This window comes from Danio rerio, chromosome 6 (genome assembly GCF_052040795.2).
Source record: "Danio rerio strain M-AB ecotype USA chromosome 6, GRCz13ab, whole genome shotgun sequence".
NCBI classification, from domain to species: domain Eukaryota; kingdom Metazoa; phylum Chordata; class Actinopteri; order Cypriniformes; family Danionidae; genus Danio; species Danio rerio.
In genome coordinates this window covers 15,618,371-15,690,459 of record NC_141026.1, presented here as the reverse complement: position 1 = coordinate 15,690,459, position 72,089 = coordinate 15,618,371, and positions in this window count along the sequence as shown.

Sequence of the window (72,089 nt, the reverse complement as noted above, 5' to 3'; positions counted from 1 at the left end):
ATGACAGTAAATAATACTTTACTAGATATTTTTCAAGACACTTCTATACAGCTTAAAGTGACATTTAAAGGCCTAACTAGGTTAATTAGGTTAACTTGGCAGGATAAAGTAATTAGGCAAATTATTGTATAACAATGTTTTTTTTTTTTTCTGTAGACTATCAAAAAAATATATATCTTAACAAAGGAGCTAATAATTTTGATCTTAAAGAGTTTTTAAAAATGTAAAATTCTTGCTCAGTTAAATAATTTGGGAAATATTTAAAAAGAAAAAAAATCAAAGGTTTAATAATTCTGATTGCAACTGTATAATATATCTACTAAAAAACAGAACATATTACTTTCCAAACTGTATTGTAATTAAATCATAGGAACATTTTAATATTGCTATTATTATGTCACAAATTATTAGTAAAATGAATTAAAAAACGGAATAAATCTAAATTTACACAAGTAAATACATAGATTCGATGGGCTAAAAATCTGCGGAAATCTGCAAATTTCTGCTCGCACAGATTCCGTGAGGGCCTAGTAATGAGCTGGAAATGCCTTTCTGTTCTTTTTTATTTATTTAAACAGCACCTTTGATGAAAATCAACTTTTGTAAGCTGACTGGACCGAACTATAGTGTGTCCACTGTCATAATGGAGTTATATAATCCCCAAGAAGTCTCTTTTTTAAAATGTACTGACGTTAAAATAGGATCCAAATCCCAGTGATTTTAGGGCTCACCACAACTTGGCGTGGGAGTGCAGTTTTCCCTGCCCACTAAATTGATTGACAGATGCCATGTTTCTATGATAACATGTATGTCCACAGAACATTTTTTTTTCTTTTGCAAAGAAACTGGGATATAAATATCTGTTTCAACTCTCTGTGATTTGTATAAGATTTAAACATTTTTAAAACTGTGCATGTTTGTAATAAAGACAGTAAAATCATTAGGTAATTCTTAACCGATGTAATCACTTCAGCCACATGGTGTCAGTAAACGGCATTTGTGTGTGACTCATCGTTTCAGAAAGGCTTGAGTAAACTACACCACAAACTCATGACATAAACTTACTTGGTATTTTTGACTAATGAGCTGTATTTTAGCTTTATCTGAGTCTCTGTCACTGACTGCTGTTTATCTGCTGTAATGCAGGAGAGGCAGACATGCACGTGGGAGCGATTTGAAAAATGCATTTAAAGCACAGGCTACACAAATTAGCTACTCAGACACCAAAATGAGCAGATTATGGAGGCTATAATAATTTATATGATGGGTATTTTGAGCTGAAACTTTACAGACACATTCTGGAGACACCTTGTAAAAGTGGTGTCTTTTACATGTTAAAAAACTTTTTTTTTTTCAAACTAAAAAATAAAATAAATAAAATAAATAATAACAGCAACAACAACAATAATAATAATAATAATAATAATAATGCCAAAAAAGTAAGAAGCATAATTTTTAACACTGAAATGCTAAATAAATGGAAAACACCAATGAAATGTTTAAAGTTATTTAAATAGCACCTTTCTTTGCTGTATTTGTCACAATCACCAGCAATCTAGCATTTGCAGATCGTTGGAGAACTACAAATCTGCCACTTGAATGAACTACAGATCCCATCATGCACTTTACTCACACACCTGGCCCAGATTCAACGATTGCAAACACACAGCTGAAGCTGTTCAGAATTAATCAAATGGACTATAAACACAGCACACACACATTGTTGTGGAGTCTTGATGATTGTAAGTGAGAATTTCCTAGTGTTTTTCCTTGTCTTGCTTTTGTGGTTTTTGGACCCTTGTTTGTTTTACTGTTGATGTTGTCTTGCCACCTGTCCTGGCCATTCACCTGTTTTTCTGGATTACTCTATTAAATTTTCCATGTTGTAGCATTTGCTCATGTTGACCCTGACTGTCTAATGTTGCGTTCACACTAGAGTTTGAGCATGCAAAATTCTGTCATATGGTGCTGCGAAAAGGCGCAGGATTAAACAAGATAATTACCTCTTCACCTCTGTTGTCCCCGATGCGTTACAGTATTAAACTTTAAAAAAATAATAATAATTTTGTCTTTCAACATGTCTGTATTTATAATAAATCCTCTATCCTTGATTGCACCACAGGGGATTCACAAGGCTATGTGACACCTATCCTTTTTTCACTGCATGTTACATATCTAGGTGCAGTGAACAAACAAATAAATAAAATAAATACATAAACTAATTAAAAAATAGTAGTTTCCTTGTTACATATCTAATACCAGTGAATAATACTCACATACATAAGCACACATACATGTATGCCCCCATGATGGCTGGGCCAGACCACCACTTCCTGAGGCCCATGTGAAAATATATCCCCTAACTTGACACTGCCGGTTGGTGTGGAATGAGAGAACTGAAGTGAGGTGGTGAGAGGCTCTCTGAGGACACAGAGTATTTTATACAGTAAAGGCAGTGTGTGGAACAGAGTGTGTGACAGACTCCTCTTGGTGATCAGACATAAAATCAAGTCCAATTTTAAAGCTACTTATGTCTCAACAATATTGAATGTAACATTGTATGATGTATGATGTAGAGATGTAGACTGTAAGAAATACAGGTGATTCCTAGTCTGTTTTTTTCACAAAATGGTTTAGAAAATAGTTTCTTAATGCTTCTATAGTGAGTAAGCCAAAGGTGATTGTAGCAAGCAAATAAAACAACAACAACAACAACAACAACAACAACAACAACTAAATAAATAAAAAAATTATATAAAAAATAAAAACTCTACAAGAGTGTTAGGTAAAATGTGAGAAAACCCCTCAGAGGGGCTAGACTTGGCTTGGGTAGCTCAAGATCTCTGCCAAGGCATGCATTACAGTAAATACACAGCAAATATTATCCATTTGCAAACTATTTTATATGATTAAAAAACAAAAACAAACATATCCTGTTATTTACTTTGCAGCTTCTAAAAATTAAGTTTTTTTTTGATAATCCACTAAAAAAGTAAATAAATAAATAAATAAATAAATACATGTCTATTAATCTATTTAACAATTTAACAGGCATCGTAACTCCCTGGTTGACCCTTTGTCTATCATTAAAACTAAAAACCTAAAATTTATATATAGTGAACTCCGGAAAAAAAAAAAAACAAACAAAACAAAAAAACAAAAACAAACAAAGATTAATTTAAGGATGATTTGAACTGTTTTCTAACTAAAAGCAACGGCACACGACAAAATAAATATTTTCCATACATGAAAAATAGTTTTTGGCCTAACTAACCTCTAAAATTTCTGTTTTAGAAACGGCTCCTATTTCCCAAGGGTGAATAACAAGATAAACTATGATAATCTCAGGTACTGTACACCTCATATGTTGTATTCAGTGTTAAAAGCTAATAATGTAAATTTGAATGCCATTTTACCAGATGTTTATAGCCATCCTACTGAAAGCAGCAGCAGATAGTTCACCTCAGATCTTGAAAATAAAATAAACCATTTGAAATGGAACTTTAAAAGTGTGTTTAGAATATCAGACAATCAGCATGTACATAATAATGTTATAGTGGTTTAATATGCACTAATTAGATTGTAAACCATTTTGTTGGAGTGCAGTAAGTGCATATTCTTTGCTACTGAATGGCTGTTTAAATTTCTGGTGCAAACGGTCAAATCACTTATCACTGCATTATCTCTTCATGTAGCATGTTGTTAGGATGTTGTCATGTGGAACTTTGAATCTGCGTCTCATTACTGGCACATTAAAAAATAATAACCATGAATGACTTTATTTATGTTTCATACTGTAACTATATTTCACCCTACAAAACTTGTTACTTTAAAGATTAAGATTCTATAATAAAATATGCAAAAAACACAAGGGTTATGCCATATAGTTATTGGATTCTATATTTTGTTGACTGCATGCTTGCCATGGGTGCTATTATTCAACCAAAAATAGAAAACAGTCACATTGTGAAATTATATATGAATGAAAGCAGTTTTGCAGCATATAGCTGATACATTTATGATACATAATATGTTAATTATACATAAACTGATACATTTTTCATGATAATGTGATGCATTTTGCAATAATATTACAGTACGATCTTTGACTATCTTTTAGATTAGTGTGATGTATTCATGCTGACCAAATCTATTAATAGTGGTGGTCAAAGACACCATAACAAAAAAAACCAAAAAACTACTCCAAAAATCTATTTAATAATATTTATGTTAATATAATATTGTTAGGGTAACAGAACTATTTTTACTGGACATCTCCTGGTATTTTTCTTTAAGTAAATAATAATAAAAAAAAAAATACTTGGATTAAAAATTGACAGATGAATGAATGGATATAGGCAACCCGGGCTCATTGTGGAAACGTAGCCCCGCGGACGTTTCTGCGGACCGCGATTTACGTCCCGGGAGGCACGTATTCGAGCGGTTTTTGTTTTCGCGGATCCGCGAGAGGCCGCTGTGCACGCTTTTTCGCGTCTCGGGCTCCTCTCAGAAACGCGCGCCGTTCGCGCCCGCGCCGTTCTCACGCGAAAAGCCGCCGGATCGGCCGACTCGGCCGCCCTCCTCTTCCTCCTCCTTCCCTAAACCCGAGCGACGGTTAGCAAAAGCCGTCCAGAAAAAAAAAAAAAGCAAAAGCCCTCGTCTTCGATTTCGACCGCGTTTTCGGATCCCGCCGCGTTCTCGCCCTTATTTTTCGGATTCCGTTTTTCGTCTTACCTGATTTCCGGAACCTGCTGTTCCCCGGACTCGATCCCGGTCGTCGTCCACCGCGGCCGGCTCCTCCTGCGGGGCCTCCGCTCCGCCGACGCAATGCTGTGAGCTAAGCGGACAAACTGATTGCATTGGTAAAGCCCTCCACTCGGAGGCGAGCCATCGGCCGGCGAGCGTGAGGAGGAGGGGGGAGCGGCGCCACACCGCCCCGCAGCGTTCGCTCGAAAAAAACTAAACGCGGCCTTACCTTCGGCCACGTAAATCGCGGTCTCCAGAAACGTCCGCGGGGCTACGTTTCCAGAATGAGCTTGGGTTGGATATAGGTGGGAGGTGACAGACAGACAGACAGACAGACAGACAGACATACAGACAGACAGACAGACAGACAGACATATAGATAGATAGATAGATAGATAGATAGATAGATAGATAGATAGATAGATAGATAGATAGATAGATAGATAGATAGATAGATAGATAGATAGATAGATAGATAGATAGATAGATAGATAGATAGATAGATAGACAGACAGACAGACAGACGGACAGATCTGCACCCATTTTGGCTTGCTCTTTTTCTATTCTAATGTGCTATTTACCCCATACTTGTTTACAGTTATTACAGTGGAGAGCAGAAACAAATACTCAGTCGCTCCTCCATCTCCTGTCCATCCAGGACACCAATCACAGCCGGCGAGAGAGGCAGATCAATCAAAGATGTCTGATTAGGTGAACGAGATCGGCTGTCGTTTGTGTCCCTCCTCCCTTTAACCACACAGGAGAGAAGAAAGCAATCCCGCCGAATGCAGATTGGGTGTCAGTCAAAGCACTGTCCACACGCGGGCCGAGCACACAAACACACACTGTCCGCACGCACAAATATATTAACAAGCGCCTCTGATGCCCATAATCACAGCTGCGGCACGCGGGTGTGCGACAGGGTAAAATGCCGAGCTTGACAGTAAAGGAAATAAGCTGGACGCTGCAAGGTGGTGATTTGCAGAGGTGAAGCGGTTATGGCGCTCTGAGAGAGGGCCAATTTCCAGCCCGTCAAATTGTGTTTAATTTTCTCTCTTCTCCTCCCAATCTGCCAGTAGGATGAGCATGTTTGGAAGATTCTGGAAGCCTGTAATTGAGGTTAACATCACAACTGATTGAGAACGTTTTACAATGGTACCTGTTCTTTACGAGTGTGACTGTATTCCTCCTGGAGCCTGTGTGTGTGGACAACATATATACGGAAAGGTCACTGATAAGTAAGAGTGTGTATGTTAAAAGACTGCTCTTGGTAACACTTTATAGCACTGTCTTAATATTAACTTAGAATGACTAATACATTTTTTATAGTATAAGGTAATTCAGCATTTTCAGAAATAAAGGTACCAAATCTGACACTGGGGCTGTACATTTCCAAAGATTGCAGATTGCAGTTGGAAGGGTATCTGCTGCATAAATTATATGCTGGATAAGTTGGCAGTTCATTCTGTTGTGGAGACCTCTGATAAATAAGCGACTAAGCTGAAGGAAAATTAGTGAATGAATGTGCTCAACAACAGCAACAACAAACGACAAAAACAACAACAACAAAAACAACAACTAAGTAATAATAAAAAAAAAAAACTGGAACCACTTGAGGTTAAGTAAATAGTGAATACACTTAATAAGTTGGGTGTACTATTCTTTTAAGGTATTTTTACACATTATATATTGCTTTCTGCTTTATAACTATTAATCTACATGATAGATACATTGATAGATTTTTTTTTTGACTTTGTGACACTTTAGATCTCGTATTTTTATATTTAAAAAAAAAAAGTTTTGTTTTTCAAGTAGTTAAGCAGTAATAAAACTACTCTACAGATTCCCCCCTCAAGACAGCTGCACTATTTCTGATTTTGTTAACCCTTGTGTGCTGTTCGAGATGTTTCAAATCTCACAGCAACTTGTAACTTTTTTATTATTATTATTTAGTGGCAAATTTTTATGAATTTGAACAATATATGGAACACTTTAGTATGATTTTCTTATCCCCCAATGATGTAGGGTTTAAGGGTGGCGTTGGGTACCACGCCCCTTTTTTAAAAAACGTACATTATTGTATCACTAAACTGATCAAACTTAAAATACTTACGTTTCCTCGAGAGATCAGGCTGGATGTTTTCATCCACTCTAGAGACAATTTTTTGTCTAAATTTGGCCTCACTTTTCTCTGTGTTTCAGCAAATAGAATGGTTTTTGGTGATAAATCTTATTTTGAGACATATTTCAAGAAAATGCTTTGAAAATTGTCAAAAAATCAACAATACACTAAAAATGTAAAAGTAAAAATTAAATAATTCATCTCCTAACTGGGAAAAACACCAACAATCAAGAATGCATGATTATATTGTGCCATGGCTTTGCAATCAAAAAAATTGTTACAAATAATGAACAAAATGAAAGGGTAGTCAATTTGGGTGTTTCCCAGTATTGGGTTGCAGTTGGAAGAGCATTTGGTGCGTAAAACATATGGTGGATAAGTTGACTATATTTCTCTGTGGTGCCCCTGATAAATAAAGGAACTAAGCCAAAAAGAAAATGAATGAATGAATGAATGAATGTGTTAAAAAAAACTCATAAGGTTTTGAGGATGAGTAAATAGTGAATACATTAAATATGTTCTACGTACTATCTCTTTTTACACATTATATATTGCTTTCTGCTTTATTATATCGATCTACATGTTGATTAATCTTTTTTTTTTTGACTTTGTGACACTTTAGATCTTTTGCATTTTTATTTATTATTTTATTTTTGCAACATTTTTTTTTTAAATATGACATTTAAAAAATGTTTTTTTTTCCCAAGTAATTAAGCAGTAATAAAAGTACTTTTCAGATTTCCCCAAAGCATTTAAGACAGTTGCTCTACACAGACAATTCTGATTTCATTAACCCTTGTGTGCTGTCCGCTGTGTTTTCATCCACTCTGCGGTGACAAATCATAAAACATATCTCGAGAAAAGGCTTCGAGTATTGTCAAAAAATCAACAATACACACACAAAAAAAGTCAAAAATAGAAGTTTTAACTTTTATTTATTATTAATGTTTTATCAAGAATGCTTGATTATAATGTGCCATTGCTTTGCAATCAAAAAATATTGTCAAAAATAACAAACATAAGAAAAGGGTAGTCGATTTGAACTGTACACAAGGGTTAAATGTAAAAATTATATATATATATATATATATATATATATATATATATATATATATATATATATATATATATATATATATATATTTACATTTTAAATGTATTTTTATTAAAAATGTGTGCCATATTATTGACCCATGAAAGGAAAATGACAGTTGTGTCTGCATCTGCCAGTTGTCAGTTGGTACAGCTGTAACCAGCTGTTAACCACAAGCTAGCACAACCCAGAAAAAAACTGTCACAGAACGATACTTATTCGCATCATTAAGACAGTAAATCTGACTTTCAGTTAGCGTGCACAGGCTGCACGTCCAGATCCCAACACGGAGCGTGTGTGGCTTGGGCGGAGAACAGAGGTGCAGGCCATGCCAGGGCTGTAGAGGAAAGCAGCCATGTTTGGATGTTCTCTCCTCGCCTCACTGACCTGCACTCTTGGCACCGGGACTCAACCAAAGCCTGCCAAAGCCTCATCATTGGCTTCCACCTCTGCACCCTCTGACTGCCGGACAATAGAGAGTAATGTAGCGAGACCACACGCATATATGCACAAGCGGCACGGGGAAAAATCCAAATCAGTTTAACTGTGCACAAGCCATTTTAAATAACGCCATCTCTTATTTAGGTGCCTAATATGGGATTTGAGTATCAGGCAGCGCGAATAAGGCCAAAGCCCGCGAGCTTACTGTCAGCCTCTTGAGACGAGCATCCATGCAGACAGATAGCTTATGTGCTTCTCTTATTTCATTAAAACATCAACAAGCAATTACGACAGTAAATATGATCCTGTTTTACAGGAAGGAGACAATGGCATTAAAACAGCCTTTGATTTGGCTGTGGGAGCAGGTCCCGTATTCGCACACACTCTCTTTTTCTCACATAAAATCAGAATAGCAATAGCCTCCCAGCCCTCCCCCTGTACGCACACACACGCATGCACACACACACACATACACACACACACACACACACACACACACACACACATCCTCTGGATCAGCAGGAGTCCAAATCAAGCTGATTTTCCTCTTTGATTCAGACGTGGAGCACAGCTCAGATTGGATTTCAGAGAGGAGGAGAGGACACTGGGAGAGGGAGAGAGAGAGAGAGAGAGAAATGAAGTGGTGGAGGGGAATGTTTTGCATAATATAACGTGAAAATAAGAAACAGAGAAGTCAGTGCAATAGATCTCTGTCTTAGCATGCTAGTCTGATTCTCTCCTCATACACACACATACACCCACACAGACACAGATAAATTCGGGCAAAAGCTGTGTAATCACACTAATGTTGTTCTATGTGTATTTGTAAGACAATTAATAATGTGGCTGTGATGAATTAGCTTCTTCAGCATATAAAGAGATGTGTTGGCCATTCGCAATATATTAGGATATTTGAAATTACTTTTTTTTCCGAAATTTGTATGCCTTTTTAAAAATAATTCACCACTTAACTGACAAAACGTAAAATACTTATGTTTCCTCGTGAGATCAGGCTGGATGTTTTTATCCACTTTGGAGTGATTTTGAGTACTGATAAGGCCTCACCTTTCTCTGTTTAAGCAAACTGAATGATTTTTGGTGCCAAATAACATTTTGACACATATTGTAAGAAATCGGTTTGAAAATTGTAAAAAAAAAATCAACAATACACTAAAAAATTTAAAAGTAAAAATTAAAAGTTTTATTTCTTTTCAACTGGGAAAAACACTTACAATCAAGAGTGCATGATTATATTGTGCCATGACTGTTTAAACTGTTTAATCACACTAATGTTGTTTTATGTGTATTTGTGAGACAATTAATAATGTGGCTGTAATCAATTTGCTTATTCAGCATATAAAGAGATGTGTTGGCCATTCGCAATATATTAGGATATTTGAAATTCCTTTTTTTTTTTTCAAAATTTGTATGCCTTTTTAAAAATAGTTCACCACTAAACTGACAAAACGTAAAAAAACGTATGTTTCCTCGTGAGATCAGGCTGGATGTTTTAAGTACTGATTAGGCCTCACCTTTCTCTGTTTCGGCAAACTGAATGATTTTTGGTGCCAAATTAAATTGACACATATTTAAAAATTGTAAAAAAAAATCAACAATACACTAAAAAAAATAAAAAGCAAAAAGCAAAAGTTTTATTTCTTCTCAACTGGGAAATACACTTACAATCAAGAGTGCATATTTATATTCTGCCATGGCTTTGCAATCAAAAGTGTTGTTATAATGTACATCAATAGTTACACAATAAACTTTTTAATCACACTAATGTTATTTTATGTGTATTTGTGAGACAATTAATAATGTGGCTGTAATCAATTAGCTTATTCAGCATAAGAGATGTGTTGGCCATTCGCAATATAATAGGATATTTAAAATTCCTTTTGTCCCCAAAATTATGAACAGTTCTATTCTTTAGCAAATCTCAAAACGTTTATACAACAAAATTATAATGTTGAGCTGCATATTTTTATTTGTGTTCAGAATCTGGTGCGTTCAGAAAATACCCATACACATTTTATTGGGGTTAAATCCCTGAATTTTAAATAAATGTAATATCAAAAAAATTATATCCAATAATATTGAAATTATATCTATTTTATTGTCGTTGACTTAAGATAACGGTCCAAAAACGAATATACCCAATTTTATATGTTATAAAAAAACATTAAATACAAAATAAAATAAAAGATGAAAAATCAAGAAGAGCAAAAAATAGAAAAATATTTTTAGGTTGTCATGTTTTGCAATGCTTTGCTTGAATTTAACTTACTTATCTATTAATTTTTAAATATGTTTGGTGACTAAAATATTATTTGAATAAATATATGTGTTTAATAAATATGTTTTGTTTAAATGCACCAAAATGCATTGCCAGATTCACTAAGAAATAGTTTTACTCAATTATGCTGAGCTATATATATATATTATATATATATATGAGCTTGGCCGGGTCAGTCGGCAGTCCAAAGACGTGGTCTAGGTGAATTAAATAAGCTGAACTGGCTGTAGTCTGTGTGTGTGAATGAGTGTGTATGGGTGTTTCCCAGTGTTGGGTTGCGGCTACAAGGGCATCCACTGCGTAAAACATATGCTGGATAAGTTGGTGGTTTATTCCGCTGTGCTGACCCTTAATTAATAAAGGACTAAGCTGAAAAAATGAATGAATGATATTTTTAAGACATTCAGAATTAATAAATGTAATCTTTAGCAAATAATGAATAAGAATTTTCCATTATAAACCTTAATATAGATTTTTGATACCTTCATTTTAATTTTAACAGATTTGTGTAGAATTTGAATAATTGCAATAATTATATGGCTTAACTTGAAAATAATTAATGTCTAAATAACGCCATCTGTATTACTGTATAACCTATCCAGATGCTGTATTTATATATTTTTTATAGAGAAACAAGGATTTTCCCTGTAATGATAGCCCACAGTCCAGAGTATGCAGCTTGGCAATACTATTAATACACGCACGCACGCACGCACGCACACACAAAGTTGACAAGAATTTCCTTTGATTCTAATACAGCAAGAAAAAAAAATCTATCGCTAGTGGTACCCCTATACTGTGCTCAGCAAATATAAGTACACCCTTCACAAATTGATTTTAAATTCACATTTTTAAAAGGAAGCTACATTATACAATAATATATTTGTGCATAAACATTAGATTAGTCAGTACTGAAGCCAAATCTGGAGCATATCTAACAAAATAACTTACGATAACAGTCCAAAAATGTGTAGACTTAAATTTATTTGTTATAGAAAAAAATGTAATACAAATTTTAAAAGGAGAAAAAAATAATAGTCAATAGAAGCAAAAAATAGAAAAATTTAGCTAAAATGTTGTTGGCAAAATTTTTTTTTTTATTTATTTTTTGCAATATTTAGCTTGGATTTAATTGTATTATCTTTCAATTTCTAAAAATGTTTGGTAACTAAAATATTTTTTAATAAATATATCTGTTCAATTAATTAGTTTTGTTTAAATGCACCAAAATACATTGCCTATATTTACTGAGAAATGGATAAAAATAATTTTTACAAACTGGGGGTCATTAGCCCAACACTTAATCCCCAACATGGAGGACCAGCACATACACACATACACTTTGGACAATTTAGCTTACCCAATTCACCTATAGCGCATGTCTTTGAACTAGTTGGGGAAACCAAAGCACCCAGAGTAAACCCATGCGAACATGGGGAGAACATGTAAACTCCACACAGAAATGCCGACTGACCCAGCCAGGACTCAAACCAGAGACCTTTTTGCTGTGAGGTGACTTTTGCTATCCACTGCCACACCATGCTGCCCTATATAAAAATATCTGTCTATAAAAATACTATTCCAAAAAGATGATGTTTCCAAATGTGATGATTCTTTTCCTTTTGTGACAATTGTTGGTAGGTTTCCACATATCACAACAACCACACTAGCCTTTATTTTCATTTAAAGAAAACAGCATGTTATCCAAGCATTAATGGCAAGTAAAAAGTCCTGTATACCAGTTTACCATCACGTATGAGGAAGATTGCAATGCTCGTTTTCTCAGAGAAACTGTTGATTTAGAGTTTAAGGATGAACTTTTTTTTCCATAAAATAAATGTGTAACTAAATCTTTGTGATATTTAAATGCAGGTTTTACACCAGGTAACCTGTAATTGTGAAAATACTGCGGTTTTGTGAAACATTCCCATTTCAAAAGGCCTAAAAACCCTCATGCAAGCTTAAACAATCTTTTTTTCGGGGGTTTTAGTGGAATTCACTGTGCATTCTCAGTTTGCACAATTCAAAGGGCAATACAAACACTGCTACTGACTGACTGAACAGATACCTTAAGACTTACATAAACACACATAAACGAGCGTATACATCAATGTATGTGTGTGTGTGTGTGTGTGTGTGTGTGTGTGTGTCTGTGTGTGAAAGTAGAATTCAACACTCTCAGTCAGGAGGTGGCAGTATTGGGGATAAAGTGTGTGTTCATTTGCTCAGCCAGTGAAGTTGGACTAATGCAACACACCTGCTGTCCCTGCACCATCATTAGCCTCGGCGGCCCAGCGGAAAGGTCAAGGCTAAATTGCGATCTGCAGCCGTTCAGGAGGTGCGTAAACATGCAGTCGTCGCCCTGATCACAACTAATGCACGCACTGATGAGTAGGTGGGAACTACCACCATGGAGAGATGCATGGTGGGGGAAATAATTTCCACGAGCAAATCTCGAGGAGGTGAGACTCGTGAACTTCACGTGCAGTCACAACATAATCATCCAAATGATCTATCCCATTTCAGCCCACCTGTGTGGCATGGAAAAAAAAAAAAAAAACTCAACTCCGAGTTGAACACAGCCATGTGTTTGTTTGTCAGGGAATATTTTACCAGATTATACAGCAAGACACATGCTCACATACAAACATGCACTCCCACACAAAACAGTACCTCGGCGTACCTGCCCGGTGGTAATTAATCGCTGTGGTATTTAGGCCTGTTGGAGTAGACAAATATGACAGAGACAGGGACAATTAGGATCCTCGTTCAAGCTACATTAACTCTCCGCGCTATTACAACGCGGGCTGCTTCTCCTCGGCTTGTAAAAAAGAAGAAAAAAAAGCAGCGAGGAGATTGTTCCTCATGGGCCATGGAGATATTAATGAAAGAAAAGGAAGATTGTGTTTATTGTAGTCACATAATTGCAAATAAATTTCAATTAGCCGGCGTGTCACCCCTATAAGTGCGAGCTTGTGGGTTAGCGTCGACTAGCTTTGTACGAATGGGAGAAAATGAGAACAGGGTGGATTTGACTTTCAGTACATTTTTTGTATCCCTCGGTTAAGACTGGTGGAGAAGTTCAAGGTCATTCCTGTGAGTTTTACCGTCGATTTTTCTTTCTTTTTTTTTCGTGTGCTATTAAACAGATTCAAAACAACTTGCGAAGAATAGGATGCCTTCTACTGTGCCAGCATGTAAAAGAGACAGGAGGAGTGGGAAGCAGGAGGAGGGATGTGTGGACGGAATGATGGGGAAAGGGAGAAGAGAGAGAGAGATGAGCGGGAAGGTGTTTAGTATTCTTCTCTGATCAGCGGTCGGTGTGTGCTCTTGGCTTCTCTTTTTCCTCTGCCTGAAGAGAGGAGAATATTTAAGCAGTGTCATCCGACAGGTCAGACGCAACACTGGACAGAGTGACCTTTTGACCTGTGGCGGAGAATCACTGTCTGCCAGGTCCTAACATCAACAGGATAGAAAAAGATCCAGTTCAATGTGTTAATTTGGACTTTCTCATGCACCACCTTTGTGGTTTTGTTTTAAGTCTAAGTCCTTTAATGAAAAAAAAAAATTTGCATCATTCTTTTTAGTAATAATATAAGGGTCATTCTACAAAGCAGGGACCCTTTGTGTTTGGTAAAACATAACTTTACAAAAAGAATTGTAGCCTTTTAGGCATTCAATGATATTACTTCTTTATTATTTACCTACATTTACATTTAGTCATTTAGCAGACGCTTAATAAGTATTTATGATTTTTATTGTTATTATTAATACTACTTTAGGATATTAGCATTGTCTTATTTTTTTCGGTTGATTGTCTCTTAAACGGCCATGAAACCCCCCTCTTTTGGTTCAAGTGTACCTCAGATTTTTTTTTCAAAATATTCTCCGAAATGGGCGTGGAGCTTTGTGAGCAGAGGAAGGAGTGGGTGTGGCCAGGAGAGCAGGGAAAAAAGAGGGGAGCGAACTTCTGTTGTCTGTTGGCTCACAAAATGAGACACAAACTGTGAGGAGACGTATGATTTTTTAATTTACAAAGTAAAAATGCAAAGAAGTAAACTGTCAATTAATGTCCTGCTACATTTGTTATTTGTAATTTCATATACACATAACCACAATTTGTTATATCATTATAAAGATAATTGTGTTTGTATAAACACTATAAATTAGGAGGACTTCTCTACTACTCAATCCCCGGATCTGAATGCAGACACAGTGGATAGCAGTGCAGCAGTTTTTTTGCCCTATCTATTTTAACCATTAACCCTGCCGGTAATCTGGGGGATTTTAAACATAGGCAAACACAGCAGCAGAGCAATCTGTCTGAATGTTAACAAATTCAACTGATAAAAGACATAGTCTACCATTCTCCAATTCTCGTACAGCTCCTTTGACAAGAGTCGCGGAGAAAAACATGTAACAAACCCTGTGGATCATGGAAACAAACATGCGACCCGTGGCATGCGTAGACGTGGTCTCAGCCTGTCATTGGGTCTTACAGCTTGGCAGGTCTGCTTTGCCTTCGGAAAGCATGTGCTTTCATGAGTAATTAAGAAGCAGGGCCTTCTCTTAGGATAAGAAAACTCAGCTATGAATAATACTGAGAAACTGAAGTGTTATCACTCCACTCACAGTTTCGTGCTTCTCCACCAATTTTGATCTCGCCCCAAAAATTGTTTTGAATGAAAATCAGGTTGGCGACAGAGCCCAATGTCAGGCCAACGTCAATGTCTTATGTCGTACTTTCCAACGCAACCCAAAAAAACTAAATATGAACGTCTGATGATGTTACAGCTTGACGTTGTGTGGACATTAGCAATTTGACTTCTATCAGACGTTGGATTTTGGTTGCCATACTTGTCGAATAAAGGTCAGTATTTGACCTCAATATGACATTGGTTTAAGATGTTGGCTTGATATTGGATTTTGGTCACATTCCAACACAACCTAAAATCAACAAAATATCAACGTCATTTTCATGTCAAAATAACATTGTCCTTAGATGATGGTGACCTAAATCTAACCTAATATTAAAATCATATGATGTTGTGTGTATGCAGGATATGTTCACGATTGTTTGCTAAATTTCAACCCTTACAATTAAAATTGGAAGGTAGAAGAAACATTTAAATTTGAACCTGTTCTTGAAAATAATTATGGTTATGTTCAGATGTTGAACATTTTATAAAAATCTCATAATTCACAGGTTTATACCGAAGGAACTAGTTAAATAGATCTTTTTTAATTATTTATCTTTTTTTATAGGGCAGCATTAGTTCATTCATTCAGTTTCTTTTAGGGTGAGTCCCTGTATTAATCCGGGGTCGCCACAGTGGAATGAACCTCCAACTTATCCAGCACATTTTTATGCAGCGGAAGCCCTTCCAGCCGCAACGCATCTCTGCGAAACATCCACACACACACACACACACACACACACACACACACACTTATATACTACGGACAGTTTTAGCCTACCCAATTCACCTGTACCACATGTCTTTTGACTGTGGGGGAAACCCACGCGAACCCGGAGGAAACCCACGCAAACGCAGGGAGAACATGCAAATTCCACACAGAAACGTCAACTGATCCAGCCGAGGCTCGAACCAGCAAACTTCTTGCTGTCAGGTGACAGCCCTACCAACTGCGCCACTGCATCACCGGCAGCATTAGTTATGCTCCCTAAAGTAACACTACATTTTAGAATTATTTAGTTTTTCACTCGACAGTGAATTACATTTTACAGAACAAACTATCAACAATTTGATGTACTATTTTTTTAAATAATGTTCTATCATTCAAACTTGATATTAAATCCTCAGTTAAGTGGTCTCATTAAAAAATTGTGGCCTTAACTTGCAACTATTTTCACATGTGCTTGTTCACATTGTTTATGCAGTGGTGTGACACTAGAGCTGCATGAGCCGATAAACAATATTATATCAAAACTCTGTACTTGTTAACTCTATATCGATCTAAGAGCCAATCACACAACAGAAATGTGCAACAAAGGGAATTAAAAAGTGTGTTGATATTAGAGATGCACCAAATATTCGGCCGCCAGAAGTGATCAGCTACCCAAAATAGTTTATGCTTTTTAATGGACCCTCTTATTTTTGTGGCTTCAGTCACAGTTGGGATACTCTTTTAAATCTAGAAGAATTAGTAAATGATACTGAAATATATATCGTTATTGTTCAATACGGAAAATAATTATTGAGATTGCATTTTTGCCATATCGTCTAGCCCTATGTGAAATATTTTGTAGAAGTGAAAAAAGAGAGTGCTGAATGAACAGACAAGTGTAGTTAAGTAGTGATAGATGAACAGAAAAAACTCTTACATGATACAAAATACACATTAGGTAAAGAATGCAATTTGTATTATAGACAACACATTTGTTTTATGACAGAAAGAATTTGTAATGATTTTTTATTGATATATTTTACAATTGAGCTATAAGTTGACCATCATTTAGAGTGAGAAAACAATAAAAGGAACCATTAAACCTAAAGTAGTAAAAAAAAAAAATATATATATATATATATATATATATATATATATATATATATATATATATATATATATATATATATATATATATATACACACACACACACGCACACACATTTACAGTATCTACCCCACCCATAACAACAACATCAGATTCAAATCATACATATGGCTGAACTCTGACAGACAGATTACATAGAGGGCAGACAGGCAAGAAAAAAATATCTGCCCACAAATATAACAATATTGCGCCAGACAGATTTCCACTCAGACATCACACGGCTCCTGCCATGAATCCACAATGACATTCACAAAGTTGTGATTGAAAATAATCTGTCAAGATAGGCATGTTCTTTGTGATAATTATTATCATTATTGATATTACTATTATTGTTAGCGCGTTTCTTCTTTCCTCAGGCGAAGACGATAACCCGTGTAGGCTTGCTGAATTCCAATGATACCACTTGATAGAGAGTCTGTCAGGGAGGAGTAAACAAAAATGTAGCCTTTTTTTATTTATTTATTCCGAATAGCCGGAGCAGTGAGTGATCAGTTTATGTTCTGTCTCAGATTATAATCAGTTAATAACGGTGATTGCACTTCGTGGAAGGCGATTGTGGAAAATGGCGCAGGGCGGGACGGTGGTCACAGGAGAACAGGGTTCCTCGAGGATCCGGCTAACAAAAACCCTGGAGGATAAGCCACTGGCTTTTTGAAAGAAAGCAGTGAGACTGTGCGCGGAAAGACAGGAGAGCACAGGCGTTTCTAAGCAGGCTTTAAGATGGCAGATAAGGGTGTAAGAGAGAGACTGATCTTCTGGCAGGTCAGGTGGGATTCGAGGCCCAAGCCCAGTATCAGCCTAAACCCAGACCCCCTCGCCCCTCCCCTCTCCCCGCTCGGGGGCCAGCTGGTTGCTGTGGTGAGGAGCCGCGGGGGCTTGCCGGGGGCGATAAGCCAGTGTGAGCCCAAAGAGTCGGGGCAGAGAAAAAGAGCGACAGATTTCACAAAGGAAAAGAAGAGGAGCGTGGAGAGCGAGGAGCAGAGGGAGATGACGAGGGGAGGGTTAGAGAGGAGACGCTTGAGTGAATAGGCGTGCATTGTAAATCTCCACCGTGGCAACCTGCAGCTGTGGAGATGGGTGTGATGTGTGGGTGACAGGGAGAAGAGAGGCCGGCTGCACAACGCGCAGGATTTCTCCTCTTATGACAGCTTACGCGGCGAGAGGAGGCGACTGGTTAGGAAGAATTACAAGAGCTATGCAGCCTGCCATCTTACAAATGAATCCCGTTTAGCCTCGGCATGTAAATAAATAGAGTTCACTTGGTGGGAGAGAGAGAGAGAGAAAGATAAAGAGGGGGAGAGAGAGAAGAGGAAAGAGGGTGACAGAGGCAGGGAAGTGGCAGCAGCGGTAATCAGTGGCAGGAATGTTTATCTGCTGCAAGCGCGTGCGTGTGTGTGGCTGGTGAAATTATGCAAGCGAGTAACAATGAGCAAATTGAACCCCCAGAAAAAATGGCACAAGGTCAGGCGGAAAGACGAGGCACTGGGGTTGAGAGTGGTGGGCGTGAGAGGATAACAGATCATGATAAATTGGCTCACATTTTACAAACCGCCGGCCCTAATGCCCTGCTCCCAGCCAAGACTGCTAGGCTGGAACTTTCCGTACTGTAATACCTCCACTCAGCCATTTGTGATATATGAAAACCAAGCTGTGGCACTAATTGCACAATTACAAAGCGGAAGCCGAGCTGTGGTGAGGCAGGGTGTGCAAACTGGAGGGGGTACGGCGGTACACGCAGGCCCTCCCACTCTTTTTCTCATTCGTGGTCTACATTTTTTTCAGATTCTGTGGAAAAGGAGCAGTTCTAGTCTTCGCGCACGCTCTCATTAGGTAATTAGGTTCTTTAGTAGAGGCGCCGTTAAATATGGCACTCGCTTATTTCGGTTAGCCCAAGCTTTCCCCTTGAGATCCCTGCTGGACATGGATTCTAACACACACATTTCCTCTAGAAACACTGCAGGACTGTGTATCGTTCCTCACCTGCCTAGTGGCCCAAAAAAACCAAGACCAGCTTCTCATCCTGAGGGGCAAAAAAAAAAAAAAAATGTCAATGTGTAAGTGTGTGTGTGAGTGAGTGTGAGAGAGAAAGAGAAAAAATTTATCTTCTACATCGATGAAAGGACAATTTATTACCGTCTGCTGTGGGAGACAGAATATTTTGCCCCAGTGCTTTGCTGGCCCTGTTGACTGTCTGAATGAGGAATGGAAGCGTATTAGCACCCGGGCCGCTTCTGCACAGCAGCGCCTGGCACCGAACCATCACAGCCCCCAATACCGCCCAGGGTCAGAGGTCAAGAGCGGAGCAGCAACTGAGGCTTGTGGACCGCCGTACGCTGCTTCGTCTCCCGCTGTCGCAGATTGATACATTATTATTAGTGCCTGCTCTTCCACGACTCTCAACAGCCCGAGAGCTGTCCTCAAGAAATTATGAGTGTTTTCAGAAAGGGCTTCTGACAAGGTATAAGACTGAGATAGCGGAGAATATTGAAAGCATTTGTCTTGAGAACATCCCGCCGTGTTACAACAACAATGGCTATTTGAACATTTTGATATCAGGCCTGTTTCGCATTGTGCATTCAAGCAGAGAACAAACAAGTAAGCAGTAGTAAAGAATGCTGAAGTGAAAATGTGGAATATACAAATATTAGTGATCACATTATTAGTTTGAAATAATGATTATCAGCGGTTCTTCAGATTCTCACAACATCTTGAAACCTTCTTCGTTCAAAACTAATAATACTATCTTTTTCTCCTTTTTGATGATCAATTTGAACTTTAACTGATCTTTGACTAGACCTTGTTTAAATGGGTGGTGTTGTGATCTGACAGGCTGAATAGACAGTTGGTTTAACAGGAGTTAAACAGGTATAACTAATAAAGGGGGTGGTGAATGGATGGACAATAGGTAGGTAGGTAGGTAGGTAGGTAAACAGATAGATAGATAGATGGATGGATGGATGGATGGATGGATGGATGGATGGATGGATGGATGGATGGATGGATGGATGGATGGATGGATGGATGGATGGATGGATGGATGGATGGATGGATGGATGGATGGATGGATGGATGGATGGATGGATAGATAGATAGATAGATAGATAGATAGATAGATAGATAGATAGATAGATAGATAGATAGATAGATAGATAGATAGATAGATAGATAGATAGATAGATAGATAGATAGATAGATAGATAGATAGATAGTACAGTAGAAAGAAAGAAGCCATGTCTTAAATAAAAAATCCTAGTGATGCCATGTATATGGAGAAGAGAACTGGTCCAAGAACTGAGCCCTAGGGCACCCCAATAGCAAGTTTTTGTTATTTAGACACCTCATGCAGGGTGCAAAGTCTTAGCCACAAACAGAAAGAACATTACAAATAAATAAATACATAATGCAATATTATTTTACAATGAATTATATACATTGTTTTTATTCATATACATATATTATTCACTCTCAGAAAAAAATAAAATAAATGGTACAATGTTGTACTGTAGAAGGTACAAATCTTTGCCACTGAGGCAGTACCTTTTTAAGCAACAGAATTGTATCTTAAGCCAAAAAAACTAATTTGTACCATTGCAGTTTGTACTGTTGTACCTTTAAGGACATGATTTGTATCATGGGAAACAAAAATTTACCTTGTTTTTAAAAGCTGCAGATACAATATTGCACCTTCATCAAAGCTATAAAACTCATCCATGAAGGTACCACTAGTGACAAGACACTTTGTACATTACCTGTGTCAAATGTGTCTCTTCAAGAACTATTTAAAGGCATTTTGCTGTATCCAAAATGTGTCAATTTATTTTTAGTAAATATAAAACATCAAATACATTTAATAAACAATGTTTTTTAAAAGTTTCTTTTCGCATAGATGCAACTTTTCTAATTGAAATAAAGAATAAAAAAATAATTTAATGTAAATCAAAAGATCTTTTTTTCGCCAAACATTTCACAACACTTTTCACAAATATTACAGAAAATACATTCTCCCATGTACAATATTTTTTTTCCACTTTTCACTCAATACCTTTGAAATAGAATTATTCAAAAGTATTGTAATGAGATATGCACAATGTTTGGTTAGTTTTATAATACTAAAATGTCTGCATGAACACTTTCATGCAGGACTTTTGCCAGCTCACAGCCAAAAGGTGCGGATATCAATTATGAAATTGTATTTATCAGAAAATGCTTACCAACTGTTTATTATAAAATGCCTTAAATGTTTAGTTTACAATACCTACAGTTTTGTTTTACCAGTTGTTTTGTATCAAAGAACTTAATGATTAATGTGGACTGCACGGTGTTGCAGTAGGTAGCAAGAAGGTCACTGGTTCAAGCCTCATCTGGGTCTGTTGACATGTTGACATGTAACTTCGGGTGCTTCGGTTTCCCCCACAAGTCCTAAGTCATGTTGTATAGGTGACTAAGGTAGGCTAAATTGTCCGTATTGGATTTGTGTGAATGAGAGTGTATGGATGTTTCCCAGTGATGGATTACAGCTGAAAGGGCTTTCGTTGAGTAAAACATTTGCTGGATAAGTTGGCAATTCATTTCGCTATGACGACCCTAGATTAATAAAGGGACTAAGCCGAAGGAAAATTAATGAATTAATCACAAAACTGAGAATTAAAAATAGCTTTAAATTGCTTGTATCACTTGTATTTAATCAAATTTAATATACATATTCTGGTTAACAGAATTTTAAATGCCCATGTTCTATACAGGTAGTTCTAGCTGAGGTGCCCCAGGGCTCTGTTCTTGGACCCCTCTGAGCACTGAGCATATTTTCCATCTACTATACAGTATATGACGTTACTAGGCATGGGCCGGTATATGATTCATGTGGTATAATACAGTAACCTTTGATAAAATGTCATGGTTTTATGGTATTGTGATTACTGCTCTTAAACATATTCTTTTTAAATTTCTGGGTAAAATACATTTTGTTTTTTCCCCACATTTTATTTTGGAAACATTTAATATTTTGGAACAGTAAACAAGTTAAGCTAATTCAAATCAATCATTGACTTCTTCTGTCTTTTTCTTAGTTTCAAAAACACAGATTTACTTAGCAATTTAAAACAGCATCTAATGGATATCTTTTCTGCTGGAGATACTGTTGTCCTAAAAAAATGTGAAATAAAAAAGTATTTTTTAAAATATTTAAAAAAAATATAAAAAAAAATATAAAAATATAAAAAAATGTTAAAAGTATTTTTTACAATTTTTATAAACATTTATTTTATATATATATATATATATATATATATATATATATATATATATATATATATATATATATATTTTTTTTTTTTTTTTAAACAAGACCAAACTAGCTTTTTGAGAGCAACACATTTTTATAATTATTTTAGGATTATTATTATTTTAAGTTCAATCAACCTGCATGGGCTTACAGTGTAGCATCCACAGGGGTGCCCCTAAGGGGTTTATACAGCCACACAAAAGCAAATTGTTATGAATAAAGCCCCCCGAGATGAAGAAGGCATGAAATTATGGTTTTTATATTCAAGTAGGCTAGAAATTAATACTTTTTATAATATTTTAATCATTTAATTCTTTTACATTTGTAAAGATATTTGCCTATTGCTGTACATCCTTTGTGTATTAAGCAATGTGTCAGCGAGGTGCACAACTAATGTGCTCTGCGCTGGGCTATAGACCTGCTTTGATCTGGTTTATTAAACAGTCTATTATAGTTCCTCAAAATAGCAATGCGCCAGCCATTCTCCTCAACACGCCTCCTTTTTCAGACCAGATGGACGCACATATGAGCCCAAATGCATTTGCTATTTAAACAGCGTGGTCCAAAACGTCAAAACGACTCTTGTGCCGAGCTGAAACTAGCAAACAACATTTGCGGCACGCCGGGTGTATGATAGGGACCTCAGAGTCTTGAAAAGTAAGGTTTCTGAATAATAGATGCTAGTAATGTCTAGGCATGTGACAATAACTATTAAGGTATACTGTGGTTTGGTTTTAAAATCGCGAACATTTTCTGTTCTGTGGTGTCATTTCAAAGAGGCATGATACTTTTATAAGAACTTTTTGCAGAACTTTAAATGCCCAATAACTCATCTGTAAGTGACTGTAAGTAGTTCACTTGTTTTGCATCATAAAAGCTGATATTACAAGAAATTGTGTTGGTAATTAGGTTGATAATACATTTCAATTATTATCATTTCTGCTGATTTCAGCATGCTACGCATAAACATTTTCTACTGTACATTTCTAGTATGCACCACCATTCTACTTAGTAACCGCATGAAGGCTACATCCTATTAATACTTTCATGCACAATAAAAAATGTTGTCATATTACACTTATTTTTAGCATATGCATTGCGAAAAAGCCTTAGATTAGACATTTTTTTTGCTCTAAATCACGAGCATGAATTCATCATTAAACCATTACCAAATCGGACAGATTCACCCTCTCTCTCAATCACTGGAAAACCCACTGGCACTGAAAGACCGTCCTCTGGCACTCAGTTCCACAGAACTGAAGAAGTGTTCCGGAAAGCGAAGGATGAAATAGAAGAGTGGTGCAGGCTCAAAGGTTAAGGCTATAATTGTTTTGCCTCTTAGCAGCATTAAGATAATTTTCCTGCAAAACAGATGGTCACAGAAAAAGCCAGCTAGTCTTTTCCAGCCGTTTCCTCGGCTGAGGATGATCCCTAGAGTAATGCTTAATGTCTCCACGTATCTCAGGTGTAATCGGCGAAATGACGTTACTATTTATCTCACGTCTAGTTCAGCAATAGTTACCAACGACTGCTGGCGTGACCTCGGGTGTGCGCACATTAATTTTACCTCAGTGTTTTCTATAGCATCAATTAATAAAAAGTGACGAGGTTTGGTGCAAATGAACAGCCCTTGATAAATGAGGGTCTGGACTTAATTGCTCAGTAAATTAAGAGCTCACAATTGTGACGATGCGGACCAGTTTTAATATTTAAAAAGTCATTAGATGTGGAAATGTCTGGCTTAGTTAAGTATGTAGTCACCCACAAGGACATTAAAGACCACATGAAACAAAGACGGCGTTAAAAGATGATCCGTGTTGCACACGTACACACAAAATACACAAATCTATTAGTACATGCAAACATACACACACACACGAGCACAGATGCCTACAAAATTCCAGAGCAGTAAATACACCCCATTCGTCCGCAGAGTATAAATATAATTAATAATTCTATGGATTGTTGTCACTTCATTTGCATGACAACAGTCAGCTAGTAAACCAGCAATTGCTGCTGCGATACAATCTTCATCATAATGGAGTTGTGATGGAGCTTCATGGTGAGGAGAAATTGAGCAAGTTAAGCCAGCTGAAGCCGGGGACGCTATGCGTTAAGGATGATGGATCACTTTCAGTAATTCCGCTTTATTATGATTGGGCAAGATCAATATTTTAACAGTTCACTTACAGGCTTTAGTACAGTACTTAATATGTATTATTCATAACCTTTGTCAGTGCAGGAGGGCAGCGAGTCTCAGACTGAGTGGAGAGAAAGAGAGAGAGAGACAGAGAGAGATGGATACTTATGATTCTTACTAAAAGAACACAGTGGAATGTGAAATAGTTACAGATGGAAAATATAGCTTTCTACACTGTGGGATTTAGCCACTTTGTCTTTAAATATGCATTAATACAAGAGTGGTCATGATTGAAAAATGCTATGTGATTTAATTTTTTTTTAAATCTCACTGTATAAAAACAAAAATAAAACAAATAAAACAAAATAAAACAAATTGTAAATAAAACAAAAAACAAAAAAATGATGCAAGTAAAGTTTATTTATAAAGTAATTTCAAAAGGATCAATTGCTTATGATTGACCATGGCTAATCCTGCATTAGCTATCATATGATTTACCAATAAGAAAAATCCAAACGTTCGTAAATCACCCGATTTTTTTTTTTACCTTAGTTGTCTTCGCCTTGAAGAATCCCCCATCCACCCTTACTCCTCCCCGTTTCCTAGATTAATCCAGGATAGGGTTGCATGGTGGCTGATTGGTTAGCACTGTTGCCTCACAGCAAGAAGGTTGCTGGTTTGAGTCCAGGACCAGTTGAGGACCAGTTGTCACGTTTACATGTTCTTCCCGTGCTCGCATGGGTTTACCCAAGGTACTCTGGTTTCCTCCCACAATAGAAAGATATGCAGGATAAGTAAATTGATTAAACCAAATTGACACAGTATATGAGCATTTAAATTCTGGGCATTCACTGCTTACACTCCACCGTGGTAACCACTAATAGTTTTAATATCAAGGAATAGGCCAAAACAACCAAATTCAAGGGAGATCTCGAGACCTACCTGAGCTCAGACTCCCCTCACTCCCGATAAAATGGAAGGGAGCTCAGGGCTCTCTCCTGGCACAGCATGCCAAATACACTTTATCAATCATCAGCAAAGTGTGAACTCTTGAAATGCAAGTAAGAATGAAACTTTCTCTTTTAGTTGATAAAACTAAAAGACTTTTTGGCAAAAGGCAAGGAAAAGGCAACCATGATAGGTGAGAGTACGCCCTTAACTGTTTCAATCCACATCAATTTGTAAAAACAATTAGGTTAACTAAATCATTTTGTGCTGTGACAACATGAAGGAATTGTGTGAAACCCAGCTTTTTTTACAGTGTAAAATCAATAAAGAGTCATATATGAAACAGTCCTTTAAAAGTGACGTCACATCTTCAGTTTCGGGCTCAGGTGCACTTTGCACTCATACTACAAGCGTGCTGTGCCAAAGCCCAACTGAAGTGCACTCTGGCACACCTCTTTCAACCAAACCAGGGCCGGACAACTGAACCACATCTGTGCCCGATTCAGAGCACTTAACAAACCAACCGGGAAACGTGCCGGAGCATGGTTCAGATAGCCTAGTGTGAGTAAAGCCTGATTTATACTTCTGTGTCAGGTGACCGGCGTAACTCACGGCCCAGGCAACGCGCGTGGCTGTGCATTTATACTTCTGCGCGCTGTCTCTGTCGGTCTGCATTAACACTTTCGAAACGCTAGTTGGCAGTAAGGTGTAAATGTTCCTCTGTGTCAAGTTTCTTCGCTACTTTTTTGCATTTCCTGAACACTTCTGGGATGTACAAGTGGCTCAAACTCGCTCATTTTGAGGCAGGAACCGGCGGACGTGCAACAACTTTAACTATGAAGTAAACACAAAACAAAACTTTCCATCCGGAGCTCTTTCACGGTACTCCACACTTGTAAACAATCGCTCGCGCGGCTCTCGATCCCGCCCAGACTCGTCAGCGCTACCAAGCCGACCAATCACAGAGCTTACGCTACGCGTCGTTGCGACGTATAGTTACATTTTTTGAGAGGTGCACGTCAGTGACGGCGATGGCCAAGGTGAAGGGCTATGCGTCAGCGCCGTAGCATACGCCGGTGTTTGACGCAGAAGTATAAATCAGCCTTAAGCCCTAAGTTGCCTCCCCAAAAAAACCCAAAGGGCCATGAAACCTCCCTGTTTCAGCAGGGTGTTTTCACACCTCTAGTTTGGAAAAAGTCAGGAAAGTGGGTGTTTCTAGCTCTGTTTAGGTGGGAGTGTCGGTGAGAGAGGGAAAGAGGGAAGGATTGGGATAAAAATGGGAGTTTCACCAAGGCAAAACAAACACACAGATGCTGAGGAGAAAGACAGTGACTGTGTTTAATGACAGTGAAATTGGAAAGTTTGATACCGCACGTCGTAAAAAAGAAAAAAAATCTCAGCATTTCTCTGTAACTTAGATGCACTGGGTAGGTAGTGTCTGAAAGCCATGTGTGTATTGACTATTCTGTCAGAAAATGTGGCAAAAATTCAACACAACAGTAATAGTTTGATAGCTGTGTTTACATGTTTACACTCGGAGAGCAGCATTTACAGCGGATCTTTCAGTCAATAATATTATAGTGATATTAACATACTGTAAACTTAGTAACTTAGAAACCATTTTGACTAAGGTAGGTCTTTAAAAACTGAAAGAGTACTGCTGACAATACGAACTAACTTTACCATCTGAATAAACAACAAAGAGCACTGATCATACACACTTACCAAATCTGTAGAGACAGGACAATCAACAGCAACTGGAGCCGCGTCTTTTTAAAAAGAAGACGAGCAACAATTTCGGATTTCATCATTTCCAGATGCAAAAAGCTTTCGGGTGAAAAAAAGTTTCAGTACGAACGTATTTCTGCCACGTGTTGCGTGCTCTGTAGTCCACACGTGAGCCCAGCTGCGCTCTCATAGCAGGAAAATGCAAACAAAATCTTTGTTGCAGCACATTTAAAAACACAACACTGACGACCAGTGTTTCCAAACAGTTCTTGTTTTTCTTTCACTTGTTTTGGCAACACAACGTGGCGTCTCTCTGCCATCTGAATATTAACGAAGTTCCACCTAATACAGTAATAATATGGATTGGTTTGAGCCAAGTCTTACTCATGAATTTATGCTGCACACTCAGAGACGTCACAATGTACTCCCAGGTACTGGCAACCAGTCTACACGCTGGAATACACAAAAGTATCTAATCGGCGTGATGCAGCTTCAAAAATTAGTTTCAAACCAGAAGAAAGAATTTGCTGGAAATAACGCAAAAACAACCAAATTTCAATTTTTTTGTGAAATATACATGTCCTAATAGTGTTTTTTTTAGCAGTGTGGGACACATTTATAACTGTCAACAGCTCAAAAAAATGTATTTTGATGTTTCATGACCCTTTAACTGCGTTGATCCAGCTCAGTTTAAACAAGATGTTTGAACAAGCAGCAAAAATCATTTTTGAGTGTAACACCAAACGATGTGTCACTAGTTTACCTGAAGTTTATTTGTTTTTTTACCTTTTTCATGGAATTTTTGGCTCGAGCTGAATCAGTTGTTCTTGCACAGTGACAGTGCATTTCCACAGGCACATTGTGAGCATTTTCAATTCACCAATATGCTGTGCTAGCTTTGACACTAATCCTCTATATGAATGAATTTAAAATGCTCGCAACCTGCCAGTAGAAGCGCACCGTAAAGCCTCATTTACACTACCAGCAACTTTGTTGCTGCCTTTGAGCACGGGGGCGATTGAAGTTGCTAGTGGGCCTTCACACTTTCACATTGCTTAGGTAACATTTATTTATAAAATTCACTGACAGTCAGTGAGTTTTTTTGTTTTGTTTTTTGCTGCTGAACATAAACATTGTGGAGGGAAAACAGTAAATATGGTAGCACTTTATTTTTATGGTCCATTTAAGTATTAGTAAACTGTCTGCTTAATATCTGTTGATATGACATTTAACAGTCCTTCAACAGACATTTAACTGACTAAGAACATTTGCAAGTACATGTCAACTTACACTAACCCTAACCCCAACCTAACAATCTACTTATAATCTAATGAGAATTAGTTGGCATGGAGATGCAGTGTAACTTAAATTCAACAAACAGACCATCAAAATAAAGTGTGACCCTACACATAAATGGAATCAGTACATAAAATGCTTGATTGCAAAGATTACGAAGGAAAAAAATGTGTGCTCATTCATTTTGGCTATTTAACAGCTGCAAATGGCAGTCTATGAAACTTTACTGCTCAGAGAATACAACCGTCTGGTGCTGAGATGATCATGTGAGCTCTACTGATGCTCATATTGGCTGTTGCTCTTCATTTGCATATAAAGTTGAAGAATTCTCAATTTTGTTGTGTTGCTGGACACACCCACATCCGGTCGCCAACTGTCGCTGTCACTCGTATAGCCTGAGGATGCTATAAGTTGCTATCTCTCTATTAAAACAAAAATGTGCTTATCACTTTGTCACTGCATTTTGCTTGTAGTGTGAATAGGGCTTAAGGCAAATTGTATGTGATCATCACAAATGCGCTTCATTTCAAGTGCTGCATCTCTGTTCACGCATTTATATTGAAATTGTATGTAATCTGTTTACACATATACATTTTCCTTTTGCTGTGAACCAATAGTTACTGAACCTAAGAACAAAGCATAGTAAAACAATTGACTAATAATCAAAACAATCATATAATGATAATTATATAAATGAATAATGATCACATGATCACATAAAATAAGGATTTGAATAATAAATAAATATAAACAATTTAAAATTAAAACACAACACAACACAAATGAATGGCTGCTTTCTTAATTCTTTTCCCCCCTATTTACCTGCAGTGCATTTCCTTAAATAAATGTGCACAAAAAATATTTTAAGAAGTGAAAACTGAATCCTTCAACTGAAACTTTGCTTTATAATGCTTTAGAAAATTATTATTATTAATAAACATCCTTTTTTAATGAAAAAAAAAATCTTGATTTTGCAATACCAAGGTAATTCTTTGTTATTTTGCAATGACAAAAGAGCTGCCTCCGTTGTCTGTGCAGCTTCTCTGATTGCCTCAGATGACAGAAAGTTTGCGTCGCTACAAAACACCTCCAACCGTCCTTGTGAAGCATATCGTTATGCCAGAATGCGCTTTAGACTCTGTCATTATCCCCAGTATGCCATATAGTAGAAGCCCGTTGTTTCCTCAGCTGTACGTTTCATTGTTATATCATTTACATCATTCACATGCCCAAACAAAGCTCAGGTTATCTAATACCATACTAGTAAAAAAAGAAATTGATTCTTCCCAAGGACGGGCTGTATAATTTCATTTCATTTATTTATGTCTGTCTTTGGCACATCCCTAGCCCATTTGGCGTAATACTGATGTCTGAGAGCCGCGCGCGTGTCAGTGACATACTTTCAGAGAGCTCGGAGTGAAACCGCTGGGATTAAACACAACGGCACATTCATATCTGGTCACACGCTCAGCTGCGGCGCACCAAGGTCTGTCACTATCAAAGCTGCCTGGAATCTTCTCCAAGCGAAAGCCAGGGAAGAGGATTTCTTAGCAAGCTCCTAACCATCTTTTTTGAAAAGCAAATCCTTTGTACCCCTCCCAAAACTCCTGGCCTGGGCTCACCTCCCCCGTATTTAAAGTCCCCGTGTGGAACGAATGGGAGCGAGCCCCGGAAAGTTTGTCGCGGGGAGTGGGTCGCTCTGGCTCTGATTAGATGTGGAGTGGTAATAGGCTCCTCTACGCGCTGCCGCTAACCCTGCTGCTCCCCCGGCAGCCACTGCGACTGGAATTAATCAGTCCTTCTGGGAACTTCCCTCAGCCGCTCTCTGCAGGCAAGCCACTCCGGAGTCATTTACCAGCCAATCCTACTGTCAGGCTTCTGTCATTTAGGCCTTTTCATTATGCCTTTATCCCCCCTCCCTTTCTTTCTACACTTCCCTCCATTAAAGTGAGGAGTCAGACAGACAGACAGACAGACACTGGAAAGAGAGACAGATTAGTTTGATGTCAGGTGCTTCTCATATACAACAAACACAAATATAGATCTGAATTATTTAATGAAACTGAGCTAACCTGAATGAACAGCTAGCTCATTAACTAGCATATCATCATGATAATATTATTGCTTTTTATTGTTCATCTCTAGATAGTTTATTATCTAATGTTAAAAATGGACAATATTGAAAAATTATTAGAAAGATTTTCATGACTGGTATTTTTTTTATTTTTTAATCATCAGACAAATAGCAAATCGTCACCTTAGAACTAGTTCTATCTAACATTTTTGTCAAAAATTGAGTTGAAATATTCTTATTAAGTGACAACATATTTACATTATGGATTTTTTTTTATAAGTTGTTTACATTTTTAGACTTTACGTTTTTTCAGTTTAGTGGCTAATTCGTACAAATTCGTACGAGTTCAGTCGTACAAAAATGTACGATTTTAAAAAGGAGGCATGGCACCTAACCCCACACATCATTGGGTGATGAGCAAATCATACGAAATTATACAAATTGGATTGTACAAATTCATACAAATTAGCCACTAAATCAAAAAGTTACAAATTCCCGTGAGATTGCATTGGGAATGCCAAAACTTTGAAGCTCAATATCCCAAAATGATTCAGTATGCAGATAGAACCTCATAATTCTACCAGAAAGACTCTAGGAGGCAGATAAACGTTTGAACATTTATTGTGAATTGTTTGCATGAATGAGAGTTCCTTACGGTCTTTTCATAAAGTTCTTTGGTGTAAGCCCCGTCTATAGTGCAGAACTCTGGATGAGCTGGCAGATCCTGCCTGAAGATGAAGGCAGGGCGAAGCCAACCCCCTGAGTGGAGACGAGGCCAACCTGGTGGTGGTGGTGATGGGGAGGATGGAGGAAAACTTCCGCAACGTCACCTGAATACAGCGAAACAGGTTGTTTAGATGAGCTTGTATACATGGCTTGCTTGGTTGTTATAGGCTGACGAGATAATTATTATGAATGACGTAACATCTCAGTCTTCCTGGTAGAACCTTCGCTAAAGCTTTCATTTCCAAGGTGACGAAATGTGGCTAATGTTTTTGCTCCTAGGTTGCGTGCACTGTGAGGAATGAATATTTTACATCTACATACCTGCATTAGACTGAAAGTTGATTGAGCATCAGATTAGTTCAATATCTGCTGCTTTTTAAACAAATGCAAATTTATATTTTAATGAAACTGAGCTAACAGGAAGGACCATGGAGCAGCTAGCTTAATAAATAACATTAACAAAGATGCGTTAGCATGTTATCATTGTTTTTTTTTTTTTTTTTTTTTTTAGGGGAGAGCGGGCACTAAGTAACACTTTTTGGTTGTGGCCAAATAATAAACAAAATAATGGGGTTAGACAAACCATATATATATATATATATATATATATATATATATATATATATATATATATATATATATATATATATATATTTTACCAACAACACACAAGCCTCTCCTTCAAACGAGCACTGAAAGTATGATTGCCAGACCTATGGTTTCTGTGCAGTATTGCAAAAATTGCTAGAAGTAAAGATTTTACTATTTAGCCAACCTGTGGGGCAAGTTGTAACAGTCAGAGGGTTAGTGGTAACCAGTGGTCAAATGTAACAAGTTAAATACTTAATTACTGTAATTGAGTAGTTTTTCTCAGGAATTGTAATTTACTGAGTAGTTTTAAAAACATACTTTTACATATACCTTGAGTACATTTTTAGTGCCGTATCAGTACGTTTTCCTTTAACCTGCAGTCACTACCTTATTCTTCCTTGTCTATGGAGATTAGAAAATTAGTTCTGTGATTCCTGTCCGGTCAAATCACACATAGAAGGTAAATCGCATCATAAAGAACTACCTCAAGACATGGGCGATTTATAATTGCAGCAAACTGTTTGGAAGCATTAAAACTGTCTAAAAAGACATCCAAAATCTTTACACACATTGACCCAGAGACTTGTTAGATGCATGTCACTAATGAAAAGATGACAAATGTTTACTGTATGAAGACCGAAATGGCCTTAAACATTGGGTTCACACCACAAATTACATGTAAAAGCATATGCTTTTTACATTGTAATACTCACTTCTCACTTCTCTTGTGTACTTTTAACAGGGCTACTTTTTACTCATACTTTGAGTAATATTTACAACAGATACTTTTACTCTACTTGCACTACATTTTTTGACAAGTAATGGTACTTTTACCTAAATATGATTTTCAGTACTCTTTCCACCACTGGTGTTAACACATGCTTAAAAAGGCAGATTTCACACAATTAAATTCAGTTTATTGTAAATATTATATTTCTACAGTTCTTAACTCATCACAGCATGTTTATTTATCTATTGGATAAACACATTTAGATTTTTTTGCATTATTTTACATTATTATTCAATGCATTTATTTGCATTATTTGTAATAAAATAAATATTTTCTATTAAAAACACTTTTTATATAAAAAGTTCTCAAAAATACATTCAAAATTCAACAATTATTTGGTTTAATTGGTGTCCAACAGTGTGTGGATTATTTGGAACACCCTGTTACAACTAACCCTGTTGTGTCGTGTTTTCCTTAAAACTGGCTGGCAATCGCTGTGTTTTTTTTTTAAATCTTTCAAAATCTTTTACACCTTTTAGCCTAGAAGACAGTTGACACAACAATATAAGATTTAACATACATGCTTTAACAGATTTTTTTTTTTTTGCAAATAAAAAATATAGAGTATTGTAAAAAATATCTTTATGCTACAAAAATGGTTTCTTCTGTGTTTCTCATCCAAACTTTGCCAAACCTTTTCAATGATCAGCAAATAGACGTCTGCCGACACTGTGGTGAAAATCTTGGAAGCGTGCCATGGTTGACCCTGAGCAAATACACTGAAAAAAAATATGTCTGCAAAATTGTTGCAAACAATTTATATGTTGAATTTAACCAAGGCGAGGCAGTGGCGCAGTAGGTAGTGCTGTCGCCTCACAGCAAGAAGGTCGCTGGGTCGCTGGTTCGAACTTTACCTCAGTTGGCGTTTCTGTGTGGAGTTTGCATGTTCTTCCAGCCTTCGCATGGGTTTCCTCCGGGTGCTCTGGTTTCCCCCACAGTCCAAAGACAGGTGATTTGGGTAGGCTAAATTGTCCGTAGTGTATGAGTGTGTGTGTGGATGTTTCCCAGAGATGGGTTGCGGCTGGAAGGGTATTCGCTGCGTAAAAAACTTGCTGGATAAGTTGGCGGTTCATTCCGCTGTGGTGGAACCCTGGATTAATAAAGGGACAAAGCCGACAAGAAAATGAATGAATGAATGAATGAATTAATGAATTTAACCAAACAAATTAAATTTAGTAATGCTCATTTTAATTTGCCTGTTTAAATTCAGACCAAATAAATTGTTTACAAATACTTAACTTAAAATTTAGTAAATCCAAGGACTAATCTTTGAATAATTTTTTTCATTGTACCTTAAAACTCTGTTACATTTTACTTTGCGTTACATTGTGCCCTGGGCTGCCTTATTGCTCGTTAGTTAATATATTGACTAATGTCGACTAATAGAATGTATTGAAAAGTTTTACCAAAATATTTATGGCCAGTGTTTTTTAAATCATCCACCATTTGCATGTATTTTGCTAATGTATTAATCATTAGTTAAATGTACTTTGGCCACTGTGGTTCAGTACAAGGAGCAAAATCTCCATTAAAGGTATATTTTACCCACAAGTAAAAATTTACTCACTCACCCAAACCTTTATGATTTCTTGAATACAAAATAAAATCAATTGCAGAATGATAGAAACCAGTAACCATTGACTTACATAGTAAGAAAATTCAAGGGTTACAAGTTCCCAATGTTTTTCGAAATAACTTATCTTGTGTTCAACAGCGGAAAGAAACTAAAACAGGTTTGTGACAAGTAACGAGTGAGTGAATAATGACAGAATTTTTATTTTCCGCTTAACTAGTTTTAGTTTTGGGTGAAAGAGAGTATACCAGACTGACAGACAAACAAACAGAGAATGTGTAATGAGTGACTGATTACCTTTTAAGCTGCTTTTGACATACAAAAGAGGCAAGCAGATATGTATTTATGCAAGCCCACATGAATGATGCGGCGTTTTAAGTAACATTAACAAAGATAGTGTTAATGTATTGTGTATTGTATTAACCAATAGACCTAATTGATAAGTCTTACCAAAATATTTACAGCCAGTTATTTATTTGGAATTACCAGCCATTTGCAGATGTGTCAGCTGTGGATCCCTCCATTAAATAGAGAATGAGACAGAAAGACAGAAAAGGAACGAGTGACAGATTAGCTTAATCTCAGGTGCTTTTTATATTGCAGAACTCTAAGCATGCTGAATTTCCAGGTGACCGCTCTTTTATTTATTTATATATATGCAGTAATTAGGATGGCGCTGATCTAATGAATCCTCGGCTCTTATCGGGCTCTGGGAGCGGCGTTGTCCTAAATGTGACAATAGGTGGGCCAGCTTTGTTCCTCGTTTATGGAACCCCGGAGTCATAACTACCAATTACTGTGGCTCTCCCTCCCCTGGGCATCAGGCTGCTGGATCTGCCCGCTCTGCCACACTAAGCCCGCTTAAGTGACCTATTTTAGGCTCGCAAGCAGACTAGAGAACACCTCAAAGGTTAGATTATCCTATGATGAAATACGGGGCCTTCTTGCTGCAAATTACCCAGGGAAAGAGAGAGAAGTATTTCTCCTACCTCCAACCGCAGAGCACGGCCAGCGGCCAAACACAGCCCTGCAGCCACCCAGGAATGAGCCGCCAAAATATTCATGAGTAAACAAAAGGAGTGATTTGAAAAATGGCCAGAGGAAAGAACAGATTAATAAGAGGGAGAGATAGAGAACATGAATAGTGCATTATAAAACTATTCTGTAGCTCCGGCTCGTCGAGGTCAGGGGGAGACGGAGGCAGGGCTTCATTAGGAGCTCAGCTTATGCCTCTGTACCACGTTTGCCCCAAACCCAGGGGAGCCAAGGACTGCTAAAGAGGAAGTGACACCAAGTAAGAGAACGGTTGGAGGGATTTGTGAGTGAAAACGAGCAGGTGATGAATCACGCTGATGAGAGCATTGACCGTTTTCGCAACTAGGTCGTTATGAAGAAGTCGTTTGTTTGTTTTTATATTGACCAACGTGTCAAATGAACTGCGATCAATACGTGTGTCCAAGATGATCAGGGAAACACCCTCTAAAAATCAATTTTAACACACATTACTTGTTGTTTAAAATGTTACGTTTTGTAGTCATTGGTTGATTTAATTATTGACAAATCGGTTTCATTTGGTGTTTAATAATAATAAAAAATAAAATAAATAAGTAAAAAGCGGATATTTTCCCAAATGCTTATCACTTATATTTTAAGTTCATTGTTTTCTATTTCTAACATTATTATTTTTACAGTTAGTTAGTTAGTTTCTTTGATTGATTGTTTATTTATGTACTGTTACTGATTGATAGATTGATTCAACACCCTCTAAAAATCTACTTTAACACACTTGTTGTTTAAAATGTTAGCTTTTGTTGTCATTGGTTGATTTAATATGCATACACTGGTTTAATTTGATGTAATAATAATAATAATAATAATAATAATAATAATAATAATAATAATAATACTATAATTTCAGAATTAAAGATAAAATGAAAGCTGATATTTTCCCAAATGCTTGCTGCTTATAATTGAATTTAATCATTATTTTCTATTACAACACCATTATTTTTTCAAGTCTTATTTATTTGTTTGTTTGTTTGTTTGTTTGTTTAGGGAGTTAGTTAGTCAGTCAGTTAGTTAGTTAGTTTATTTATTTGCTAGCTTAATTGATTAAACACCCTCTAAAAATCTACTTTAACACACATTACTTGTATAAAATGTTATCTTTTGTTGTTATTGATTGACTCAATATTCATAAATTGGTTTTATTTGGTATATAATAATAATAATAATAATAATAATAATAATAATAATAATCATAATTAATTAGGCGCAGTAGGTAGTGCTGTCCCTCACAGCAAAAAGGTCACTTATTTGTTTATTTGTTTGTTTATTGATTTATTTACTAGTAGCTTGATTGGTTGATTTAATACCCTCTAAAAATCTATTTTAACACTATACTCAGAGTATAAAATGTTATCTTTTGTTGTCATTGGTTGATTTAATATTTATATATTTGTTTGATTTAGTCTATAAAAACGATAATAACATAATTTTTGGGGGAAAAAAAAACGTAAAAAACAGATACTTTCCCAAATGCTTGCTAATCATTCATTCATTTTCAGCTTAGCCCCTTTATTAATTTGGGGTTGCCACAGCGGAATGAACCGCCAACTTATCCAGCATATGTTTTACGCAGAGAATGCCCTTCCAGCTGAGTAATGGCTTTCAACTGCAAGCCATCTCTTGGAAACATCTATACACACTCATTCACACTCATACACTAAGGACAATTCAGCTTACCCAATTCACCTGTACCGCATGTCTTTGGACTGTGGGGGAAACCGGAGCACTCATAGGAAACCCAAGCGAACACAGAGAGAAAGCACTACTGCGCCATTACGTCGCCCTCAAGATAATCATTGTTTTCTATTTATAACATCATTATTTTTCTTAGCCTTATTTATTTATTTATTTATTTATTTATTTATTTACTGTTAACGTTCATTCCATTGTGGTGACACCAGATGAATAAAGGGACTAAGCCGATTTGGTTGATTTAATATTCATATACTTTGGCATATGTCAACAATAATAACAAAAAGCTAGAAAAAAATATATAAAGCAAAACCTGATATTTTGCCAAATTCTTGCTACTTATAATTTAAGTTAATCAATGTTTCTTGTTTATAACATCATTATTTTTTTAGCCTTATTTATTTATTCATTTATTTATATATTTACTCATTTATTTAATTACTATTAGTTGATTTGATTTTGTTGATTGGCTGCTTTAATACCCTCTAAAAAGCTACTTTAACACACATTACTCAATGTTTAATTATTTTTATTTTTGTGTAGTCGCTGGTTTATTTATTATTCATAAATTGGTTTCATTTGGTTTATAATTATCAATAATAACATTTCAGAGAAAATGATAAAGTGACAACTGATATTTTCCCAATCTTTTCCTCGTTATCATTTAAGTTAATTAATATTTTCTATATTATAACATCAGTATTTTGCTATTTATTTATTTATTTATTTATTTATTTACTTACTGTGAGCTTAATTGGTTGATTAAACACCCTCTAAAAACTACTTTTACACATATTGTTGTTTAGAATTATATATTTTGTAGTGATTGGTTGATTTAATATTCATATACTGGTTTCATTGGCTATATAATAACAGTAATAACATAATTTTAGAAAACAAGATAAAATGAAAAAAATAATCATTTTACAAATGCGTGCAACTTATAATTTAAGTTAATTATTGTTTTCCATTTATAACATCATTATTTTGCTAAGCCTTATTTAGTTATTTACTGTTAACTTGATTTGGTTGATTAATTGACTAACTGGCTTTTAATATGGTTTTGTTTCTTCTTAATGTTTTATCACAGCACATTCTAAAGCTGAGTTCACACTGCACTTTTCTCCCCATAGACTTCCATTCATATGTACGCGAATGCGTTAGACTGGAAATGTAAGGTCTTGTGGCAAGTTTCGCAGTTCGCTGCATTGGAAAGATCAAGCTTGGTGAACTCTGACCTGCAAAATCACATCATATGATGGCGTGAGACCAATTAGGGATCAAAACATGACCTGAACAAAAATTTAAAACATGGACCAATCGCTTGCTTTTTTTAATGTCTAATCATCTTGTTTAATCCCAAGCTGTAAGACAGAATTTCACAATCTCAAACTCTATTGTGACTGCGGCATAACTCCCAACTTGTCACATTTTGATGCATGGTCAGGAACACCTGTCGTCACTTTTTAACATACTGGGTACTCTATTGCTTTTAATGATAAACCTTTGGGGTCAATACACATACACAAAGGGCATGGGAAATTTATTGTTAGTCTGTATTCTAATGTATAATATAAAAGAAACAACCACAAATATTTACATACATTTTATTTAATAAATTTTTCTACAATTATGTTTAGACACCTTTGAGCAGCCAAACTAACAAACAGTCCAATCATTTGTCAGCAAATCAATTAATTAAGTCTTTGTAACAATTGATTCTAATTGGGCGGTTATGACATTCCAATGTGTTTTATGCAGTTTAAAATAAAATTCTGAACATAAAAACTACATAATTATTCATAATACACACAAAAAAATCTGCTATGATAGTTTAAACTGTGGTTAAACAGTTATTTTTATTGACATTTTAGTAGTTAGTTTGAAACTATATGTTGTGTATAGATACATAGAAATGTAAAAGACCAGATAAAGTTATTTTAGCGATGATAGCTGTTACATTCCTAGATGTTTTGAATGTATTGTTGTGTTTGGTTTCTTTTCTCCCTCTCTCTCTCTCTCTCTCTCTCTCTCTATCTCTCTCTCTCTCTTTGTTACCTGTTTCTCAACTAGACGTGAAAGAGAGGAAGTTGAATAATTGCACCTGCTGCTCATTACCCTGCAAGCTTAAAAACTGACCAGTTGCAAGCCCCATTGAATCTTGCTACCAGAATGTGGTGTCTAATCCATGTTTAAGTGTATTGTTGATGTTAACTTAATGAAGTTAAAATCTTTGTAAAGCATTTGAATTTGCTTTTGAAACTTATCTTTCTGTTTGAAAGCTGTAGGGAGGTGGGTGCCATATTATTTATAAAACCCTTTTTCTCAAGTTTAGTTGGGTGGTTAGTGTACATTTCTGTTGTTCATTTAAATTTACATTGTCAGTTTAGACTGTTTTACTCCCTAACTAGCTCGAGCAGAGATACCCAAACTAGGGCCCGCGGGCCAACGATGGCCCATGGTAACCTTTGGTTTGGCCCACCATCCCATCTAAGAATAATGGAGACTGTTTAAAGATTGTCAATTCAAATTTAATGTAGCCCTTTGTTTGTAAAAATCGAACCAATATAAAATGTATTTAAATGATTAAAACTAATCGGGTTTTGTTTATATGTACATGTGGTCACCTGATATTGCAAAGACTTTGGTGAGCAAATCAAGACAAAGGTAGATTATGCTTTACTAGTGTATTCAGCATTAAACACCACTGTATTATAAACGTGATATATTTCTATTTATTTATTTTTTAAATAGCTAGAAGCTTTGATTTTATGCTATACTGCATCAGATAATACAATTTAAAGTAATTTCTATTTATTTTGAAATCAGGAAATTACACATGGCAAATTTAATGTAAAGTAGTTTAGTATATTTTACCTTTGGCCCATTGGGCACCCCTGAGCTAGAGTGTACTTTTGTTTGTTGTTTTGGCTTTTGCCCCTCCTGAAGCCTAGTTTTGCTTCCCACTGTTCTTCTTGTACATTTTTGTTAATTTATTCTTTAATTGAAATTGGTGTGTTGTCGTGAAGGCCGGAGACTGATCCACACTCACCCCAAGCAACTTTAAAATTTCCTCTATTATATCCCTGATGTTAAGTGTCTAGGAGTGAGAGCAACAGTGAAAAGTTTAAAGTTGTGTGGATCAGTCTCCTGCCTTCATGACAACACAGTAGTTTTAATTAAGGAATTCAATACATTTATAATAATAAAACAAAACTGGGAAGCAAAATTAGGCTTTAGGAAAGGGAAAGGCTAAAACAACAAACAAAAGTACACGCCAGCTAGTTAGGGAGTAAAATTAACAAAGTAAAATGAAATTAACAACATAAATGTACACTTAACTAAACTTAAACAAGAGAAAAGGAGTTTTATAAATAAAATGGCAATTACCTCCTACAGTTTTCAAACACAAAGTTTCAAAAGCAGAGTTTAAGCAGTTTTAAATGCCTTAAGAAGATTTTAAAAACACCATGGAATGTAACAATAGCTCATTTTCTATTGTTTACCATCATGGCAACAAAGATTGTTAAAATACAAAAGTGCTAACCACTTCACTTTGTTAAACTTTACCATCAAAAGTTGCAGGCGTCCCCATAAAGTCTCATAATGCTTTTTGAAAGCATAAACAGAAAACGCCCATAACCCACTTGTGGTTTACTGAACCCGTCTGTTCACATTACCTTTAGTTTTAAAACAATTAGTTTTATAAAACAGGCATGTGTAATTAGAGATTATCTGCAGAAACAAAAAAGCTACATTATTCAAAATGATGTATCGGAAATTCCACCAGAGATTCCCAGTAACAGGGTGTCCTCGGGGTCTTAAGTATTAAAAGTTGATAAATCAATTATGAGAAAATTAAGGCCCTTAAAAGATTATTAAGGTCTTAATCACATCTTTACAGTGTTAAATTTTGTTCAAGCATTGTCCAAAGTGTTTGACTCCAAAAAAAAAAAAAAAAAAAAAAGCAGAAATAAATGTATTTTCATCCTAATATTAACAACAGTGTTATAACCAGGGGGGTGACACTGACAACAGAGGTGAGGATCTACATGCAGGTTAATTAGAATGGTCAGACAAGCAGTGGTCAATATAGGGGCAAACAGATGTATGACGGCAATCCAGAGTCAAAGTCATATTAACAGGAAGATGGTCACAAGGCTGGCAGTTAACAGGATGAAACAAATAAACGAGGCAAAGGCTCAAAACACAGCAAAGGCAGACAAAGGAAACGCGTTGTAGTGTCACTCTAGCAGAAAACAAGACTCAGCACCAGTGAGTGTTTCTGTGCTGTTTATGTAGTGCAGTAATCAGTCCAGAAGCAGCATCAGCTGTGGGAGTCTAATCAGTGGAGACTTGGAGCAGGTGTGTGTGTGGCATCACTGAATATGTAGTCCATTTACAAGCAGATTTGTAGTGTGTTACTAGCAATCTCTAACGGTTGTAGATAGCTGGTGATCATGACAGGCGTGCTCAATCCATGCGATTGGTTCGGGCTGGGACACATCCGGCCAAGCTCCTCCATCCAGGTGATGGAAAAATGTAAGTTTGCCTATTCCTGGTTGGAGAAAGACGAGTTTAAACAGCGGCTGAAGCCTGTTACTGAAAACAACCACACATGACTATTTCAAGCTTTGTTTCTTCCGGGCTTATGTGAGATCTGTTTTAGTGTTGTCCTCTATTGATTTATTTAACTACGACTGTTTACTAACAACTGTATATTTGGTTAAAGTTTTGATACTGATTAAAACTTAAAGTAGCAATGAGGTCTTCAAATATTCTGAGAAGATCTTTAAAAAGTCTTAAAATGGTATTGAAATTGTCTTTGGGATTCCTGCATAAACCCTGCGTAAACAAATCATGCCAAAAGATACCTTGAGCTTCACCAACTTCCAGTGCTATTATTTTCCACAAATAACCTCTGTAAACATCAATGCTGAATAATAAACTACTCGTATTGCATTGTTTCATCTTTCTTGTTTTATTTAAACCTAAACAATTGTTGCCTGAAGAACCATGAATGAGAAATGACTGCGTTAACAAATCTAGAACATGTTTGGTGACTAAAACATCTTCAAACAGCTTGAACTTCATACATATTGTGTCTGACACATAAGGCAAACAACTGAAAGTAATTACTGTAAGTACCCTGCTTGTTGAAAAATGAGGCCAAAGGGGTACCCAGTGTTTTAAAATGTGACTCCAAATGTCACAAATTGGGAGTGAGAACATGTTGTCAAAAGAACTGTTGGAAGTTCTGACTTCATGCCTTACTGACAAAAAAAAAAGCCAAAATGAACTTTAATTCAAACATACAAAAACAAGAAAAGTAGCAGACCTGCAACTCTTTGCTTCAAGATATATTCTAGCCAAGGGTTGCAGTAGCCTTGGATTGTCACAGAGTTTGGAATGTCTTGCGAAACTCCAGTGATTGATGTAGGATCCATATAATGGTAAAATAAATGGGCCTCAGTGCTAATTTCCCCCTTATAACATCTGATGAAATATGCCTTTCCCGTTTTGGGTGTCTGACATGAAATATTGGTGTGTGGTGGCCAGGGCAGACATGAAGCAGAGCTCTCGGCCACTGTACCGCACCACACAGACAATCCACAGAGACCGAGCCAATTAAGATAAGCCTCCATTCACAGGAAGAGGTTGTTTGACATGCTGTCATGCTAATAGAGACAACCGTCATTACGCTAAGGTATGACACACACAGAGGTACCTGCGGAATGTAGCCCTAATTGGTCAACTGTTCCTATGTAAGTCCTCCGCGCAGCTAAAGGCTCTCAGTGTTTGGTCTGGTTCCTCTTTCAGACATGTCTGTTATGAGCTGTATTAGTCTGCCAGAGGTAATTTGGCCACTCCTGCTCTTGGCATGGTGTGGATACACTCCAAATTTGACATGAACAGTTAGGCCTTGCAATAACAAACTGTGGCTTCCTCTGAGTAGTGTCAATCCGAGCGCACCTAGATCAGACTGGATTTAAGTATTAAAATATTTCAACTAGTCCAAGTGCTCAAGTAAAATATAGAACTTTTGTAGGTATAAAACTTGATGGGGAAGTGATTGTAAAGTAGTCCTCAAAAGACAGAATCCAGCAGCCTTAAAGGGTTTTTCACTGACCCTAGAAAAAAAAAACAACAACTTAAAAATCTTCAAAAACAAACATGCCAGAAATATTCAAAGTGACAAACAGAACAAACAGCCCGCTTTTTTTTTTTTTTTTTTGCAGAAATCCTAAACTGCTTTTCTCTCTCTGTGTATCCTTTGGAGAATTTTGTCTTGTGAAGTTATATTTGCTACAGTATAAAAGCTGATTGAGAAAAAAACTGAGAATGGGAACATCTACTTCTGCTCAAATTTAGTTCAAAAGACAAAATGGAAAATCAATCTATAGCAAAATGCAGTAAAAAAAAAAAAAAAAAAAAAAAAAAAAAAAAAAAAATATATATATATATATATATATATATATATATATATATATATATATATATATATATATATATATATATGTATATATATATATATATATATATATATATATATGTATATATATATATATATATATATATATATATATATATATATATATATATATATATATATATATATATATATGTATAGTTGAAGTCAGAATTATTAGCCCCTCTGAATTATTAGGCCCCCTGTTTATTTTTCCCCCAATTTCCGTTAAATGGAGATAAGATTTCTTTAACACACTACTAAACATAATAGTTTTAATAACTCATTTCAAATAACTGATTTATTTTATCTTTGCCATGATAACAGTAAATAATATTTGATATTTTCCAAGACACTTCGATACAGTTTAAAGTGACATTAAAAGGCTTAACTATGTTAATTAGGTTAACTAGGCAGGTTAGGGTAATAAGACAAGTTATTGTATAACGATTGTTTGTTTTTTAGACAGTCAAAAAAAAAAAAAAATAGCTTAAAGGGGCAAATAATTTTGACCCTAAAATGGTTCATAAAAAATGTAAGGCTTTTATTTTAGCCTAAATAAAACAAATAAGACTTTCTCTAGAAGAAAAAAAAAATATTATCAGGCATACTATGAAAGTTCCCTTTCTCTGTTAAACATAATTTGGGAAATATATATATAAAAAAAAAAAATTTAAAAATCAAAGGGGGGGGGCTCATAATTCTGATCTCAACTGTATATATTTTTGATTATATTAAACTATTTATATTGTGCAAACCCTGTCTTCACAACTGATGGTCTTTTTTGTTAAAGCCCTGCTCACACTGTGATATTTCAGCCACGATTTGGTAAGTTGAAACAACAGCTACGATGAGCGTCAATTCAAGTACCAATAGAAGTACGAATCTCAAGACACAATCCGCGCAAATCATTTCAGAACGCAAGATATTGAAAGTGTCACAAATGGATGATGTCAAACTCCAGGTAAGATTTTTTCTTCATTTTTTCATATCTTTTGTCTTTATCAGACAAAAGTCAGTCTGACATTTTAGCTGCATCCATAATTGCATACATTCATACTACATATAGTACACTAAAAACCAAAACAGGCTCATTCTAAAAAACGTAGTCCCATGGACGTTTCTGCAGACCGCGAATTATATAGCCGGAGGTACGTATGGCTGCATTTCATTTTTTAAAACGAACGCTATGGGGCAGTATGACGCCGTTCATTTTTGCACTTACCAGCTGACCGTTTACCTCCATGTGGAGGGCTTTCCCGCAGCAACCACTTTGTCCGGTAAGCTCGTCATGTACTTCGGCGGATTTAGTGGCCGAGAGGAGTTGACCACGAAGACGATGACTGGGTTCGAGTTGGGGGGAGAGCGGTTCCACAAACCAGATAAGACAAAAACAGAATCCCAAAAAATCAAATGAACAAGTGAATAATAGGGTGAGAATAAGGTAAAATCTAAAAACATGGTAAAAATCAGACGAGGGCTTTTCTTTTTCTGGACGGCTTTTGTAAATGGTTGGTTGGGTTTAGGGAAGTGGGTGAGCGGGTCAATCAATAAAACTGGTTGGGTTTAGGGAAGGAGGAGGGTGGGTCAGTCGATTGGTCGGTCAGCCAGTCAGTCATTTAGTCAGTCAGACAGACAGTCAGTCAACAGCGGCCTCTGGTGGGTTTACGCAAGAACTGCACGGGTGCGAAAGGCTCTCATGAGAGAAATTTGAGGAGAAATTTGAGATTTGAAAGCGCACACAGTGGCCCCTCATGGATTCATGAAAACTACAAAAATACTTACCTCTCAGGATGCATTTTGCCGTCTTCAAAAACGTTAATAGGACTACATTTTCAGAATGAGCCTGGGTTGCTTAAAACAGTATGCGAGCTGAGTAGTATGTCACAGAATACAAAAAACAGTATGCGAGAAGTACCCAGATGACCTACTGCTTCCAGCGAGATTTTGAAGTGTGTATCTGATGGACACCACCCTATCCCATTATGCACCATGAGAGAATTCATTTATCGGAGTGAAGTGACGCAACTGAAGTAAGTCACGTGATGATGACAAAATGTTGGATGTAGTACATCTGAATTACATTCATTCAACTCGCATTCATACTGTATAGAACATACTTTTCTAACAGTCGAGTGTTAAATTTAAAATCAAATGCAGTAGAATATAGGCATTTTTGTATGCAGCCTATGACTGCTGAGATCTTATAGTGGGACATGCTACATTTGTGTAGGATAATTAGAAATTGCAAAGTGTGAGCCCTCCTTAAGGCTTTAAAAGACAGTTGTAAATTTAGAAAATATGTATCTTCCATGTTTCAAGTTGTTAATTAATATCACTTTTTCTCATTAACAATGTATTTTCACATTAATGTGCATGGCGCTGTTTGTGCTTACCTTGTGTGCACTGTATGTGCATATTGATGCTTATATATATATATATATATATATATATATATATATATATATATATATATATATATATATATATATATATATATATATATATATATATTTGAAATAACTAAAATATATATTATAATAAACAAGATGGTGTGGGCACTTTTCCTAATGTAAATGTTTGTTGAGTAGAAGGGATTTTATTACCAGAATTGTATTTAAATATGAATTCGATGTCTTCAAGAATTTTAAATCAGGGGTGCCCAAACGTTTTTGTATAAAGGGCCAAAATCCAAATATCATTGAGAGCCGTGGGTTAAAAAAATAAATATATCAAGCTTTATTACATTAAAGTTGCCATGCATAACTTTCTAATTCATTTCATAATATTTATTAATAAATAGAAAGCATTACTTTGAATCATATTAACTAATGCAGTATAACTTTAATTATAATGTATTGCAATAAAAACAATCACATTTAAAAAAGCCTACTGTAGTTCAGTGCTGAATGCACTAGCCAAGCAGAATCTGCCTTCGCCTTGATTTGCCCACCAAAGTCTGCATTGTCCTCTATCCTTTAGGTGACAGTATGTACATTTTTAACTAAATATGATTAATTGAAACCATTTAAATAGAAACATTACATTTCAGTTAGCTTTTTGTAGCTTAACAATAAAACAAACCAATAAAAGGTTACATAATGACAAATGTGAAAAAAAATGACAAATCTCTAAACCATCCTCATCTCTCTCTTCTCAAATGGGATGATGGGCAAAATTAAAGGTTACCATGGGCCAACTTTGGCCCGCGGGCCCTAGTTTGGGCATCGTTGTTTTAAATGAAATACTGAAAAGTAGTTGATACTGAGTTGCCAAAAGTAATACAATATCTAATTGTAACTGCATAAATAAAAATCAAATCTACTGTGAAAATCGATCACAATACCTGGCCCTAGTGAAAACTGCATCAGTTTTGGCCTGTCAGACAGAAACCCTAATTTTCACCATTACAAGGGCAACCATCATGTTAAGGTTTTATCTAAACAGAGCTAGCATGAAGAGGATTTGGAACACTGATTAAGTAAATCCTAGATATTGTTCTGGAGAAACATACAGTACTTTTGCCAAAGCTTCAGACGACCACCATTTAATAACTTTAATAAATAGAACTTCTTAACACTAGTTAATTTCTTTAGTTATTAGCCAATCATCACATTCTTTGGAAAAAAAACTTAATGGCAACAGGTTTAAAAAAACTGGCTAAATCCACATCCAGATCAAGTGGTTTTGAAGCATGCTGTTTTTATATACAATGACATCTGTATGTGAATAATTGTGTGCAGATTACAATGTAATTACATGATAACTACCAATTAACAAGATTTTTCAGATGTTTCGTTTGTTTCAAAACAGTAATCCCTTTCAACCAGTCTACCCTGCACACTGAATAGGCCACGGTATAGATGGAATAAAAAATAATGCCACATGAAGTTTCGTTTTACCAGCCACCCCTTGTTTCGGTCTATCAATATTTGCCCTCATCTGTCTTTTCAACAAGTGAGACTATCCAGCTATTTGAAGACCAACAGTTAGTTTGAAGCAGACTGTTAGCTCATTGTGCCGTAGTACTGTAATTCCTCACCGCAGGAGTTTCTCTTGGCCTGGCCCGCGCTGCCACCGCAGTCATGGACGTCGACTGTATCCCTGGAAACCTCAAAGAGCCCATCTAGCATGTCATAGCGCAGTCAGCCTGCCGGTACACTGTGCAGGTGAGAGCTGCCCGCTGGACGGCAGCCAGCACTACAGGACGTGTTTGTTTGGACTCAGCCCGGATTTGGAGCCTGCCAGGAAATGTGCTGTTTCTGGCAGATTTCAGAGAAAGAGAGACGGAGCGAGAGAGTGAGCGCAAGCATGTTTTCAGTGGCTCAGAGAGACTAAATATGGCTGTCATTGAGCGCGCACTACTGAGGAACCGCAGAACGTAGGCCAGACTGCTACAAACAGCAGTCGGCGTATCTGCACTCCCTCCGGAGTTTAGTTGAATAGGTGACGTCTTATCGCCCAATCCTGCCTCTTTCCGTTGCTATCCTGTCAACATTTCTGTTGTTGTGTTCATTACTGTCATTGTACATATCAATGCGCGCAGAGCGATTACGCATTTGTGTTTTCAGTAAACATTTTCAGAGATGCGACGCTTGAAAATGCAGGTCACTCGTAACTTAAATTATATTCCTGAAATGTATTCTCTGCCGGCTTTGTGATAACCGCGACATTCTTTAACCTCCACACCCCCAATTAGGGGAGCAAGGGAGGAGAGGGATGCGAGACGTATTGCTTTGACCCACATGCCTTACTTAGAGGCACACTCCAGAGAGAGAGATGGTGCAGGAGGATATCACGGAGGGAAAACACTCCTCATAACAGCCCGAGGCAGTCCCAGCCGCTCTATCAATGCAAAACAGACCACTACCTGAGGCTAACAGGACATTTCACTTTTCATAAGCCACCCGCTTTCGTGCACCCCTCAACTTCACCCCCTTCCCTCTCTCTTTTTCTTATTTTTATTTTAGTTTATAGATGTACACTTGTTTTGAAAGCGCATGAGGTGGAGGGGGGAGGTGTGGGACAGGAGAAGGGACCAAAAAAAATGGAAGATGAAAAGCATCTTCAGCATGCCGGAAACATCTGGTTTCATATTCCAAGACTGAAAAGGAAATTGCACAAAGACAAAACTCTTATGTTTTGATTTATTTTATTATTTGAGGGCTGCGCCACGCCAGTCATGCAGTTCAAATCTGAGGCCATAAATACGGATGTGACAGAGGCATTAGCCTGCTCTCCATACGCTCCCGCCCTGATGGATAACGCTGCTAATAACATCTACAACTGCTGCGTTCTGCCCTGAATTATACCACGCTAAGGGGCTTCTGTTAATGGGGAGAATGAATTCACGCAGTGAGGGAACGACAGATATAATAAAAAGCAAATATGTTCCACGATGCTATCCCCTGCTTACGTGTGCTACTTGTATTCATCTCTTTTGGTCTCTGAGGTGCACCAGTGATTCTGAAGACACAACATGACTTTTTTGACCTGATTTTCAGTCTAGACAAGTCAATTCTAGTTGGGCAGTTGGGATTGACCGATTTTACAGAAAACACCAGCGTCTGATGCCAGATTCTTCAGCATTATGACTTCACAAGTGGGCCCTGTTCACACCTGATATAAACCTGTTAAGGTGTCAAAGCCAGTTCCTGGAGGGCCGCAGCCCTGCACAGTTTAGTTCCAACCCTGCTTCAACACACTTAAGCTGCAGTCACACTGGACTTCTCTCCCCATAGACCTCCATACATACGCATGTAAATGCGTCAGACTGGAAATGCAAGCTCATGCGACAAGTTTCACAGTTCGCTACGATGCAAAGTTCAAGCTTGGTGAACTCTGGCCTGCGAAATCACATCACTTGACTGCGTGAGACCAATCGAGGATCAAAACATGACCTCTCTAGACAGAACTTTAAAATATGGACCTATCACCCGCTTTTTAAAGTGTCTAGTCAAATGTTTAATCTTGCCCCTTTTCGCAGCGCCATACATCAGAATTTCGCAAGCTCAAACTCTAGTGTGACCGCAGCTTTACCTGTGGGTTTCAAACAAGACTGAAGGACTCAATTAGTTCAGGTGTGTTTAATTAGGGTTGGAACTAAACTGTTCAGAGCTTCGGGCATCCAGGAACTGCTTTGATGCCTGTGAGTTAAACTCTGCAGAACTGCTGTCCTGATATATTTTCAGACCTCGTACTGAGGCTAGTTTGGTTTCATTTAAATGAACTTTGGTTTTTATTGCATTATTTAGTGAAGTTTATTGAATATATGTTAAATTCAAACATTGGAGCATACCAAACAAGATCACAGAAATTACAGAATTGCAGAATAAAAATAAATAAATAAAAAAAAAAATGTTCATGATGGAGGAGAAATACTGAATGTAGTCTACTGTGTGCTGGTTTCAGTGATTTCATTTGCTTGCCTTTTTGATGGTCTGTTTGTTGAATTTAACTTACATTTGCATCTACTTGCCAACTAATTCTCATTAGATTATAAGTTATTGTTATCTATAGCCACAGCCATATCAACATGCAGCCCAAGACCGGTTACTCACTGAAGCTAAGCAGGGCTGAGCCTGGTCAGTACCTGGATGGGAGACCACTAGGGAACACTAGGTTGCAGTTGGAAGTGGTGTTAGTGAGGCCAGCAGGGGGCGCTCAACCTGTGGTCTGTGTGAGTCCTAATGCCCCAGTAAAAGTGAAGGGGACACAACACTGTCAGTGGGCGCCGTCTTTCGGACGTTAAACCGAGGTCCTGACTCTCTGTGGTCATTAAAAATCCCTTGGCACTTCTCGTGAAAGAGCAGGGGTGTAACCCCGGTGTCCTCGCCAAAGTCCCTCTATCGGACCTTACGATCATGATCTCCCAATCAACCCCTTCTACCAAATTGGCTCTATCACTGTCTCTCCACTCCACCAATAGCTGGTGTGTGGTGAGCGCACTGGCGCCGTTGTCCTGTGGCAGCCGTCACATCATCCAAGTGGATGCTGCACACTGGTGGTGGTGTGGAGAGAACACCCCCTCATGATTGTGAAGCGCTTTGCGTGTATGGCCATAGACAATTAATGCTTTATATAAATACACATTACATTATACATTACATTACATATTGTAAATTGACATGTACTTGCAAAGTTTCTTAGAGCCAGTCTGTTGAAGCAGAGTATCAACAGATATTAAGCAGACAGTCTACTAATACTCAAATGGACCATCAAAATTAGGTGTTACCTTCCCATATCACAGTTTTGCAAGTGTGTGTGTACATTTGATGTAATACCTATATTTGTTCAGGATCAATTTATTCATGTAAATTTGTGTGCTGCACTATTGCAAGTAAAGTATCAAAATGCACTGATTTCCTGAAATAATAATAATTTCAAGATAATCCAATCCAGACACAGTATTTCCCCTTTGTTTTTTTACGATACAAATTTGAACAAACCATAGATATTTACATCAGATATAGCCTACCGTGTTGTTGTCTATTAGGCCCCATTTACAATGCCAGTTAAATGTAACCCAATTCTGATTTTATGCTCATATGTGACACAGATCGGATCTGTTCTATGACCGTGCAAACACGAAAAAAATGCATGCATTTGGATTTTCAGAGATCGGTTTCAGGCCTCCTTCATACGTGGAAATAAATCAGAAAAAATAAATCAGAAATAAATCGGATATGTGACAATGCGACTGTGATATAAACAGGCAGATTGGATGTATTGAGGCATTGCGTTCTGTATATAATTAAACTTGTGACAATGTGGAGATTCTCCACGGTTTAATGATGTAGAAGGAAGAGCGTGTGTAGAGATTCCGATGCGGTAAACAACAACAACAACAGAGGAAACACAGAGGAGGAAAGTAGTCAGTCGCCACAATTTGCTCCCACCAGACCTGAGATCTCTCTCGTACCCATACATTCCTCTGAATGGTGGAGGACACCATACAGCATATAAACCATAACCGCAAGCTGCGATGACGGCCCTTTCCCACCTCCTCAAAATCATTTTAAAGTTGGCCGAACTTCGTGTTGTTTTTGCTTTTTGTCGGTATTAATACACACACTGCTGACAATTTCTTCCATCGTGGCTAGTGTGGAACAGATGCTAAAACCCACGTTTATGCATACATCGTAAATTGTATGGCAAGTGTATACACATGAATTGGATATGGGTCACAATTAAAAGAATGTGTAAACGGACAAACGAAAAAAAAAACTGATATAGGCAACAAATCGGAATTGGGCATCAAGACCTGACAATGTAAACAGGGCGCTCCTTTGAAATGAATGTGGGACCAAGGTGCAGTGAAAGACATATGCATATATCTTTGAACGGGAATTTTCCCGGTGGTATGTCAGTATTTATTTTTAAACTACAAAAATAATAATTTTACATAACTTTTGTACATTAATGGATACGTGACCGCACGTGCATTGCGACAAAGAGCGTGTGTTTGTGTGCATGGAAATGTATTATCGCCCTCCAAAAGTTTCACTAATCGTTCTAATGGAGGGAGCAATTCATTTGTGAATAAATCCTCGTTATGAACAACTCGTTCACTTGTCCGACAATAATACAAGTTTCTAGCACTGCAGCATCTTGTCATATTTCATATACATTGTTTGCTGACATTTGTGCTGGGAGGACTGTACAAATATGCTTAGGGTCTGTATGCGATATCTAGTATATATATGTAGTGTATGTAAAAAAAAAAAACTATGAAACTGTCTTTATTGTGTAAATAACTTTAGTATCATTCTTAAAAATGAAAGCAAATGCAAAATAAACCAAGCCTTGTATATTTTAAAAATGTTTTTTTTTTTTCAGACTGAAGATACTACTAAACTAAACTAAAAGGTTGAAACATTTTAAGCTTGTCATTTTTCAACAATTTCCAGTAAATACAGATCACATGCAAATGGCAGGACTCCAGCCTGTGAGTAAATGGTCACATTTTACAACCCTTTTTCCCCCAACAGTGTGACTGGTGGCATTACAGATTTGCTGAACTGTTAAGCTTTCACCCAGTCTCCATTTCACTATTCTGACTGATCAGTTGCGACATTCTAACAACCATTAAGGATGTACTTTTTGTGACCCGCTTTTTACTGCCACAAACCATAAAAACTAGACACAAAATAACTTTCTCGTATCGAAAAATAAGTGATGTTTTTAAACAAATTTCGGGAGGAGCATGCGCAGAAGTTTCAGTATCGAATACGTCATTGACAATTATCCCATCATCAAATCAGTTTCTGAGCAACGCCTATATATACCAAGCTGTCTTACCTGCAGCATCTCACGACTTCAGCATTGGCACATCCAATCGCTGTAGCCTCGTCCAAACAGCAAATTTCCATGAGGATGACACGGCTCCTCTTGCAAACTCCAAGCCGACGTCCAGCGCATCAACACTCGGCAGAGCATATCAACAGAGTCCGCGGTCTTAACTTAGGCCCGCCACGCCGCCGCTCTTTCAGACACCGGCAACAAACCTGAGCCGCTCCCCAGTTGGAAACCACCGGCCCAGATCAAGCGAGTGCCAGGCCACCGCTCTACAGGCGAAGCGCCACCATCGGCCAATTCGCCATGACAGCGTGAGCACGTCTCCGCTGCGGGCTTATCCACCCCCCACGCACGGAACATTTCCACTTAGTAGCGCCCGCAATAGCTGCTCTCGGCGCCCCAAATTTAGGAAAAACAAGCCAGTCCGCTCGTGAGTGTGACGTCACGCGAAGCGGCTTCCGGGTCCAAGCGCTCTATTCAACTGCATGGGGAGACCCATGAAATGGTAATTATAACGTTTACAAAGCGATTTATTACTTTCGAAAATCATGATCACAATATATATGTCTATGCCTCATACATGATGCAAGTGATTAATTATAAATTGTTAAAAAGTTTGGTATTTGTTATGCAGCAAGCCCAAAAATGGTTGTGTACAACATGACTCTGTATAAAACTAACTTATCGTGTAATATGTTTAAAATTGATCATAAACAAATAATTTCTTAACCTACTGCATGGGGAGACTCATGAAATGTTACAAAGCAATTTATTACTTTCGAAATTATTATCACAATGGGGTATATGCCAAAGCATGCTAATAGGACTCTTAATTTCCCAGTAACCTGGGCTAAGCACTTCGGGCGAATTGAATGCCAATGCAAGCCAGTGAGTTTAAGGTCTGTTTTCTTTAAAATGAGCGATTTCCACTAGCTAAGTGATATCGCCATATCTTTATAATATGAGCATTTACGTGACCCCAGTATGTTTAATGGAGCTTATGCGTTAGCCTGCCGATTCTGACGACCGCGTGCGAGTAAACAGCTTCTGTCTAATTTTACGCTTGAGCAACCAAATAAATGCTAAAGTTAATTTAACTGAATGTATTTTAATGACATTATAACATCGACGCTGTATAAGGAACTGTACAAACGAAGAAAGTTCACAATAACAGGTCACTGGAAGTGTATCAGCATGGGAAAAGCAGTAGTTCAGCATATACCCTATACATACGTCCACACCTTATATCTGACGGGCAGAAAGTGATAAAAAATTTATAAATTGCTTATTGTTTTTGGTAATTGTTATGCAGCAAGCAATGCTTGTGTACACTGATTTTGTATAAAATTAACTTTATTGTATAAAATTAACTTTATTGTGTGATGAGGATTTAAAGTGATCATAAACGAAGAAATTTCTCAACTCAAATGAGTGGCGGCTTGGACCCGGAAACAGTATTACTTGCGTCACCAATAGGTCACCACTTAACAAGCGGAGTCTTCCTTCATGCCGCTTGCAGATTAACCAGGTTTGTTCAGGCCCTGATGCAAGTTCCAGCGTGAGGCTGCCTCCACTGATGTCACCAACGCCGGCAGCCCCTTCTCTCTTCTCTTTTCCTTCCACCTGTGATTCTAGGGTCATCAGTAGCGCGAGCATGCCTCCGCAAACGGCTCTAATCCCCAACTTTCTGTCGGGCCCCGACGTAAGTGCCAGCGTGAGGCTGCCTCCGCTGACGTCACTTACGCCGGCAATCCCTCTTCTCTTTCCCTCCCACCTGTGATTCTAGGGTCATCAGTAGCGTGAGCACGCCTCCGCGAATGGCTCTAGTCCTTAAATTTCTGTCAGACCCCGATGTAAGTGCCAGCGTGAGGCCGCCTCCGCTGACGTCACTTACGCCGGCAGCCCCTCTTCTCTTTTCCTCCCACCTGTGATTCTAGGGTCATCAATAGCGTGAGCACGCCTCCGCAAACAGCTCTAATCCCCAACTTTCTGTCGGGCCCCGACGTAAGTGCCAGCGTGAGGCTGCCTCCGCTGACGTCACTTACGCCAGTAGTCCCTCTTCTCTTTCCCTCCCACCTGTGATTCTAGGGTCATAAGTAGCGTGAGCATGCCTCCGCAAATGGCTCTAGTCCCTAATTTTCTGTCAGACCCCGACGTAAGTGCCAGCGTGAGGCTGCCTCCGCTGACGTCACTTACGCCGGCAGCCTCTCTTCTCTTTTCCTCCCACCTGTGATTCTAGGTTCATCAGTAGCGTGAGCATGCCTCCGCAAACGGCTCTAGTCCCTGATTTTTCTGTCAGGCCCCGACGTAAGTGCCAGCGTGAGGCTGCCTCCGCTGACGTCACTAACGCCGGCAGCCCCTCTTCTCTTTTCCTCCCACCTGTGATCCTGGGCCACGTATAGACTATATTCCTTAGATCCATCGTCTAGGTACTTAACATGTATAAACTTAAGTACGTTATTAACGTCTACATAGACAACACGCGTCTATAAAATAAATTGCTTAATTAAATAAATTTGATAAGTAATTCTGGAGTAATATTAACACCAAGCTGATAAGCAACTTCAGCTCAGAAATCATCCAGAATCCCATTACTAGCTTACCCCATCTATTTTCACTGCGATTTCAAGTCGCAATTGCACTCAGTATAAACCATGGAACTCCATTCAAAACTTCAGGTACTGCTCAACGCTCCTTGCACTACCTTAAGTTCCTTTAATCCTATCAATTAAGTTTTCCACAGAAATTAAACCTAAAAGTCAGTGGAAATGCGCTATCGTCGCCCCCTTTTTTACCATTTCAACCTCTAAACCTTTCCTAACCCTGGTCATTAACCCCTTCAAGGAGTTCTATTATAAGGTTGCTGCTGCACAGCGACCGATCTCATTGGGGATGCACACCCTATTACGTACTACTGCAAGCACAGTGGCTGCTTCAACTATAGGCACACGCCTTATTATGCTCCACTGCAAGCGCAGTGACTGCTCCTATGGTAGACGTACACATCATTATCATGCACCACTGCTAACGCAGTGACCGCTCTCACTGGAGACGCACACCTTATTTATCATGTGCCACCGCAAGTGCAGTGACAGCTACCACTAGAGACGTACACCTCATCAAGCATCACTGCTAGTCCAGCGACCGCTCCCACCGGGGAAGCCCACCTTATTATTATGCACCACTACAAGTGTAGTAACTGCTCCTACTGGAGACGTACACTTTATTATGCACCACTGCAAGTGCAGTGACCGCTCCTACGGGAGACACACACTTGATTATACACTACTGCTAGTGCAATGACCACTCCTACGGGAGACGCATATCTTATTATGCACCACCGCTAATGCAGTGACCGCTCCTATGGGAGACGTACACCTTATAATTAAGAATCACCGCAAGTGCAGTGACCGCTCCTATGGGAGACGTGCAAGCGCAGTGACTGCTCCTACGGGAGACGCACACCTTATAATTACGCAGTGACTGCTCCTGCGGGTGATGTACACCTTATTACACACTGCCGCTAGGGCAGCGACCACTCATACCCCATACAGGAGACACACACCTTATTATCATGCACCACTGTTAGTACAGTGACCGCTCCTACGGGAGACGTACACTTCTTAATTATGCACCATTGCAAATGCAGTGACCGCTCTCACGGGAGACGCACATCTTATAATTATGCACCACTGCATGCGCAGTGACTGCTCCTACGGGAGACGTACACCTTATTACAAACTGCCTCTAGGGCAGTGACCACTCATACCTCATTCAGGAGACACACACCTTACTGTTATGCACCACTGTTAGTACAGTAACCGCTCCTACGGGAGACGTACACCTTATAATAATGCACCACTGCAAGCGCAGTGACTGCTCCTACGGGAGACGTACACCTCATAACTATGCACCACTGCAAGTGCAGTGACTGCTCCTACGGGAGACGTACACCTTATAATTATGCACCACTGCAAGCGCAGTGACTGCTCCTACGGGAGATGTACACCTTATTACACACTGCCTCTAGGGCAGTGACCACTCATACCCCATACAGGAGACACACACCTTATTATCATGCACCACTGTTAGTACAGTGACCGCTCCTACGGGAGACGTACACCTCATAATTATGCACCACTGCAAATGCAGTGACTGCTCCTACGGGAGACGCACATCTTATAATTATGCACCACTGCAAGCGCAGCGACTGCTCCTACAGGAGACATACACCTTATTACACACTGCCTCTAGGGCAGTAACCACTCATACCTCATACAGGAGACACACACCTTACTATTATGCACCACTGTTAGTACAGTGACCGCTCCTACGGGAGACGTACACCTTATAATCATGCACCACTGCAAGCGCAGTGACTGCTCCTACGGGAGACGTACACCTTACGCAGCACTGCAAGCGCAGTAACCACTCCTATGAGAGACTCATACCTCATCATACACCACTGTCAGCACAGTGACAGCTATTACGGGGATGCATACTTTAACACACAACATTGCTAATCCAGTGACCACTCCCACGGAAGACGCCCGTCTCCTGTGGGAGCAGACACTCTTGCTAGAGACATTCATCATGCACCACTATCAACACAGCAACTGCTTCCTCCCGAAACACATACCTTATAACTCAACAGCACCCCTCCAAATTTTTAAGATCAGCAAATTTTTGGGGGCTTGCACATTGTCCGGCTGCTGTCCTGTAATAAATAGCATTTTTTGGGGAGCGCTCTGGGGCCGGGCTAGATACTTCGCTCGAATCCCAACTCCTCTTTGTTTCCTTATAAGGGGAATAACTCGAGTTGGGGTGTCTCCTCGAGCTCAGAGCCCTCCCCCCGGACAGCACGCCAAATACGCTTTATACTTAAACGAATGCAAGTGTGAACTCGTGAAGTGATGTTTTTAAACAAATTTCGGGAGGAGAATGCGCAGAAGTTTCAGTATCGAATACGTCATTGACAATTATCCCATCATCAAATCAGTTTCTGAGCAACGCCTATATATACCAAGCTGTCTTACCTGCAGCATCTCACGACTTCAGCATCCCTCCACCACCCCGTCACCTCACCTCTTGCATTTCATTCCCGGGGGGAGCGCTCTGGGGCCGGGCTAGATACTTCGCTCGAATCCCAACTCCTCTTTGTTTCCTTATAAGGGGAATAACTCGAGTTGGGGTGTCTCCTCGAGCTCAGAGCCCTCCCCCCGGACAGCACGCCAAATACGCTTTATACTTAAACGAATGCAAGTGTGAACTCGTGAAATACTGGTAGGTAATAGTTTATTTGTTAAAGTTTATTTTTTTTTAATTAAAACAGTTGAATAGAGCATGCAATAACCTGTGTATTATTCAGTAAAGGGTGGCAAGGTGGCTTAGTGGTTAGCACTGTCACCTCCCAGCTAGAAGGTCGCTGGTTCAAGTCATGGCTGGGCCAGTTGGTTGGTTTCCTTCACAGTCCAAAGACACAAGGGATGGGTGAATTGAATAATGTAAATTGGTTGTAGTGTGTGTGTGTGTGTGTGTGTGTGTGTGTGTGTGTCCCACTTTTTAAAACATATGCCGGAATAATGGACAGTTCTTTTTCTGAAATGGAGACTAAGCTAATGGAAAATTAATTATTCAGTCAAAAGATGGTGCCAATAAACAGTGGGGAACCCAGACAAGCATAGGGATGTGAACATATTCAGTGATGTAAGATGAGCCTGTGTTATTCAGCGGTTGTTATCTCCGAAAGGACACAATAAGTTTCCTTAAGCACCCTTATGGATAGGGTGAGGAGCTCTGTCACCTGGGAAATGCTTGGAGTAGAACCACTGCTCCTCCACATCGAGAGAAGTCAGCTGAGGTGGCTCAGGCATCTTTTTCGGATGCCTTCTGGATGCCTACCTTGGGAGCTGTTCCAGGCATGTCCCACTGGGAGGAGGCCTTGGGGAAGACCCAGGACACCCTGAAGGAACTATATCTCTCGGCTGGCCTGGGAATGCCTCAGAATCCCCCCGGAGGAGCTGGAGGAAGATGTCTGGGGTGAGAGATGTCTGGGGTTCTTTCCTAAGACTGCTGTCCATGCAACCCGAAAAAGCGATTGAAAATGAATGAATGAACGAATGTTACCTCAGGATAACATACCCTGGAATGTCGTGACTGACCAATCAGAATTTAGCATTCATAGCATTCGTGTAATTATTGTGCTTATCATGATCTTCAAATTTATACCTCTTGTTTGGTGGCAGAATTCAAACACTAGTCCCACATTGTCCTGTGTGTAGTGCTCTGCTCGAGTATCTCAGGTAGAGTACTCATGTTCTGTCATTGACCGTGTATGAGCGCCATCTCAGTCACGCCCGAGCCGTGTGTTCTTCCACTATAGGCGTATATGCAGGGTCTGGGCACTCTCTGGATGCATGCTCTCGTGTCTGTGTTTGTTTTGTCTGTGGTGCGCTGCTCTTTTCTCAGCACCTCGGTCTTGTTGGTTTTGGTTTCGGATGGTGCTGGAATGGAACATGCATGTCACATGTGTGAGCGCTCGGTATTTGTCTTAATTTATTGTGAGCTCGTGTCTTGTGTTCTGTTTTGTGTTGGTGTCGTGTAGCTCGTTGTTTTATGTTTAAATTATAGCCACGTACTTTAGTGTCTTGTTTCATGTAGGTGGCGGTAGCACGCAGTAAATTAGTTATTTCATTGGCTGCTTGCTCTAGTCCTGTTTGTATGTGAGCACATGGCTTGTGTTGTGTTGTTTGTACCATGTGCTCTGTTGTCAATCGTCTTGTCCCACCCACCTTTTTATCTTGTTTTCATTCATTGGGCTCTATTTTGATGGTCTAGGTGCAAAGTCGGAAGTGCAGGGTGCAACAGCATTTAGGGCGTGTCAGAATCCACTTTTGCTATTTTAAGGACGGAAAAATATGCTCTGCACTGCGGCGCATGGTGTAACACGGTTGACATAGTTTCAGCTACATTCAGTCCTCCATGGGGTGGCGCTATGCCAAAATTGATTCCGCCACGGCTACATTACAGCTTCTCGATCCAAAACATTGTCTTGTTTTTTTTTTTTAATAGTGGGTGATAATCACATCAAAACGTATTAAAAGGGAAGTGAATTATAACAGAGCGAACTTTTCTGTAACCGTAGTAGTGCTGTGCACTGTTTGTTTAACTCTTTAAGGTTACGTGCTGACTGACTGACTGACAGGTGCGTGATGCGTGTGGCCAGCAAACATGACGTATAGCCATTTCACTTTACTTCAGGACGCATTAACACTCTGTATGTCTATTGGAGACAGTCATAAATATTCCTAGCAAATCTAATAAATGTTGGAGACATAGTCGTTACATAAACGCACTTATTCACACTTCAGCAGCGTTTAATTGAGAGCGCACAAGAAGATCTATGCTTGAGCGACGTATATTTGAGGGGGTATGCAAGAAGTTTTGTGCATGAACAAAAGAAATTGCCGTGTAAGCAAAGAGATTTGCTTGCTGCAGGCTATTACATAAATGTGATCTCGACTTGTAATACTGCGCTTATGACATTTGTCATTGAAAAAACGCCACAGGTAGTTGGTAGATCTGAGTAAAAAAGGCCTGCCACCACAGCTGGAAAAAACCCTAGAGGAAACACTGGTTAAGCTTGATCTATTAATGAGTTATAGGTGTGTTTTGAGAATAAACTAATCAGAGTCTCATCTCTCATTTCCTTAAAGAGTCAATTGCGTCTCACTATCGTGCATTTGCTATTTACATGGTGGACTTTTTAAGGGGAAAAACTGAACGCTTCACTAGCGAGAAAACAGTTAAACAGAAAATCTGCAAGGCAAGGATTACAAAAGAGCTTCCTCCTTTTGGCTTTTACTTTCACCTTCTCTCTTTTGTGGATAAGGAAACGTGTTGGATGCACTCACTGAAAACATCCATTAGCCTATATAATTAATTTTGTTTGTTAAGCACAAAGATTTGTTTCAAAACCATTTCTAAATTCAGTTCTGTCCAAACACACATCTTATGACCCATTTGGTCCAAAACCTGACAGGTGGACAAATCTAAGCTTGTTTTTAATAAAACAAACATATATATGATTAATATAATAATTAATACTGCTAATAATAGTAGCATTATACCAAAGCAAGTTGTCGTATATAAACTGAAAAAAAAAACTCAAAAATCAGCAAACGAAGTCCTTAAATAGCCAGTCGTAACAGGTTGCAGCTGTAGCTGTAATGAGTCAGCTGATTGTCCGCTCGATGTCAGGGGAAAAGGTAAACAACACACCCACTCAATGAGAACAACAACAGAATGAGAGCACCGATCCATGAACAGGGAAACCTCCGAGGTGAAGGCATGAAGGCAGTGGTTTTTATATTTATGTATAAAATATTAAGTTTGTAATACTTTAATCCTTTAATTATATTTCATTTGTAAATATATTTATGTATTGTTGTACATCCTGCGTGTTTTAAGCAATGTTTAAACAAGGTACACAACTGACGCGCTCTACGCTAGACTTTAGACCTGCTGTCAGATCTATAGCACATTCTATTTTAGTTTCTCAAAATAGCAAACGCGCCGACAATGCACCTTAAACGGCCATGAAACCCACCTGTTTCAGCAGGGTGTTTTCACACCTCTAGTTTGGAAAAAGTCTGGAAAGTGGGTGTGTATAGCTCTGTTTAGGCGTGTCGGGGGAGGGAAAGAGGGAAGGATTTGAATAAAAATTTTAGTTTTCAATTTAGGCACGCGCTGATTTTCACTAAGGCAAAACAAACACACAGACGCTAGAGAGAAAGACAGTGACTGTGTTTAATGACAGTGGAATGTTTGACACTGCACGTCGTATAACAGAAAAAAAAATAAAAATAAATCAGCATTTCTCTGTAACTCAGATGCACTCAAAAGGGTCAGAAAGCTGTGTGTCTGTAGACTAACCTGTCACAAAATGTTGCGAAACACGATGGTCTGTAATAGTTTGCTTGCAGTGTTAACATGTTTACACTCGGAGAGCAGCATTTACTGCGGATATTTCAGCCCATAATATTGTAGTGATACTAACGTACTGTAAACTTTAGTAACTTATAAATCATTTTGACTAAGATCTGTCTTTAAACACTAAAAGAGCACTGCTGACGATACAAACTATAACTTTGATCTTTGAATGAACAAAGAAAGGGCACTGATTGCACACACTTACCAAATCTGTAGAGACAGGACAATCAACACCAACTGGAGCCGCATCTTTATTAAAAGGAGACAAGCAGCAAATCCAGATTTCACAATTTTCAGATGCGAAAAGCTCTCGAGTAAAAAATGTTCTGTACAAACGTATTTCTGATTGGTTTGAACCATGTCTTATTCATGAATGAATGCTGCACACCCAGAGACGTCATAAGGTACTCCCAGGTACAGACTTTCAGTCTACAAGCTGGAATACACCCTAAGATCCTATGGCTGTGACCCAGCTTCAAAAATTAATTTCAATCCGGAAGTACGAATTTGCTTGAAATAACGCAAAAACAATCAATTTTCACTTTCCATTTAAATATCTGTGTCCTAATAGTGTTTTTAGCAATCTGGGACACATATACGACTGTCAACAGCTCAAAAATGTGTTTTGGTGTTTCGTGACCCTTTAACACACCTCTTTTCTTGACTGAAACACCCATGAATCCACAAAGTGGTGCAAATAGATTTGATATTTTAACAGCGTGGCAGAAAATGGGAATATTAAGGTTGCTTTGGTCTGAAAATTGCAACACGTTGGGGCAAACACGTCTTGCGCCGAGTGTATGATAGGGCCCATTATATTCACCTGTCCGCTTGTCTGTTCATTGGTTTGTCTTCCCTATTCATTCTCCTAGTGTGTTCTGTCCTGTGCTGGTCCGTCGTCTTGGATACAGATGTAATTTGTTATCAATGAGCTCCTCGTCATTGAGGACGTCGTTGAGTCGTCAATGATTTCCTTCTTGTCTGATGTGGCAGATCCTGTCAAGTCTAGTCTAGTATAGTGTGTATTAATGTTTTTCCCCCACGAGGAGGTTTAAGTTGTTTTGTTTACTTTTTGTTAACTGCAATTGGGTTCCCGTCTCATCTCCTCCAACCCCAAACCCTAACATTGAGGCTGTTACTTTTAATTTAAATCCCAACTCACAGTCTTGCTATTTTAAACTCAATCTTACATCAAATAAGCATTTGTAAAAGACAGAATTTGTATTATTATGATTATTCTAACATGTGTGTCAGCCGTATACCATCTGTACAAGATTGTGGCATCAGTTCTAGTGCTTTCAAATGTTAGTCTAAGCCCTAAAACTCATTCTGCCCTGCGAATCCATTCACTTGGCATGACCAGGTTAGCACTGGCATTAAGATTCCAGACATACTCAATCACCACCCTGGCAAAGAATGAAATACCAACAATCCCCGTCTCTCAACTTTCTGCGTTACTCTCAGATGGGCTTGATTTACTGAGAGAGGAAGATTTCAGTATTCCACCCAAAGTTTGGAATGAATTTCTCTGATAGATATCATCCGTGACACACGAATGTATCACAAGATTGATAAATTGGAGTCAGTACAGGCATTGACACGTCTGGGTGGCTTTCGTGGTGTTGGGAGAAGGGGACAGGCAAACACTAAATCCTGCTTGGAGAGAGCAAGCAGACTGTTCCTAACAGATGGAGCGAGGTTAGCCACTGTTTCCTTCTACAGCAGGCTTGATGGACGACTGTCAGGATTTACAGGCGAGGCAGTGCAATAGAGTCGGCGAACATCTGTGTGTGTGTGTCTATCAGTGACAGTGGTTAATTTAAGAGAGTTACAAGCTCTAAGAACAGCTGATGGACAGTTGTATTCCCCTGGCTGACCACAGTGTGAAGACATAGTGAAGCAGAAAATAAGCCTTCACTTCTCTCTCCACACACAGCTTCTCTAATACACACAATTCGACCATTATAGACCAATATAGCACAGAGATGAGTTGAGTCATTATATTAACGTATGAAAGTGCTCAACAGCCCTAATTTTATAAATAATGAAATGTAGTTACACTTTTTTTTTTAAACAATGTATTCTATTGGAGTTTTTTTTTTTTATTTCAATAAAAATACATCTAAGCTATTTTTGCGATTTTCTTCAAGTCAATCATATCTTAGTGTCATAGTGTCATATCTTTAAAAAAAAAACTGTCAATGAAACATATGAGGCCGAATCGTTCAGTTCAGTTATTTACTGCAAATAATATGTGCTACTAACAGAAATAAACTATAGTATACAGTTGAAGTCAGAATTGTTATCCCCTATATCTAGTCAAATATTAATATTTGACTAGATATTTTTCAAAACACTTCTTTAGCTTCAGCTTAAAGTGACATTTAAAGGCTTAACTAGGCTAATTAGCTTAACTAGGCAGGTAATGGGAATAAGGCAAGTTATTGTATAACGATGGTCTGCGTTGTAGACTATTGAAAAAAAAATAGCTTAAAGGGGCTAATAATTTTGACCTTAAAATGTCAAAAAAATTAAAAACTGCTTTTATTCTAGCCAAAATATTTTTTTGCTCCGTTAAACGTAATTTGGGAAATATTTAAAAAAGAAAAAAAAGATCAATGAAGTGCTAACAAGTCTGACTTCAACTGTAAAACAGCAAAAAACAAATAAATAAATAAAAACAAATAAATAAAAAAAATTATATATATATATATATATATATATATATATATATATATATATATATATATATGTATATATATATATATATATATATATATATATATATATATATATATATATATATATATATATATATATATTTATATATATATACATATATATATATATATAAAACAAGGTGTTATACATTTAAAATACTATAGTAACTTATAGTAAAGGGAAATATTTTGGAATAAGCATTACATTTTATATTTACACCTCTTCATTAATGAATTACACTGCATAATGTAGTATCATTAGTAATAATAATTCCCATAGTATACTTTAGCCTTTACTACAGTAAACTATAAATGTATAACTCCTCTCCCTCAGTCATCTTTCCATCAAGCTAATTTCTTGTGTTTGTCTAATTGGTTGACAATGTCACCAACCAGACCGAGAGGTGGCAGTAACGCACCAAAAAATTGTCGACCACTGTAAAACAGGAAGAAGAAAAAATTGTCATTCTCGCCATCATATGGATTTACTTTCATCAGCTAGACACCGGCCTTACAGCTCCGTGAATGTCAATGCCATCACATATTGATCCGCAATCGTTAAACGTAAATCAATGTTTATACTTTATATGTACAGTGGGTGACAGTTCAATATGACCATTACCACCACATGTGACGCCGCAGTGGGACTAACTGTACGTTCACACCGCAAGCGGTGAGAGCGCCAAAGTAGCCGGAAGCCATTCATTTTCAATGGGAGCCGGCGGCGATGTGGGCGTCGGGGAGAGTTGTAATCAAGTCAACTTTATGGTAATGAGGTAAACCACGGTTCTGCATCAAGCAATCAGAATGGAAAAGTCCACCACTAGAGAGGAGTCCAGAGAACACAGCCCTGTGAACTTTGGTTCCGACCACAGTTGTTTCCAAGAGTTTGATTATTGCGGTCGCCGGATGTCCAATTATTTACAATGTTTTTATTTATTTATTTATTTATTTTATATATATATATAGGAACATGCAATTAAAAAGTTACTGATGTGCATTAATGTCACATTTTTTTCTTTAAAAAAGTGGGAATGTCATGCGACAATACATCACGGTATTACTGCTTTGGAATATTTCACACATATGGACTAGGGATGGGAAGATTAACCGATATGTATCGATACGCGGTCATGCGAATGCACGATGCGAGTACATCGGTAGAGCAGCAGAGGATGAATAAAATTTTGGAAGCAAATCGAGATGCATCGGTTTTTGCGAGATGCATCGGTTTTTCCAAGATACAGCTTATATTTTTAACATAGAATGTATTTTTTATTTATTAGCAACTGTTGTCAACCTGTTTTTGGCGCATAATTTAATCGACCCACATGAAGTATGCCTTAGCAACGGATTTGCGGATGTGTACACTTACACTACAACTCAGTGTATCAGGTGTGCGGATGAAGCTAGTGGTGCGCCCTCAGAAAGCGCGAGAAGCAAAACAAACATTTTATTCCCCACTGAGTTTTAAATCTAAAGTATGGCAACATTATGGATTTAAGGATGGACGACTTGACAGGACAGATTCAATTTGCAAAATGTACGAGATTAGTACGACTAATCTGAAATCTCACTTGAAGCGGCGCCAAGGTGTTGTTGTGGAAGCATCTTCCAGTGTTCCTACATCCCTGGCTTTCGCACTGCTTCAACTGTAGCTACCAGCTCCAAAAGTGGTGAGAAAAGCATTGAAAGTTTTTTTTCCATGCGCAACAGTTTTGTGCGCTCTACGCCAATAACGGATGTTACTGCATTGTTCATCTGCAAAGATATTCAGCCTAGTGTCACAGAAAACGAAGGTTTTAAACTCCTCCTCCTGTTAATTTTTATTTAATTATAATAATAATATTAATAATAATAATGATAAAAATAATGGGTATCACGGTGGCACAGTGGTAGTATGACCACCTCACAGCAAGAAGATTGCTGGTTTGTTATATTTTTATCAGCCTGTTGTTTACAGTGACAGTGATGATTCAAAGCAGCATAACACTGCTAGTTCATGACCTTAAGTTTTGAATATTCAGTGGCAAAATATATCTTTGTAAAACTTGTTTTCATAGTTGAAAAGTTAAATCACAATTCTTCTTGTGCAATGATAAACCTTTATGTTGAAAGAGTGCAAATATTTATATTTTAATATATGTTGCACTTATACATTCTGTTTATCTTGAAAATACTTAAATAATATGTGCTATAGGTTCTAAAATGTCCCTCTACTGTAAACTGACACTCTGGCTCTGAGAGAAAAGCCAGTTTGTAAAAAAAGTCTTGGTTTTGCTTGGTTAATAAATAATCAAACTCATTCAATGGCACAGCATCCTCTTTCACATCATCTCATAAACTTGATCTAATTAGTTAGTGCTGAATTATCGCATCGTATCGTGATATGGGTGTGAATCGTATCGTGTTGCATCGCAATATGTCACAAATGTATCGCTTATATATCGGATCGTATTCTTTGTATCGAGATGCGTATCGGATCGGCATTATAGCTTAGATGCCCAACCCTAATATGGACACATTGGATAATTAAGTGTAGCAAAGCCACACCACATGCAAGTTGATCTTTCATTTTTAAATGAATTTGATAAAAAGTGCGCAACATTTTCATGCTAGAAAGCATGTTTTATGCAGGAAAGTAGCTAATATGCTGATATGCTGCAATGGCTCCTTTAAATAAGAGACCAATGTAGTGACCTTTGACGCTTTTATCCCCTTCGGTGTGAACGCACACTTAGAGATTAAGAAAATGTTTTCAGGTGTAACACTGAGTAGTTTTTTAGGCGTATTATTGAGGAAACCAAAATGACCGAATTCGACGAAACCTATGATTAAAGCAACACCTAGTCGTCAAAAGCTGCAGAAAAAGTGCCGCAGTATTCATGGCGGCTGTGGGAACACATTGAAGTGTCACCATCTGTATATTGTATGTCTCTTTTCAATAGGACTCTCTTCAGAAAATAACTTGCAATAATACAATATAATAAGTTGTTGTTAAAAGCATACAGTAAACCTTTTCCATTCTCTAAATCCTGAAGGATGCAACATAGCAGCTTCAGATTTTGATTGACAGTGGGTGAAACCTAAATTCCATTCACACAATTCACATGAGTGCAAATAGAAAGAGAGAGAGATAGAGAAAAAAAAGACAGAGTGGCACTGGGAGAATAAGACGGTATACAGAAGGGGATGTAGAAGAGGCCCAGACCCCCTCCAGCATGCTAGAAAAGTATAGAGGGAGGAGAGGGTAGCGGGACGCTCCCCAGGGCTCTGAGCCTATGTGCTCCCCTACAGAAGGCTGGGTGTAGATGAAGCAGAGGCTGGGCTCTCCCTGGGGCTGCAGGCTTAGGCCACAGTTCTGTTTGATCTGGAGTGAAGACGAGGGTTCACTCAGTCATTATAAATAACCTGAGAAAGATCTACAACCGGCCTGCCTGTCCAACACAACAAGACAGATGTACAGAGAATACATTCACACAGAGAATGAACACTAAAACTAAAGTAAGAATGGAGCTGCATTGACACTTAATGAAGATGCTGGTACAGTGCATGCTTTTAAATGCATAACCCATGAGGCAGGACAGTGACCTCAGGCACAGAATTTAAACAGTGTAAATATGGGTCAGGTCCACAGCAGCAGTCTTCAGGCATGTCTCTGGATACTTTTTGCATGTTAAAAATTTTATGTGCGTCCAATTGTCCGAAACATCGCTGTCAGTGATACTGGGTACTATGGTGGATTTATTGGTTTGTAATTGGTGGGTTGTGCGAAGGAAAAGAAAAGTAATACTAACAAACAAACAAACAAAGGAATACAACTTTTCTTTTTCTTCTTCTTCTTATAATTATTATTATTACTTATTATTATTATTATTATTATTATTGTTAAGTATTCTTTAAAACAGGATATTTCAATGTTCATTTGTCTATTTCCACAATACTGTGTAAAAAAATCACATGATAAATGTTTCTTTCTTGCAGAAAAAAAAAATAAGAACTGTTTATTAAATGCAAAACATGTTATTCTAGAGCATTGTTTCTCAACCACATTCCTAGAGGACCACCAACACTGCATGTTTTAGATATCTCCTTGATACACCCATCAGGTGTGTTTGGCTAAGAAGACATGGAAAATGTGTAGAGCTGGTGGTCCTCTAGGAATGTGGGTCAGAAAAACTGCTCTAGACCACAAAACCAGTCATTTTACAAGCAGATATTCATACATGACTTGAAAGATAAATACTGTATACTTGTTTTTTCTGAGGGTTCAAAAAAATTACATATTGGGAAAAGCGGCTTTAAAGTTAAACAATTTACGTTCTTAGCAATGCATATTACAAACAGTTATGTAAAGTATTACAAATTACAAATACTCAAATTACTGTAGTTGAGTAGTTTTCTCAGGCGTTGTACTTTACCAAGTACAAAAATGTTAACTTTTACTTTCACTTGAGTACATTTTTAGTGCTGTATTGGTACTTTTACTCAATTATTTTTTTATGATTTACACAAAAAGATTCTTTACACGCACTAACTCAGAGACTGTTTAGACACTGATGACACTCTCAGAAATAAAGGTACGTGAGCTGTCACTTGTTTTTAAGAGAAACAGTTTTGTACTTTTTAGGTTCTAATGTACCCATGAGGTATAATATGGATCTTTTAGGTACAAATTTGTACCTTTTGAAAAGGTACCACCCTAGTGACATCTCTCATACTTTTATTTCTGAGAGTGTATAATGACTAAAAACATGGCTAAAGGGCCTTAAACAATAACTTAATCAACTATAAAATGTTATGTTTACACATGCCTGCACAAATTGCATGTAAACGCATCAGCCGTTCACAGTGTAATACTTACTACTTACCACTTGAGTATTTTTAAAAGGGCTAACTTACAACATATAAATTTACTCTACTTTCACTACATTTTTTGGCAAGTTTTACTTGAGTAAACTTTTTCAGTACTCCTTCCACCACTGATCACTAATCAACAAATATGTTTTGATAAATTTATGGTAGGAAATTTATAATTCAATTCATCTTTATTTTTATAGCGCTTTCACAATGTAGATTGTGTCAAAGCAGCTTCACATAGAAGATTATAATAAATTGAAACAGTGACAGTCCAGTTTTCAGAACTAGCCATCTGAAAAACTTTTCAGAGTTTCAGTTTAGTGCGGATTAATTTTCACTGCTGAAAGTCTAAACACTGAAAAGCAAATCCATTGATACGCAGCTCCACAAGTCCCAAACCAAGCAATCCAGTGGCGATGGTCACCAATTGACGAAAATGAAGGAAAAAAAAAAAAAAACTTGAGAGAAACCAGGCTCAGTTGGGCATGACCATTTCTCATATGGCCAAACTTCTTGTGCAGAGCTGCAGTCTAGGCGCCAGAGCCTGGATACAAACTGTCTTTATTAAATATGATCTTTAATATTTTTAAGGTTTATGGCAGAAGCCCCCTCACATTTGTTAGCTATTCCTACAAATACACTCCTGCAACATAAGATCATTTTGTAGTGCAGGGTCCATAAAACAAACATTGTTTTAAGTGTATACCTATAAATCAGGGTACCCAAACTCATTTTGGAGGGCCGATACCTGCAGAGTTTAGCTCCAACATGCTGTAACACTTCTGCTAGTACATTTTTAGTAATGTAATGCGAGTATTTATATAGCGCACTTAATGTATATGGCCATGCACCCAAATGCTTCACAATCTTGCGGGGGTGGATCTCTAGTGTGCAGCATCCACTTAGATGATGCGACGGCAGCCACAGGACAGCAGTGCCAAGCAAAGCTATTGGTGGAGAGACAGTGATAAAGCCAGTTTGGTGGATGGTGATGATCCGGAGGTTGTATTGGAGCCGATGGAGAGAATTTAGCCAGGACAGCTGGGTTACACCCCTACTCTTTACAAGAAGTGCCATGAAATGACCAGAGAGAGTCAGACCTTACCAGTTTAACATATCATCCGAAAGATGTCGCTCAATAGGTCTCACAAAAACTTTTTTTTAACAGCAACCTAGCTTTCCCATGTCGTCTCCCATCCAGGTACTAACCAGGATCAGCTCTGCTTAGCTTCAGCGAGTAACCGGTCTTAGGCTACAGGGTGATATGGCTTTCTAGTATGCCTAGAAAGAGCTTGATTTGATGGTTCATTTGTGTCTGATTAAACTTTGCTGGGCACTGGCTCTCTTGGACTGTGTTTGGACATCCTTGGTATAAATCATATTTAAATGAATACTTAATGGAAAGGTTAAAAGTTAAGACCTGTGTGTAAACTTCTGCCTTTTGTAGTTTCATTGACAGCTGCAGTCACTTTAATAGCTGATCCATGGAACAAGTATAAAGTATAATATGTTTATGTTCTTTTCCCTCTAACATTTTAAGAACACTTGATATACAATTGACTGTGCTTTAGTAGTCTGTCTGTATTTTTCTGTATTAAATACACAGAAACAGTATAAGAGCACAGAAATCAATTAGATTTCAAGGCGACTTTAAGAAGAAACCACAGCAGAAAAAGAGGCTAAATTCATTGCATCTCATGGCTCTTCTTTTCTTGACTTACCGCCATCCTGCCATTTACATATTTACTCAGGACTTCAGAGGGTTCCCACCCGACCAGCCCCCGTCCCTTACCAGGCAAACCACACTTTTATTCCGCCCCTCCGCAGCCTTGGCGAGCTCAACCTGAGTCCAACACGAGCTCCTACAGAGACGAGACGCATTGTCCTTGGAGGAGACGAGAGCTCGATTTTCTGTTTGCTGCCATTTGTCATCGGCCGCTAAGAGAGATCAACAGTCGTCTGCACACAAATCGATATTCTCTTAACCCAGACCTAATCTACAGAGAGTTTCCTGCAATTTCACCTTTCTCCTCCCCCATCCCAGAACCCCTCACTTAGTTTCCCCCTACTTTCACTCTCCCTCTCCTTTCGTTTTCTGCAATCATTCTTAGTGTCTGTGAGACAGCCATTTTTCAGCGTGAGGTAAGGGTGGATGACATGGAGGGGAATGATGCCGTGTCGGCGGCCATGATGGATCAGAGGGAGCCGTGAGGGCTGCGGTCTTCCTGGGCCCGTGTGGAGAGATAGACTAGCTGCCTAATCATCCACATGACACCTGCAGAATCCCCTGCCTGTTCACACACATTCAAATTCTTTCACACACTCGTCCCTCTCTGTAACCTCTGCCGTCCGGTCCGATCAAACTCATCCTTTTCTTAAATTTAAAAATGTTGTTCTCGGACCTTGGTACATAAAAATGGAAGAGACTCATTTATAAGCAGCATCAACAGGCCTAATGTGTGATTTATCAAAATAAGAGCAAGGGGTCAAGCTTTTGCTGGCCCCATTAGAGCCTGCTGGTCATCATTACATCATTGGGTAGAGCAAAAAGCTTTTTTTATAATTTTGTA